Source organism: Enoplosus armatus, chromosome 11 (genome assembly GCF_043641665.1).
Source record: "Enoplosus armatus isolate fEnoArm2 chromosome 11, fEnoArm2.hap1, whole genome shotgun sequence".
NCBI lineage: Eukaryota > Metazoa > Chordata > Actinopteri > Centrarchiformes > Enoplosidae > Enoplosus > Enoplosus armatus.
This window is the reverse complement of record NC_092190.1, coordinates 12,980,530-13,043,375: the sequence shown is the minus strand read 5'-3', so window position 1 is coordinate 13,043,375 and position 62,846 is coordinate 12,980,530. Positions and strand designations below refer to the sequence as shown.

Genomic DNA, 62,846 nt, shown 5'->3' with positions numbered 1-62,846 from the left:
AGCATCATTCATATTATTAGCATAAGCATTATTGCTGATTAGATGCTCATTCCTAATTATCTCATTCTGCATGTCATTCCCTTTAAAACGCTGTGTTTAAAACACTCTATAATGTAGTTGAACAACTAACAATACATTCATGACAGTTTCAGGGTAAAACGTGAGCTTGCTGTGTCTAACAGTAACAAAAATAACTTGTCTGGGTAAATAACACAACAGTGATGTAAAAAAGAGCCCATTGGTACTGGGTAGAGTTAACCCAGTATTGTATCAGTGCTGTATTGATCCAAACTGGGTTAATCAGATATGACTGACAATATAATCTCATAGTCATTTAAGATATGTCTTCATATTATTATTTTAAAATACTTTTTTCTCTCTCCATGACAACTGATGAAGACCACGTGGATGCAGCTTAAATCCCCAGTAAGAAATCTACTAAGTAAGTAAACTACTATTTCCAAAGACAAGAATTAAGTTTCAGGCTCAATATTTCTGCATGAGTTTTAAACACATCAATCAAAGTGTTTTAAACTTGTCTGTGAATGATTTTTACATGCGTCAAAACAGTTAACAAATGCTTTTAACACATTGAGATTTGTTTGTGTGTAATCATGTATCTTTAAATATAATTACAGCTTTGTTACACTGTGTTATCAATCATTCATTAACTAGCTGTGGATGATTCATTTCAGTTATCCTTAAAATGTAGTTATATCTGCTTACAAATACATTATACTGTGTTATAAACAATTTATTAAGTGTTTACTATTAAACTACAACGTTAAAAGTTTAGAAGTTTATATTACACCTCTGGTTTAGAAAATAACTAATTATCAAATATTAACTACCATGTTTAGGAATCAAACTGATAAATTGAGGTTTAAAAATGAAATAATTCACGCAGTACCGTGAGCTTCGGGGATCCGGTTCAGGCAGCGGGGCAGATCCTCTTTCATCAGACATGATCCTACATCACTGTTTAAAATAACATGACTGACAAGAAGTGGCATGAATCAAACCCCCGATGTCAACAGCACGGCTGCACTCTATGGAGGGTAGTTATGTACTGCCTGAAATCTTGCAGCTGGAGTCACATTCAGTGTGGCGAGTGAAAAAGATTTGTCTGGACATTCATACAGATAATAACTGAATCTGTGAGCTGAAGCTGGACGGTCTGAAAAGCATCTTTGTACTCTCTTCAAAACAACTATCATCAGATTTGTATTCAAATATTGTTAAACTCTGTGAGATGAGCACAAACAAAACAATAAAATATATCTTTTTATGCTTGAAATGTTTTGTTCATGTAGGAGCCTGTAGCTCACAGGAAGCTGATTGAGAAAATAGGTTTTCAGGGCTTTAAGATCAGTCTTCCCGTTATGTGACCTGAAACATTTACAAATCACAAGGCAAATATTTTGACTTTCCACGTGTCACAGAGAGCTCGTCTGCTAAATCAGCAGACAGACCAAAGGCAGGCAATGTGTAAAAACACGGGCAGTGATAAAATGTCAACTTAAATGTGACATAAAGGTGAGCTCATTCATCAATCAGTCGATCACTCTAAGGGGAGTTGGTTTGTGCAGCAGTGAGACAGGATAAAAACATATAAATACAAAATGGAAAGTACACAAGTTAAAACAATTTAGAAATAAGTAAAATCATCAAATACTTTGAACATGTTTGTGTGCTCATGTCACCTTTTCCTCAGAGTTTAGTTGAGAGATAGATGAGTTTTCATAATGAGAGTCTAAAATTGGAACCAAAAGGCAGGATCACAAGTAGAACCAAATACTCATTTTAAGTCACATAGTCAGTAATAAAACCTCTGTGCAGATATTTACACATTCATATATGATGGACAGGTTTAGTAAAGAATGAAATTTAATTTCAGTTATATTTGTTGAATTCACTCATGGAGTTATAATATGTATGGAGTTATTACAATATTAAGCTAACTATGCCAGTAGTACATCGTAGCTCAGTTTCTGGCACATTCCTTGTGGATTTGAAGTTTGCTTTGTTTTATAACTCTGTGCTGTGACTCATATCAAATAGTTCATACCAGGTCTGTTGTTGGAGTCCTGGTGGTTTTGTAAGAAACCTGAAGCAGTTTTTTAAACCTTCCTGCTTGGTAGAAATATTTTGTCTTGCTGACCCAAAAAGGGACATTTTAATGTGGAAACTGGCTCTCAACCAGTCAAGAGATGATTAGCACATGAATGAACAAACCTTTAACACAGAATCTTCAATCTGACCTGAGCACACTGAATCAGCACTGCCTGAATCAGTAGCTTTTAGCAGTGGAGCTCCACTCACTGGTGACTGAGAGCACAGTTGTCAGCTCAGCTGTGATAAACAGGACCTTACTTCCTCGTTAAAAGAGTTGTGAAATTGATTGATTCAGAATTGGTTGTTCCTGAACCTTAACCACGTCAGCGAATAGTCCCCTAACCTCACAGGAGTCGTCATTTTAACCAGATCACATTGTTTTTCTATCATAAACAAAGTACTTTTTTGAACCCAAACCATGAGCTTTCCCTTAACCTAACCAAGATGTTTTCCTGCCTAAACTTAACCTAAACTTAACGATAGCGTTGTCACGTCATGAAACAGATTTAATTTTCAACAGTGATTTGTAACAGTTTTGGAAGGAACAGACAAATGTTGTCCTGCCGATATGGACGTCAGGTTAGAAAACGCATCAATGTGTAGCTCTAGAGGGACAAACAACTTTTTATTGTATCTTGTCGTTTCATTTGGAGGAGTTGTTGCTACTGAACTTTAACTTTCTGTTATACGTACTGACGTGTGTTTGAATGATGATGCAATCACTTCTTGCCTTAGATAAAAGTGAACAAACTACATGGTCGAATCTTTGAATCAGCAAAGTGATCTGTAATTTCCACCTCTACCCTGGATTTACCTGCGCAGGTCCAAACAGGTAGCTGCTTTCTGGCACTTGTAACAGCTAACAGATACTCTTTAAAGTGGACGATGTGTGAGAGATTCAGGCTCAGCTCTTCTGTGTGTTCACACAGGAGCTTTAAATGTCTCTAGCTGTGAGAAGATAGGGGGGTTTTCATGTCTCACAGGAGACCCGTTTAAGCTACACCCAGTGGTTAGGATAACACAACAGACTCATTCAGTCAAAGACAATAAACCTGGTTTTGTAGCGTAATCAAGATGACCTCACGTTGTATCTCATCCCATCTGCAAAGCTCAACAGCAGGAGAGAAAGAGTAAACATCCCTGTTGTTCCGCAGTTTATTTAATGTACGTGTGTTACTTTAACTTAAACAGAGACGTCATTGCTTTCTAATTTCATGGAGACGTGAAGATTTATTTTCCATTGTTAAATAATTCCTCTGATTGTAACCAGCCATTTTGAGTCATTTACATTTTTATGAGAAAATTAAAGGATTGTACTTTTGAATATTTTAATTGGCTTTTCAGGAAAAAAGGGGGTATTGGTTATTTAAACCATGAAAAATTGTTCAATTAGATTCTAACTTATACTTGTTATATCTAGACGTATAAAAGTGTTGTGATAAAGAGGAAATTTCATGCCACTTCAGATTAAAATGATGACTCTTGAATGGAAATTTATGTGTAAGAGGTCAGTCTCACGATGGGATCCATGTTTCATACATCAGTGCACCGTGATTAAAATGTAATTAAAACAAGTTATTTTTCTTCAGAACTGATTTGCATCCCTTTATTGAATACATAAATATGTTTAGATGCAGATAAGTATTTACATAGCGTCACAGTGTACGCCCACTAATACAACGCAGTGCAAGTACTTGAACCATGTTTTTATCCTCTGAGCCTTCAGGATACAACCTTGATTACACTCTGTCCTTCACCCTGTTTGAGCTTAAATCTCATTCAAAACTTCTGCTTTTGTAAACCTCAAATGGAGATGTAACATCCCTGTCTGTTTCACATATAATAATAGCCTCCTGCATATCCACGTCCTTCTCTGAACAATAACATGAAAACTTAGATGAGATGAAATATCGATACTGCTCTCATGTTCATACGTTAAATTTAAAGCTACATCCAGCAGCCGGTTAGCTTAGCTTAGCACAAAGACTGGAAACGGGGAAACAGCTAGCCTGGCTCTGTCCACAGGTAACAAAACCCCACCTCACTGATAAACAAGTTTAACTTGTTTCTTTAATCAGTACAAACACCATTGTGCTGGTTAGTTTAAACTAAGCTAACCGGCTGCTTCAGGTACATATTTACCATGCAGATATTTCCAAAACATTATTCCTTTAAGAACTTGTATGTGATGGGTATTTTTTGTGCTGATTCCACTATTTATAATCAGAATATATAAATTAGTTCTGAGGCTGAGAACGGCCGTGGCAGCAATATTTCTTTTTATTTTGTGAACTTGAGATTGAAAGTTCATTATCTCAGAATAACAAAGCTGTTTTCTCATCATAACAGGAAAATGTATTGTTCTCTTTAGAAAACAAAAAGTTGTTTTCCTGAGATAACAAGACCTGTGATCTCAAGATAACAGGATAAAAACAATTATTTCAGCTGTGGATGTTCTCAGATTCATTATATTCTTTATAATCAGTAATAATCATTTTCATTATATCTTCACCAAAAACAGCATTTAGATCTTCATGTTGGGAAATGTACATAAATTAAAATTAAACGGTTACACTTTACAATAAGCTACATGAAATAGTGAGTAGTTGCCATTGAACAAGTAACAAAACAAATCAGGAATGACCTGATAATTGATGCATCTTCAATAAGTAACTCCTGAATGACTTTATATAATGATGACTTACATGAGAGACAAGTAAAATAAACCATCATCCTACAAAACTAACAAGCTACTGAGTTTTTACTGGTTGGATTCACACACACAAGTTCCTTCCTCTAATGACAGCACCCCATGGTCCTGTCCTGTTTGTTATTGCTTGTTTTCTGTACCTCCTAGTGGTGAAATGTTATATTTTCTCTCACAGTCATCATGTGACCCTGTCATGTGATGTGTACCGGAAATGGGTGTTCAGAATCACCAGCTTCCTCACCTGGACGTTTGTCTACAATCCATCTGCTCTTGCTGTCATCCTCTGTCCTGTGGTAGTTTCGTCTGTATATATTGGTTTATTTCCATCACACCATATTCTCTATGTGAGTATTTTAGTAAAAAAAAAAATTGGCTGTTTAATGTTACCTTACTTCTGATGTTATTATAAATTCATTGGGATGCATTTGTTTGTGTTTTCAGTTTCTTCCTTCCCTAAGTTAAAGACCATCTGTCTGTGAAGTTAGTGAAAGAAAAGTGTTTATCTGACTGTCAAAGCACATGGATTATGTGGAGGACAGTACAATGACTGAGTTGAAGTAGTGAGGGATTATTAGTGACACCACTTTACCTGATGGGGCACAAATATATTAACTTCCGGTAATTAGAAACTAATGAGTTGTTGTGTTTTGTGCTTGTTTGTGCAGGTGATTCAGAGGTAATCTGGAATGACTGACAGAAAGTGGTCAGTATGACAATTTACAGATATCTATGAGTAACAGTGGTGGAAGAAGTTTTCAGATACTTTACCTAAGTAAAAGTACCAATACAAGCACTTAAAGCATTAAGTGTAAAGTACTTTTTTGCAGAAAATCAGCCCCTGTGACTGATATAATAAATAACATTATTCATACAAATGCATCAGTGTGTAAGTAGCATTTTATAGTTGTAGCTGGTTGAGGTGGAGCTAGTCTGCTTTATGTACAGTTAGAAAGTTTAGTCCTGTGGTTCCCAACCTAGGGGTTGGGCCCCTCCAAAGGATCACAAGATACATCTGAGGGGTTGTGAGATAATTAATGGGAGAGGAAAGAAGAAAAAGGTTCTGATACATAACTTCTGATTCATTGTTCAGACCTTTGCCTCTTTGTGAAATTCAGGAGAGTTTTACCTCAAAACAGATGATTAATTGAAGCCATGTGAGAAGTTTAGAGGGGAAATGGGTCTTTGGTGGAACTGCCGCCAACAACTCATCTGAAACATGACAAGGAGCCTCAACTAGACAATGTTGTAAAGAGGTCAAAAGCCACAAACGTTTAATCTGAACAGTAACTAGTCGCAATAGCTGACAGATAAAGGTAGTGGAGTAAAAAGGACAATATTTTCCTCTGAAATCTAGTGGAGTAGAAGGATAAAGTAGAATAAAACGGAAATACAGCTGATTAACTGCCATCAGTATTTATTCAAGTACAGTACTTGATTAAATGTATTTAGTTACATTTCACCACTGTTGAATAAATCAATATAGTATCTCTAAGACGGTTTTCAGTGAACTCACCATTAGTCCTCTGAGTTATTCAGTAACTACTTGTTAGCTGTTAATCAATTATTAGGTCCTGATTTGTTCCTCCCTCATCCCGTAACTACTTATATTTTGTCCCCCTTACTGTTGCTGATTGTAAAGGATTACCAATTAAACAGTTAATTGAACAAATAAAATATGAGCAAGAAATATAAGAAAGAAAGAAGGTTGGGGAAGGGGCAGAAAGGGGGCACTTATGGCCCCAAGCTCTCTAAAATTCTGGCTCCGGCCCTGAAACAGTCCCAGATGATGGCTGCTGATGTTATCGCAGCTTCACCTGCTTTAACAAGATCAAACAGTGCTTTTCACACAGCGCAGCGTTAGCCCCATTTTATCCTTAATCCTCAGAGCTGAGCTCTGGGTTAAGAGTCGAACGTCTTCTCTCAGCAGGTGTCTGTTTGCTCGCGGCTGAGTTTTAGAATAGTTCAGACTGATTTTTGGAATATAACTTTATCAGACTCGCAATTAATCTGAGCCACCTGAATTTAGTTTCTCCATTTGTTTTTGTAAATTGCTACATGAAGTAATTTATTCACCTCTTTATTTTTAAACATATCAAGGTGCATTGTTGTAGGACTATTTATTCAAGGCAGACTCATAAAGCCAGATTAGTGCGTGGGTGCTTCTTGAGATGAGAGAGGGGTGAAAAGATGAAAAGTTTACAAGATGAGGGAGACACCGGTGAGACGCCATGTGACAGTCGAGGGAGATTCACTGACAGCTGCAGGCTCAAAGAGAAACAAGAACAGGACCAGGCACTGTTTCCTCTTCCCGGCTTATTTTTACTCTCTGGCAAATCAGACGACTAGACTTGTTTAAGTCAGATTTAGCCCACAGATTGCAGTGAAAATAATCACTGTCACAAATACAGGAATAGTCTGTCTCTCTGACCCCCCCATCTCTTTCTCATTCTCTACATTTGGATTATGCCCCATCTTGTGGACAGTTTCATACAGCTACCGGTGAAAAACAACCCCACCCCTTTTTCCCTTTGTTTTTTACATCTTTTGTTGTATTTTCTTTTTTTTTACACCACCTCTTTACAGCTGAGAAACAAAAGACAGAAAAAAGCTTCTTGTGTGTCATTGCCGCCGCTGCAGGGTGGCCTCATGACAGGTAGTGGCAGAGGACAGGTATCCAATAGATGTGTGACAAGGAGAAATGCATTTTTTGTGAGGAGTATTGATTGTACACATAGCTGGACTATCAAACAAAACGGGCAACTTTGACCCTCAGAGGCCCCAAGACCCCAGGTTCATTGTGAGACAATTAGTTTGTTATAATTTGAATAATTGCAGATTTGCTTAAGCACAATATAAACTGAAATGATAACGGACTTAAAGGAGAGGTTAGCTTTTTTTTCCAGACCATACTGGCTGTGAAAAGATCCCTTCCTGGAATCAAGCCCGAACTGGAGCCTGAAATTAAAATGCATTAAAAATGCATTTCTAAGTTCAGTAGAGCAGTCTGAGTTACCAAAATCAAGTGGGTCTTTTTAGTATGAAATTCCCTCTTTGTGTTTCCACCGATGTTCCTGTGCTGAGCTGCAGTATAGGGATAGTAACAAAAAGGGAATTTCATGCTAAAAATATACCATAACTTCATGTTAGGAAGGGATCTCTTCAAGGCCAGTATGGACAGGAAGAATAATTGCAGCAGCTGATGACTCTTTCAAAGTACATGTGAGTATAGCTTCAACTAGTTCCATCTCATGGAGATGACTTATTTTATCGTTTAACATTGTGCTTACATGGTGCATATTCCTGAATAGATATATGTTTAGTCAAATTACTGAATCCTATATGACACCCAGTAATTCTGGGGGCCCCTAGAGGGAGGAACCAGGAGGTCAAGGGGGGCCCAAAGCTGAATATTGCCCCCAAACCAGCCCTGAGAATCTGTAGTCAGGACTGGACAGCAGCCTTTAAAAAGCCCCAGCCGGCTGTGGAGCTGTTCGGTGCTGAAAACACTTCACATGCTGTCCTTATATGTAATGTACGGTTTTGTGTTTTATGTCAACATGAGAAAATGACCTTTAATCAGATTTATGATATAAGAGATAACAAATCTTCTGGAGTCTTCTGGGTGATTGCTTGTGATTGTCTTGTGTGTGTGTATGTCCACTCATGTCCCTGGGCATGTATGATGGTGGCGTGTTCCAGATTAATGGGTCGGTGTATAATTAGCTTCATGAGGTATTTCTGGAGTGGCCCGCTTGTGTGCTGTGCCTCCTGCAGGAGCCATTCTTGGTTTCTCACTGCCACCTTGTGGATTTGGGGTTTTTCGTCCTTTTCCAGTGTGTCATGATGTCGTAGGTTACATCTTCACCATTCAAGCCCCATCCTGTCTGCACAAAAAGTGGGAAAATAAGATGTTTTGTGACAGGTGCATGTTGTGGATTTAATGACAAGTAGCGTTTAGCTCATCTGCAAACGTTGTTATTGACCCCAATTCTATAATGCAGAGATGGCAAAGTCATTCATGTGATTGGGGGGGTGTACATAAATAAAAGCAATTAAAGGAGTGTTTAGGCTCGTGATTGTGGCGCCTTCTTTACTGTTGTCCTCTTGTTTTTTTCCACAAGAACAAAAAACCAGCGACCCCCCCCCCCCCCCTCCTCCCCTCTTCGATCCTGAGCCCTCCTCACGTAATGTGTTGCTCTGAGCATCAAACTTCAAGTCCATGTTCGTGACCGGGATCCAAACCAGAGCTATCTAGATCCGAAGACAAGCACCACTTCCCAAAAAGTGACACTTCAGGGCCGAAAGCGGCGCCATTCAGTGTCAAACCTGCAGACTGCCTGCAGACGGGTCCTGCTCCACTAATATGCAGCACCGGCGGAGGTAATATAGCTACTCGCCGTGACTCATTCGTGCGCAATGACAATAAACAGACAAGGCTTGCTTTAAATGTCAGCAAATCAAAGCTACTTGAACGACAGCAAGGTCACCTTGTGTGGGATCTAGCGGAGGACTGAAGCTCAGGTCTGTTTCTTCTGCTTGGAGTGTACCAAAGAGCGCAGCAGTCTCTCCTTCAGGACTTAATTTGGTGGTAAATTCACTTTTTCTTTGTTGGACTGCACCTGTTCACCTGGACCCACATAATCACGGTAGGTGGCTTTCTTCATGTGTTGTGGGGGCCAACAAGTCTAAACTGAACGAACTCTTCTTTATTGTCGTTGGAGATGCTCTAACAGGTGTCTTTAAAAGGTTTACTTGCTGCAGAATAACAGGTTAAAATGACTAAATGTGGCCTGTAGTTTGTATGTGAACCCCATGTGGGTAGAAACTGTTTATGTTGTTCTCATTTAGTCTTTTAATACCGGGCTGGTGGTTTGGAAAGAAGGATGCGCGTCGTCCTCCGTGACTTTAACCTGCCTCACGGTGCAATAATCACCTTGTTTCTCGTGCGAGTTTGTGAAGTCAAAGCTACTGATACAGGCCGTATTATGAATGTGATAAAGCAATTAATCTGCTCTTTATAGGCTTGTATTTGCATTTGTTTTTGCACATGGCCTCACCTCCAGATATTCAATATGTGTGATCTGATGACCAGCGGTGTTTCAAAGCCTCATAGAACAATTAGGGATGTGCTGTTTATGATGAGGAACATGAAGCTGTGTGCTGAGCAGGATGCTGAGATAATGTGCTGATGGTTAAAGTAGGTGCACTGAGGATTTGTCTTATAACTGAACTTTTCATCCACGACTTATTATTTTTCTTTGTGTGAAAAGACTTGTGAGACAGACTGTGTCCTTGTCGTCTACAGGTCTGTGTCGCCAACTTGAGCATCTCTGTCAGTGTGAAACAGCAAGCATATTTAAAATACTGTACACGCTGTGGGTGTCTCTCTCTTCCTGCCAGTGAGCCTTACTTCTCATCTTTCATAGTATAAAGAGAGATTTTGGGGGGCTTTAAAGAAAAAAAAGTGACCAGGCTTTTTGAGGTGAGGACTTTGGCACCAGGTCTCGGGAGTGATGGCGGCGTCTGCACCCTCCTCCTCTGGCAGCGAACCGGATCCCAACTCGACAAATTTACGACCACCGGGCTCAAGTAGGTCCATCACAGATAAAATGCTATTTCACGTGTGCTATTTACTTTGTGGGCAATGCCATTAATCATTTTCATCGAGGTAGAGAGGGGGCGGGGGGGGGGGCGGGGGGCAGAAAAAAAATGCGCTGCCATTTGAAAAGGCTTCCTTCGCCACAAATCACCGCTGCATTTCATTCTCCGTGCGGACCTCCCGCATCTGCGTGACAGACGAATGCTGCTGTCAGGAGCTGATGTCCTCTGCTAACATTACTGAAGGCAATTAGGCTGGAAAACAAGCCCGAGGCTGCAGCACCGGAACATCTTATCAGCAGAAAAAAATGATTCATAGGCAAAAATTACAAACAAATAATTACTGATATTGTCATTATTATTAGAGGTGGTGTGTTAATGCATTCTTCTTTTTTTTTCATTGGTTTGTCTGAATGTGCTCCGGCTGAATAAAGTGCCTGCATGGGGGGAAAAAATTAAAATTGCCCCTGAAGTGGCTGTTAATTCAGCCATATTAAATTGCCCCTAATGGCACACTTAAGCATTGTAGCCTTCGAGAAGGGGGCACAGTAGAAACCACACAGCCGCCACAGTCCTTTCATTGTCAGCTGTTAGCGAAAATACGCCTGATTCTGCCAAAGAATAGAGGTCTGAAATCATGTTACAGGTGTGGATGGGCTCCTGACACAAGGAATAGATAGGCATTGGTTAATTTTTACCTTTTTTAAATAAAATAAAAAATCTGCACATTGCAAACATTTCTTCAGACTATACAGACTATTTCTTCTCACTAATATATTTTCTCACTTTTAAGATCGGAATGGCTTTGCACTGTCAACTGATGTGTGTCTGATGAGAAGCAGTGAGTGTATGCTGTGAGGCCCATGCTGAAATTGCCTACAGCTACAGTAGCCTTCAAGCTGCACCTCTGCAAATGTAGCCTGTAGTCTGGTCTGAATGCTGTGTGTCAGCACATCTGCTTTTGTTCCTTTCCCATGTTTTGAGTTGTCTCTTTGTTGCCCTCCTCATTTCCCCCCTGGCTTGGAGAAAATCACTGTGAGGACTGAGTTAAAGTGTGTCCAATGAGCTGCGCAGGGCAATAATTTATCTAATGATCCAAAGCAAGGGGTTAAATTGGGATGTGGGAATGGGATTGCCCCCCCCCCCCTCCTCCTCCTCCTCCCACCCCTCCTCCCCCAAATTGCTGCTTTTGAGGATTTCGTCTATGCTTCCCATCCAAGGTGCCCCATCCCCTCTCTGGCTGGAAGCCCTTGATAACGCAGTAATTCTCTATCTGTCACTCGCCAGCCGGCTCGTGTCTACTGATGCTCGCATTTCAACCAGCATCTTTTTTTTTCACTCAATTAGATCTTTAGGCTGGCATGGATCCAAACGCCTAATTAATTTTAAGTCCTTGCCTATAGGTCATGAACGGTGACATGCAGTGGAAGTAGGCTAATCCAGATCCAGGGGGCCCGGGGAGTGCGGTTTCATGTTAAAACAATCCCAAGACACCCATGCTGGCTATTTTTGTTTCAGCATGAGACATCACTCGACCTCATACGTCTCTCCATTTATTTTTCAACATTAAATTGTTCAAGATAAAAATGTACACTGAAATTAGATTTTTTTTAATTTTCTTTATAGGCTTCTGTGAGGCCCTCTAATTGTTTTTTAAAATAATTTCAGGCTATGATGCTTGGTGTGGAGTTGCTCATGGATGTACTAGAAAATTGGGAATGAAGATATGTGGTAAGTTCGAATTTTTGCTGTATTTTTTTTTAATAAAATAAAAATTGTCATGGAGAGCTCAAACATCTATGGCTTCCACACAGGCGTGACTGCAGGCTACACATGGCCTGCTCCATTTTACTCTCGGCTCAATGGAAACGGAATTTCTGGACGAACCGGATATTTTTGAAATATCACCTAAACGGGGATTAAACGTTTAGAGTAACCAATATTATTTAGCTTTATTAAATTACCATCACATCTGAAAAAAAAAAGCCAGGAGCATCAACTGCCAAAAGCATCAATTTATTTGGAGCTGATGAAATTAAAGAGGAAATTATGCGGGATGGATTTTACCGATCTCCACTTTGAGGGTCTATTTCAGTCTCACAACCAAAGGCGGGCTGACATCCACCATAATGGTGAATGTCATGCACCAGTGCTCAGTACAATTTTCTGGTATTTTTGACCGACACGTTCTGCTGGTTTCATTAAGGCCATTTAATTACTCAGGGCCATAAAGCTACAAAACACAAAGGGGAAAAACAAACCGGTGCTCTGGTTGGATTCGTTTCAGAGGGGAAACAGTAGGTTTAATGTTGCACAATTTTCAGATGAGACTTCTGTAAAAATACTCGTGGACTACATCCTCCCCGGCAGGCTTTACTAATGAATCCACATCTGTTATCAAACGCGCCTTTGTGCCGTGTTTCTTATCGGCTACTTGTACCGTTTGCTCCCCACTGGAGTGCGCAACGTCACAGGCGCTTTAAGGAGAATTTACAGCCGCTACATGACGTTTTTGCTTGGCTGGAGTTTGATGCTGATGTCACCGGGCTCAACCTCCCACAGGGCCCTCCGCCCATAAGCAGGACTCCCCGAGCTGGATGGGACCCTTTGCTCATAAAAAAACAGAAGAGAGAGAGAGAGAGAGGAAGTGTAGATCCCGGAGAAAGACAGAGAGGAGATTAAAGTCAGAATTGATAGAGAATTATTAGCGGGCCTGGTAGAGTTTTCTTTTTTTTTTAAAAGATAGCTGTCAACATGTATGGGAAGTGTAACCACCCTGCGGACTCCTCTTCTTCTTGTAAACGTTTAGGGTTTTTGCAGAAGAACAACAGTCTGGAGGAGAGGAGCAGGATTGTGAGTTCCTTCAAGGAGCGCACAGCCAAGAACCTGCTGTCCTGCGACAACACCGGAGGAGATGCCCGTTTCAGACGCACCGAGACCGACTTCTCCAATCTGTTCGCCAGAGGTAGGCTGAGAAGACAAGCAGATGTATTGTATTTATCCTCTGCAATTAAACATGGTGCCATTGACATAGACTGACATAAACTGTAAAACACTGTGTGGAAATTCTAATCTGAGTTATAATGACCAAGCATGCAAGTAATGCTAGGAAAATGAATAAAAGTAAATGATGTGCTGATGCTAATGTAAAAATGATTCTCTAGCGATGGTAAAGAAACAAATTCTGTTCAAACTACCTTTATTGCATTTGTTGGTGGGTGAATTTATTTTTAACCCAACTGTTGGAGAATTTGCACAAAATAAATGAGTAAAAGTAATTATCAACTTGCAGGGAAACGCAGAGGTCACAGAACAGTCAACAGTAAAATGACCTGTAAAAGAGAAACACACAGAAACACACACTGAGTTAATGGATTTTATTTTGTAGATCTGTTGCCTGCCAAAAATGGAGAGGAGCAGACCATGCAGTTCTTGCTGGAGGTCGTGGAAATCCTCACCAATTACGTACGGAAGACCTTTGACAGATCCACCAAGGTCCTGGACTTCCACCACCCCCACCAGCTGCTGGAGGGCATGGAGGGCTTCAACCTGGAGCTCTCTGACCAGCCCGAGTCCCTGGAGCAGATCCTGGTGGACTGCAGGGACACCCTGAAATATGGAGTGAGAACAGGTGAGAACAAAGAGGCCTGATGACGCAGCGCTGCCTGCTGCAATCAATAACTCTCATTAGCTTACACGCCGCTGTAATGATTACAGATAAGCCATTTTCTCCCTCAGATTCTTCACATGATGAATTGTTTTCTGGGGATTATGTTGCTTTGTTGTCTCTTCATCAATCGCAGGTCACCCCAGGTTCTTTAATCAGCTGTCCACTGGATTAGACATTGTTGGGCTGGCAGGAGAGTGGCTCACCTCTACAGCCAACACTAACATGTGAGTACTGTGATACAGAGTCACTGATCAGTTCATGTTTAAACGTCATAATCGAGATATAAACAATAAGAATTAGATCCAATTAGGTTCATTTTATTCTACTTCTTTCAAGCTTTTTTGTACTTATTGTTTTTAAATGGCCCATGTAAGAAGAGAGGCATTCAGTTAGAGGAATACTTGAAGTGACATATAGTAATTACTGTCCCTGCAATACCCTGCATGCTCTAATAGACTGTCAATCAAGCAAGAAAGTAAAAAGCACAAAAGACGACATTTGTACAGCTACTCCCCCCACAGTATTGCCAATGTTGGCCCGCGCCGTAGCTGTGGTCACATAATTCAGCCCTGTAGGCAAACTAAATTGCATATTGATTCGCATTCACAGTTTACATGGTGTCTTTGTTTCATCTAATGCTAGTTCCTGTGACATAACAATGCCAGGAGGGGAAAAGGCCCCCCCCCTCCGACCATCTGTACACAAAGTGAACAGCCATCACTGGGACTCAGCAATGACTTCTGTCTTTTTTTTTTCACAACTTTGTGTCAGAGAGGTGCATTTGATTGTAGTAGTGTACCTTAAAAACTGGTAGCTCAGTGTATGATGATTCATTTAGAAGGTAAAACTCAGCCCGACCTCTGGGACATCCTGGTGGCCAAGTGGTCCAACATTCACACCATAACATAGGTTCGATTGAGAGTGTCTGTTGCAAGTCATACCTCTTCCTCTCCCATAATGTTTCCCAGTATTGTAAATAAAGGCTTCACATGCAGCTTCAGAGAACTTGAATATTACAACTTTTGGCTGTAAATACAAAATGCAGCATCACAATGAAATCACTTGGTGTAGATGACAATACAGATATTTCCATAATGCTTATCAGTCTAAGAAGACAACAACAAACAACTTCAGTGCCACTGTCTAAAAATGCAGTCTTTATAAAGGGCTTATAAATGGTTAATAAATCAGTTATTAATATTAATTCATAATAATAACAATAATAATCCCTTTGACTCATTGGACTGTTTGGTCATCTGGACATGCATTTTGCTGGACATGCAAAAGATCTGGACCAAAACGGATTTATTAACAATTTATTAAGCATTTATGAATGGATTACTAGTGTTTATAACTGCATTATTACCAAACAGAAAGTATAAACATCAGAAAAAGGGATTTGTCCATTTTTATTTCCCATTAATGGCTTATAATAGATCTATAAAGCATTGGTAATTTCTTTACTAACCATTAATAAAATGATTAGATACAATTTATAAACCCTTTATAAAGGTAAAGTGGTACCATCAGTTCTATTGTGATGTGTGTGGTCTTAAATTTTATCAGATTAAATTAGGATTTTGGGAGTGTAACAGAGGTGGATCTTAAACCTTTCTTACGAGGCTCTGTTTATATTAACACGTGTTCATAGCCTTGTTCCTGCTTGCTGGCTCAGTCACCCATCTGTCTTCCACAGCCTATCCCAAAGTCACATTGTAGTTAGCTTGTGTGTTGTTGATGGCGACATCACCGAGGATGACTTGAACCAGAGGGTGGAGGTTGCTTACATACTTGTAATTTACCTTTATTAATTACCCCATCAACCCTAATTACCCCTGGCAGATATTGACTGACACTAATAGACTGACAATCACATCCAGGTCCTGCATAATCAGAATGAGTGAGCGTCATCTGCATGAATGAATGCGGTGAAATTAATGTGCGACATCTGCGAAGTGGCATCTGACTTGTTTGTTTTTTTCCCCTCCATATAACTGTGAAGATGCTGTGGGGCACAATGTGACATTCTATAATGTTACACTGATTCATTTACTTTCTTTGCATGAACAGACAGATACTTATGTAATTAGAAGAATATTGGTCAGGAGAAGACGAATGAGCCTGCCGGTGCTGTAATTTCAAATCGACTGTGCTATTTCTCTGAGGCCGCAGGTTTTTAATGTACTTTGATGATATGGAAAAAATGTATATACTTGAAGCATGAAAAACTGTCCTGCAATGAGAAAATGGCACACTGAAACCATTTTGATTTGTGAGTGTAACAGCAGAGCATTCTCATTATTTCTCCAATGTTTTTAACACTGTTAATCCCATTAAAGGTACATTGTTCATATGTTGAATATTCTCACTGGGCTAACGTCACATTTCTCGCTAATTTTCACCCCCGATGCTGTATGAATGAGCCTCAGACTGTGAGGCATTTGCTGTGTCATTTCACTGCAGCAAAAGGCCATTTCTAAAACAACAAGATGGTGTTGTCGTTGAAGTGTGACTGTGTACGTAATGCTGTATCTGTTCCATTTGTGTTGAGAGAGCAGCTTGCTCAGTAACCATGCTGCACAATTAGAGTATACAAATGCATGTTGTTAAATATCAGTGTATTTCCTATTGATGCCATCAGTCTCTCCTGCAATCTGTAGGTTAAATGGAATTTAACTTGAATGAAACTGTATTATTTATATACTATTGTTCAAATAACACACAACAAAACACAAATATAGAGTTAAGAGTATGCTGTGTGTTCAATCAGGGATTAAAGAGGGCTTTACTTTGCTTTAAATCACTTTTTTTCTCGGTTCGTTCCAGGTTTACCTACGAGATCGCTCCTGTCTTTGTGCTCATGGAGCAGCTGACTCTGAAAAAGATGAAAGAGATCATTGGCTGGCCTGTTGGAGAGGGCGATGGAATATTTTCTCCAGGTGAGAGCCAAACCAGTGAACAGAGCTCATTAACTCTTATGCAGACATGTCAGACTCTCACTATTATGTCATACTTTATCAGATACCACTAGATGTTGTGTTTTGTTTTAGTTATGGTTCTGAATCTGTAGTTTTCACCTCTAAAAGATCTCATCTGGTTTCCAGTAGTGGAAGAAACTTGTTAACTTTTATGTAAAAGTATCAATACAACCGTCTAGAAATAATCTTTTACAAGTAAAAGTCATGCATTCAAAATGTGACTTGAGTAAAAGTACATAAAATAATAGTAGTCATTATAAAATATGAAGTACTCATTGTTCAGAACAGCACATTTCAGAATAACATATATAATATTTTTAGATTATAATTACTGATGCATGTACAAGCATCACTTTGATATTGTTGAAAAGGTGGGGCTAATTTTAACAAGCGTATATACTGCTGGGTAGCTTCATCTATAATAATGCATCATAATTTAGTTGTTGATTACATTTTGTATAAATAATCTGAATCTGCAAAGTAACTAGTAACTAAGGCCATCAAATAAATGTAGTGGAATATGTGTAGTATGAGTACCATAAAATAGACTTACTCAAAGTACAAGTACCTCAAATATGTATTTGATTATAGTACTTACTCTCTTCTACAGGAGGAGCCATCTCCAACATGTACAGTGTGATGATCGCCAGGTACAAGTTCTTCCCTGAAGTCAAGACCAAAGGCATGGCAGCTGCACCCAGACTGGTCCTCTTCACCTCAGAGCATGTTAGTCTTTGTATTACTGATCATTGTCAACATTTATCCCAAAGTTTGACACTTATAATATCAGTATTTCAAGTGTAAATCCAACCTGCATTGTGATGGATCAACATCTGTTCTTGCAGAGCCACTATTCCATCAAGAAAGCCAGTGCAGCTCTGGGCTTCGGGACAGAGAACCTGATCCTTTTGAACACAGATGAGAGGTTTGCTTTGTACTTGACCTACATGCAGACAGTCTGGTAAAAGGTCAAATATCTGGATGACTTGCTACTGTATGTCTTCTTCTTCTTTTCCAGAGGGAGAGTCATTCCTGCCGATTTGGAAGCCAAAGTAATAGAGGCCAAGCAAAAGGTGAATGTCAGCAACAATGACTCAGATGTCATCCTCTCTAACTTATTTATTTCCTTCTATCAGTGACTCCATACAATGAGAAACACTCCTCCGTGGAGCCGTGGAGTTTACTTGGAGCGAAGGAAACACTTCTGTGTGCCAGAGCAGCGAGGTTATTTCAGTAAGGTTAATGCTTCCGTCTGCTCACATGTGATGCTGCCCCAGGCTTAAGTACCTCTTCTGGAGGTAATTCTTCAAAGGTAAAGTGGTGTGCAGACTAGAAGAAATGGGAAAGCAGTAGGTACAGACGGGAAGAGTGCATTATTCTAGAAATGTTGCTGATGCTTTTGGTTTGCAGGGCTATGTTCCGATGTTTGTGAATGCCACCGCTGGTACCACCGTCTACGGAGCCTTTGATCCCATCAATGAAATTGCAGACATCTGTGAAAAGTACAACATGTGGCTTCATGTGGACGTAAGAAAATATTGATGATCTTCAGTACAAAAGAATGACGTCAGCTGTACACATCAGCTCCATGTTAAGCCTCTGTAATAGACCTTAGCATGCTTACTGTTATAAATGTGTTGTGTCCTGTGCAGGGTGCATGGGGAGGAGGTTTGCTAATGTCCAGGAAACACAGGCACAAGCTGAATGGAGTAGAGAGGTAAAAGAACACAATTCATAAACATATAAATGACAATTAATGTAGTACAGGAAAACATGTTTTTTAAAGGGGGAATCAAGTCACAGAGAGCACTGCTCAGCCAGTGAACACAGTTGTATGATGACTTCTGTGGCTCTGGAGGAGCTTTCTTAAGTCTGACAAAGTAAGCCATTATTTTGGCTTAGGCTTGGAGTGGAGACTACACATTTTTTGGAAAAAAAACCTGTGTTAAACTTGGAGTATTGAGTTTGAAAGACATGGGCATTTACTAGGCAGGGAACATAGATGCTAATAAACTGCATTATGGAAAATGCAGTGCCAAAATGGTGTACGATCTCAGATCTGCACCCAGATGACCACAGAACTAAATCAAACTAAATCTTTCAAAAGACTTGTTATTTTGATGAAATTGAAAGGATCAATGTCTTCTTAGGTTACCACTTCTGTTCCTAGACTTGATGCACACACACACACACACGCACACGCACACACACACACACACACACACACACTCACACTCACAGAGCTGTGCTTACTGTTTCAATATCTGTGCAGGGCCAACTCAGTCACCTGGAACCCTCATAAAATGATGGGAGTGCCGCTGCAGTGCTCAGCCATTCTGGTCAGAGAGAGGGTGAGAGTGTTTTTCACTTGCCTGCTGCAGAAATGCATGCACATACACAACACTGTTTTCTGCTGGTGCTTGGTAACCTTACTGTTTCTTTGACCACCACTGTGTCCATTGCAGGGATTATTACAAGGCTGCAACTCCATGTGCGCCGGTTACCTCTTCCAGCCAGATAAACAGTACGATGTTTCGTACGACACAGGTGACAAGGCCATTCAGTGTGGACGGCATGTCGATATCTTCAAGTTCTGGCTTATGTGGAAGGCAAAGGTGTGTATTTTATCAGTTGTTTTCTTCTAAAACCTCCATCAACCCTGCAGCCATATCTAGACTGTGACAGTAACAACTCCTTCTCCTTTTTTTTTTCAATCTACCTAAAAGGGAACAATAGGATTTGAACAGCATATTGACAAGTGCCTGGATCTGTCAGCGTACCTCTACAATAAAATAAAACACAGAGAGGGCTACGAGATGGTGTTCGACGGAGAGGTGAGGTCATTATTTCCACACACAGCAAATATTTTTCAAATGAACACCCAAATATTCACTGTAGCGAGTGAGCTACCAGATGAATATAAATCAGAATTCAATGGATACTCAAGACAATCAGCTACAGCAACAAAGGAAAACTGTCTATACTGTTCTTATCTGGGCTTTTCTGCTTTACAGAACACCTGTTTGTCTTTTGTGATAAATGACAAACAATATATTTAACATCTTAACTTGCTTTTAGGATTGATTGGACCATTTTGCATTGCTGACAAGTTGACAAGAAGAGCTGAAATTACAGAAGGTTTTTATCGGCGCTCGTTACAAATGTTGTTCCCATTTTGTCTTATCAGCCGCAGCACACTAATGTGTGTTTCTGGTATATCCCACCGAGCCTGCGCGGCTTGCCTGATGGTGACGAGAGGCGGGAGAGGTTGCACAAGGTAATGACTCACTCATCAATCTGTTTTTTAAGCAGTTGCCTGCCCTCTTGGATTGATTCGTGTATTTTTATTCTTAGATTTTGCAGAGTTTGGATGGTAACAGTGCATGTTTTCCACAACAGGTGGCCCCAAAGATCAAGGCAATGATGATGGAGTCTGGGACTACGATGGTGGGTTACCAGCCACAAGGAGACAAAGTCAACTTCTTCCGCATGGTCATTTCCAACCCCGCTGCTACCAGGTCAGACATCGACTTCCTGATCGAGGAGCTCGAGCGACTGGGGAATGACTTGTAAGAGCCACACCTCAACCCCATTTTCCCCCAAAACATTGGTCTTTTCCAACTCTGGAGAGCCTCGAGCTTGGCTTCATGTCCCTCTTCGTCTCATAAAGACGTTGAAATGTTTGCTTACAGGTCTTCTCTGGCAATGCACAACAAATAATAAGCCCTGTGTGTCTCTTCTTCGTCTCTTCTGTCTTTAGCAGCGATGACATATATTCAAAACGTATGCACACAAGGTTATCTGAGTAAAAATGACACAAGTCAAAACTTGAGAGAATCACAAAAGTACACTGGTATTCTTGCTAAACCGTGTGTTAAGTGGAAATAAACACATATAATGTCAGTTAAATGAGATTAACACTGGTTACCTTTCATGTAATTATGAAATAGCAAGAATATCTGATCACTTGAATGATTCTTTCTATAGCAGCTATTAAATTTTTTTTATTTTACTGTTGTACCATATGAAGATCAGTATTAAAAACAGAATGAGATCAGAATATTTTTTCACAAGTAACAGAGCACAATGTTGGGAATCTTATTGCATTGACATAAACAGTATTAATGTAATATATATATATATTAAAAATAAAAAATAATATATATATATATATATATATATATATAAATATATGATGTACTGACTGTTGGTGCTCCATGTCGTCTATGTAATTATCAAGCCAGATGCACCGCCATATTGTACCCTAGCTGTTATTTCCCTTTGATATTACATAGGTGGAAATATATAACACAGTCATTGTAACAGGTTCTGTACTTGATCGCTGTGTTTTTAGAGATTTTTTGTGTAGATTGTGTATAGTATTGTTACATTGCCTTTGTGCCAAATGTGTCCTAGTTTTACAGTGAGAAAATCCTATATGTAAATCGGCCATACAGTATAGTATGTAATAGATGAATCACTTTATTTATATCCAGAGGTTATACTTGTGAATAGGTTATCTGCTGTTCTGTTCCATTTGTAATGTATCCTCCTTCCTATTTGGAAACCTCTGCTGTATAATATCACAATGTTTTGAATAACATTGAAGTCTTTTAGTGTATTTGTGAACCAAAGAAGGGTTTGAGTTACGTTTCTGATCATGTACACGGCCCTTATACTCCCTTATGGATGCATTCAGATGTTTATATAAGAATACTTAACTTACCGCCCTTAACTTTAGTGCAATCTATGTTGTGTAACTGTGCAATGTCATTGTGATTCACTGACTGGATGTTGTCGAGAGACTTGGCTATATGTGGGAGGCATGACCGGCAGTGCGGCTGCTACTGCCGGTGCTTTATTAATGATAAAAAGCACAATGCTGAACCGTGATCATGGGGCAGCTTTTATTCTGTGGACACATGATTGTCTGTCTTATAACGTGTTAAGTGGAGTAAAACTGTAATATGCAAATGTTAGTTTGTCTTAACATGCTCACTATAGGCAAAACAATGTGAGAAACTGGGATTATTTATCATTAAGAATTTAGCTTGAACAATGAAATGCACAGTGTTTGCTATTGAAGAATTGTACATTCCTGAATTAGTGGGTGGAAATATCCCTTGTTAAATTCAATGTAGGCACTTTAACTTCACGCCATCATTTGCAGAGTATTACTGTTGTATCCACAGCACCAATAAAGACATGAGCTGTAGAACACCTGTGGGCACAATTTTTTGCAGTTTGTAAAAGGACATTTGAACTTTACAAATAAATCCAGACTTACCTTAACTCGTGTTTAGTTGAGTTTAGTATTTAGTATTTTTTGTTTTCTTCTGACCTTTTTAAAACCCTATATATAGAAAAGTATTGAAGTGGTAAGCCTTTTCTTTTCTACCAACTGGGCTTGCACATTTGATGAAGATGACAAAATGACCATGAAGGATTGTTATTACACCAAAAAGGGAAATATTTAATGTCTTACATATTATGAGAGATATGCACAAGCAAATATATATTCCTTCTGTTTGCCAGAAAGTCATTCACAGACAAAAAAATGTATGACATCCTACACAGTGTTTTTACTTTAGAGGTCAATTAGATGACAGAGAGGTTTGACTTCTTATGAACAAACTGAAATCCAGATAGACTTCACTCACATTATCTGGGATGTTAGAGGGGTAGTGCAGCCTAGAAAGTCCTGCCAACACCAATCACAGACAGAGCCTATGAAAATCCACTGAATTTAAACATGTTTTTATAACTAAGTCATGAAGTATCAAGGTGATGAAACAATGTTTTGTTTTTTGAGCTGGTAAAGAGGCACCCGGTCTCTCCGGGTCCCCAAACAGAACATAAGGGTTTAAAGACACTCTCTGGCTGTTCATCAGTCACTGCCAAAGACAGGCTGAGTGCATCAAGGTGTTGAGGAGTTGGCAGTTAACAGATGAGAAAACTGTCTCTGTAGTGGTTTCCAACCTTTAGGCAAATATATGCAAAACGAATACAATATATGGAGATAAAATTCATAATGTGGTAGAATGATTAATCAATCTTGGCCTGATATTGTAGCGTAAATGTGCTTGTTTCCCATTTTAAATATTTTTTCCGTACACCTTTTCAATGCACCTGGCTGTCACCAGCCATTGGTCAGATTAATCACCCTGGAGGGACTCTTTATTGGCTGATCATCTCACAGCTGAGATTTCACGAGCACCCCCTGCCAATTCCTTCACTCCTCTCATTATTCACGCTTTTGAGATATTTATCATAAAACGCATTAGACTGTGCTCTCTTAACATTTTTTTTCCGAGGCGCCTATTTCACGGCTCTGCCTGACTGCGTTTTATTTCGACACCGCCGTGGAGGGGGACTGGCTGTTTCAGTGGCTCTCCTCCCATCCTCCACCAGGCAGATGCTGCTTCTTTGTTTCACGCTTCAGTGCAGCGATCATTACAGCCCCGGTGTCACTGGCTGCTTTGCAAAGTTACAGGGAACAGAGGATTAAAGGAATAACTACTCATATAATGGGCTGATAGAAATACTAACCTTTGACTTCTTGCCACATCTAAAGGGAGAGTGATTTTTCTGTTTTTGTTTACTTTGTTGCTTTAAAGGACGACACTGTCATTGAAGGTTAAACTTGCCAAAGCGTAATGACATGGCTAATTTGGGAGCAGAATCTTGTAATGATTGAATGCAAATGAACCCAGGTCCTATAGTTCGTCACAGTTTAGTGTCTTCCCAGACATGAATCACTGAACCAATCAGTTTATACAAATATCAGTCTATTCAATAGAATGTAAAATGTTTCAGAAAATGATTTATATTTGCTATATAATGGCAAATAAAGTAGGTGGCTGATTTCGACTATAAAATTAATATTTAGTAGTACTTCAAGGGGTTCATCGCTTTAATCAACAATCAGTATCTCCATCAGTTCTAATTACAAGCATAATTAAACTTTGACCAAGAGGAGATCAGGCCAGTGAAACAATAAGGAGCCGTTCTGTTTTTGCAGAAGCCTCTGTCTCTGGCTCTGAACACCAGACTGTGAAACACTTAATGTCTGTCTCTACACTAGTCTGTTCACCCTCCATTTCACACCTGGCTCACACACACACACACACACACACACACATACACACACACATTCAGTACCCATTGGAATACTGCAAATGAAACAAAGACCATCATGTTTATTGGCAGCATTTTCCTTTTCTTCCTGTGTGTTAATTGTATTTCCATTAGGGACACTTTTTTTTTTTGAGGTCAAAGCAAAGTTTCCTCTCACACACAATAGGTCGCTCGCCTATCTCTCCTCTCTCAGCTGTGTCGCTCCTCTCTCTTATATATCCAAGAATCTTCTCGGTGGTTTCCTGATGCGCCAAATATATCTCCCACCCCTGGGAATCACTGCCACATTAGCTTCCTGATAGATACTGACGTTCCCATTGTGTAAGGCAAGTCTAATGAAATGATGATGATGATATTGACTGCGGGGCTGCTTGCCAGCCCTCCCCCCTCTTCTCCACACACCGCTAACACACACATGCAGCTACAGTATGGCCACAATTAAAGCCTGAAAACAATTTCATTTTTTTACTTTTCAACCTTATTTACTTAAAAACATGGACAGCAGTTTTGCTCTTATAGTTGTTCAATTTAAAGGTCAAAAATTATGTGGTCTTGCGCTGTAAAAGGTGTTTATGTGCCACCACAGTCTGTTCATTTTGTTCTTAAATTCAAGCCAAATAGGAAGCGTGCTTGACATTAAAAAAAGTGATAACAGAATCAATTGCAACACCTTAAGGCCTCTCACTTCTAAAGTAATTATAATGGGTTACACTTATCTAAATAGCCTCCTGTTATTGACTGCGTGTCCATGGCTTGATTAATCTTGGCAGAAAGTAAATTTTAATCGGGAGATTAATAGTCCTGAGACTCTACCTTGCCTGTCTCTATGGCTGGGGAGTGTAAACCTAATGTGGCGCTTGTTAAAGTTGAAAGGCTGGCTAGTAAATGTCTCTGTTGGACATTTTCTAAAGGAATAAGCATGAGCCCAGGAGCAATTACACTGCAACTAACCAAGTCTGTGTGTGGTGATGGCTATCACGCATGCTAAATGAACAAAACAACCTCCAGCACATGACTGTAATCTAGTAGCTCTGAAGCTTTCGAGTACGGCCTGCTGCCATTTTTTCTGTCCTGAACAGGAACGGTGGGGCAGGACAGGACAGGAAACATGTGTCTGATGTTGCTGAAATTAAAATGATAAACTGCAACAATAATGACGTGATAACTACCTGTACTGGTGTTTGGCTGTGCAGCTGCTCTGTCATCTTAACGCAGGCTTTTCCAATTCACGTAGCATTTTATCTCTGCCCTCCAGCAATACAGAGTACATTATGTCAACACAGAGCATGCATTTACTAAACAACCCTTTCATCCTGCAAAGAATGACCCCTCACAGACTCATGACAACCCTGACAATAACAGTTTGTGATGTTCATAGCTGTGACTTTGCTTACTGTGTAGAAATACAGTGTGTGTGTGTGTGGGGGGGGGCTATAGATATTTATATATATTATATATATAAATATATATTACGGACATTTTAATTTCTGGCCGCTTCTTTGTTAAAGTCCCCCTTGCCTCCTCAGACTTGTGGTGTCTGTGGTATAAATGCCTGAACAAAAGCACAGTGCTTTGCAGCTTTAGTTGTAAATTCCTCGGAGGACCGAAGAAGTATAAATCTGAGAGAGCTATCCAGAACAGTGATCGCAGAGTTTTAAGGCGTCAGCAAGCTTCTGCTGAAATACAGGGTTTATTTATCTGCTTCTTGAAGGAGCAAGTGTCACTGTGTAAAGTATCTTTCTCACTGGTAGTAAATAGTAAATATGAAGATCTGTTACACAAAGAACAATGAATGATTCAAGTTTTACATTTCTATGGTATTGATATTAGAGCTTAAACTAATGATTGATTAGCGATTCATATACTGATTATTTTCTCGTTTATTTGATTAGTCATTTGGTCTCTAAAACATAAGAAAATTGTGGAAAATGTACAACGAATGACAGGGGAAAGCAACAAACCCTCGCACTGGAGAAGCTGGACCCATCAAATGTGCAGTATTTTTGCTTGAAAACTGACATAAATGATCAATGAATTATTAAATGAGTTGACAATTAATGTTCTGTCTATATACTTACATAGAACAATAGAAGAGATCCAAATAATCTCAAATGATAAAAAAAGAATGTAAACTATTGTTTTTCTTTGCTACATCCTTAAGATGACGAACCCTTTAGAGAATTTGCAGTAAAAACATACCGGTGTGATCACAAAGCACTAAGCAATATGTGAGTGTTAAATATTTCAATGTGTGGCTTCAGAAAAGCTTCACGACTTATCACAGTCATCATAAACATCCCTGACTCTGCAGCGGTATACTGGGCTTTTCTTCAAGAGGTAAAGTCTTCACATCTTTCAAGGATGAAGCACAGAAACTGACTTTAATTCTGCACTTCAGCTCTTCCCACAAACGTTAAATGATGATGATCTAGTGGCATGCAAAGTTTGACTTCCTCTCATTGCTTGTGAGACCACACTTGAATTTGCTCATCTTAGAATTTATTAGTAGTCAAATGTGTCACTGTGTCATCTATGCTTCTCTAGAACTGAAAGGATTGAGAACAGGATTTTTGTTAAACCTGTGTCCATGTGGGGAAAGGGTGAAATATTCTCATCAAACAGCATTCTTGATACTGATAACCTCCTTGCAAAAGGTTACACATCTTGTGTTGCATCAGTGTCTCCAGAGATGTTGGTGCAATTTTGTGATGAATTTTGAGGTAGTGTTGATGCAACCACAATGTTAACTGACATGTTAAACTAGATGCTTATGTCATGTTTGTATACTGATCCCTTTGTTGTATCGCTGCAGTTAAAGTACTCACTTTTTGTATTTGTCTTTGGCAATATGTCATTTTGAAAGTTATATCAATCTGGTGATTTTCAGACATGTTTTAAGAACACATTTGATCTAATTGACGGTTGACAGTCAAATTAATTAAGACTTGTCTTTCATTTTCTCAGTTTCCATATTTTCCATATTCTGAGCAGGAGACAAAGTGTGAAATAATAATTGTGGAGAATCATTATTCTACAGTGATTATATGAATCAGTGTTGGTTCAGACCACATTGTCAAGAATAAAATCTTCTTGTCAGAATATATCACACCGATGCTTGATCTCCTCTCTTGAATGAGAGTGTGTTTTATCATCCAGCCTGCAGCCTGCAGAGAGACGAAATCAAGGTGAGCCCCGACGGACACATAGCCTGACAGGATAACTGATGATTGATGAGGAGAATCACGATGCGGAGCAAGTTTATTTCAAATTATTTGATAAGAGCTGCTGCACTACAGAGATATTCAACTACATATACATTAATCTACTCCTTGAGCCCATGTTCTTCATAGCACTGATGATGTCGCTTATTATCACAGTTTGATCACAGGGACAATTTTATTCTCTCACATCTTCCCCGGCTCTCATTTCTGCTCTGACATGATTATACGATCAAATCAAAAAGCAGCTGGGACCTGAATAAAAAAAACAGCTTTTTAAATAAAGCCGAGGTTATCACTGATATTGCTCAGCTATGTTAATGGTTATAGATTGTGACAGGAAGTTACCAGCTAAGAGGCCCATCACTCATCTTCCCGAACACCAGGGGTTCCCACACACAATTTCTGACATTTGTCCAGAGTTTCGGAGTCCAGAGTCTTGTTTGAGGAAACGTATCATATACTAACACTCAGTCGCATTTTGAACGTTGTTTGTTGTTATTGATGCATTTTAAGATTTTAATGTTTAACTGGTCAAACTGTTGACTATGTTTATCGATGTACATCAATCATATGGAGTAGAGTGAAGTGGAGATACTCAAGTAAAGTACCAGTACCAGTAAATGTACTTTTCCTTCCAGCAGAACTTTGGACTTAAACCAAATAAGACCTAAACTTGAGTCAGGCGTGCCAAAAATGAAGACTTGACTAGACTCCCTAAAGACCTGATGAAGCAAAAACATTCAGATCTCAACTTTTGATCCTGGAACAAAAACGAACAAAAACAAGTTCGTTCACAAACCATGATTATTCAATTATGAATCCTGTGGACTGATTTAGTCTTAGCAATGTAAAAACACAGCTTTGAACGAACAATATCTAAATGCCTTGTCATTACGTCAGTATGCAGAGACCTGATAGACTTTCATGTGACTTACAAACCACCCTCGGTGCACTGTGTATGTCACATCCAGCCAGTTCTTATGTGCTGGTTTAACACTATCAGGTCTTCTGTGAGTCACTTTGTGGTAAATTGATTAAACACCATGTGAGCATAATATAATCTCAAATAATTCAGGTCCAACATTAGATTTTGACAGAAGTCCACAAGCAGGACTATTCCCTTGCAGACATGCAGTGAACCTGGGGCAGCTGGGGCCCCTGAGGCACTTGATAATGAAGCCTTGCAAAAGAGTTAAAATCAACTCTGCCCTCTACCTTTACGCTAATAAACACAGGGGAGCCTTGCAGTACACAGCGCTGTCATCAAACATCTCCCACGGGAGGTTGTACCACAGCGGAAGTGCTGGGAACCAGGAACCGCAGGAAACACGGCACTTTCACGGACATGATCTGGCAGAGAGCCGCCCGCTAATTAACACAGCTAGCCCACCCTGATACACACACGTTCAGGGAAACATGGGAGCGTCTGAAAGCGTCGAGATACCAGGTGGAGGAACTGAAGGCTACCACGTCCTCAGAGTAAGAGCAGTCGTCATGTCCCGGTGAAACGCAGAATACGTTACCGACCGTGAGAGAGACCTCCTGTTAGCTGCAGAGACACAGCAGCAGGCTCTGCTAGCTAGCGTTTCAGTTATACAGCTAAATATTCATCTTAATGTGCTCACTCAATGGCAGCTATTTGACAGGACATCGCAGAGGTTTTGCTAATTTGTCATCGCATCGACCAGCTAACTAATTGTCAAGATGTGTGAATGGGCGCTCGTGCTTGCAGTGTTGTAGCTAGCTTAGTTGGTGTTACGCATCTTTCAGGTAGGTTATCATTAACCTGTGAGGCTGTTATGCGTGAGCTGTCTTTGGTTATCATTTATATAGAATAGGTAGTTTGTCAAGTGTATGAATTCATATGACTTGACATGGTTAATTAGTATTCAAGCACGCGCTGTCGTTAACTGCGTCAGCTGGTTTCCTGTGCTGTCAGCGCTGTCGGTGAACGCCTCTTCGGGAGCTTTCAGGATCAAACTGTGTTGACGCTGCCTGAAAAACCGGTGTGGCCACTTTAAATACACTGTGAACATGGAGGCGTACTTTCATTTAGAAAAAAGGCGATGAATGTACCCCTTGTTTCCTTTTCCCACCCTTTCCCGTTTTTATATAACTTTAGATTTCGATTTTGATTGATTTAGGCTGTAAAGTTTACCTCTACATTAATATGCAGATGTTTTCCCTCAATTAATCGCTTATTGATGAAGTTGAAATATAACTTGTTTTGGCTGACCAACAGTCTGTTAGCACAGTTAGTATAGAGATCAACTTAATTGTGAGAACAACCATGATGAAGGCGAAACATGGTAGTCTTGAAATAAAGTTGTTGTTTATATTATATAAGTGTTGCTGGAGTTTTGACCTGTCAACAATCCAAAACCTTAATATATATTCAATTTACTGTCATATAAGAGTAAGGAAAAACAGCAAATATTCACATTTGAGAACCTGGATGAAATAAATGAATCAATTATTGAAATTTAGGGAACCACAGACTGATATCAGAATCAGAATCAGAAACTGTTTATTGCCAAGTAACATATATTACAAGGAATTTGCCGTGGTCTGATGGTGCTACATTTTTTTTAACATATAACATATAATCTGACAGTAATATCACTATTAATACTGACTTTATTAAGGGTATGAAGGGATCAGGTGTTGACTTTGTGAATGTCATTATAAAATAGAAGTGGAATAGAAAATAGAATAAAAGAACTTCTGGATTAAGTGTGGCTCATGAGCTGTCAGGTCACAAAGACAGTCTCGCGTCCCCTTGAGGGGTCCTGACCCCAAGTTTGGGAATCACTGCTTTCAACCAATTGAGAATGAGAATAGAGTCAGTGTCCTGAAATTTTCCATCCTGAATTGTTGAAATCAGACATATATTAGTCTAAATGGAGCATATTTCTCTAGTGTTTTGTCATTGTTAAGATTTTAAAAGCCTCATCTTTCTGTGGATGTATAAATCTTCAGCATACTAATCCAAGGTCTTGGTTCCCTCACAGGAGACTAACAATGGCATTACACTGCCATAATTTATTTTTCCGGGTGTCTGGCAAATATTATATTTGATCTAAATTGGATTTTGATTTTAAAGAATATATATTTGAATCCTTTGTGCAACCATTCCAAAAGTGCCCCAATGAATGGTTAAGTCAATTTTATTTATGTAGCATAATATCATTAATCACAATTTGCCTCAAGGGGCTTTTTTTTACAATCTGTACAGCATACAACACCATCTGTCCTTAGACCCTCCTCCTCCTTAGACTATGATAATACATTCAGTGGCCACTTTATTAGGTACACCTTTCTCATGCTGGGTAGCGCCCCCCTTTGCCCATTTGGTCACGTCTATCACCTTCTATTTCATGTCTGGTCTGAAGTATGCATGAGGGGCACACATTCTTACGGCATATTCTTCTTCTATAAAATACCAGTTTATGTGGGGGGAAATGGCGTATGCATGGTGGAGAGTGAAATTGTAAATACAGAGCATAAAGTATGGTATGGTTATTTGAAACCATTTCTTAATTGACTTTACAGAACATTTACATTATCATGATATGTATTGTTACCATGATATAAAATTAAATATACCGTGATAGAAGATTTTGGCCATATCGCCCACCCCTAGCCCCAGGTGACTGTGGAGGCCATGCTGTATTTTACAGGTGCAGGAGAACTCCCCTGGTCACCGTGCAGGACTGGAGCCTTTCTTTGACTTCATCCTTTCCATTTCTGACACTAGACTGGTAAGTTTACTATAATGGCAATAATAAAACTTGCTGCAGCTATTGGAACTGCTTTAGTAAGTCTTATATAGCCACAAGTGTTATGACATATGATCTGACCTGAATGTTTTGATTTCTCATAGAACAAGGACAATGACACCCTGAAAGAGTTGCTGAAGATGAACGTGGAGAGGCCCGTCAAGGTGCAGTTATACAGCAGCAAGACGCTGGCAGTGAGGGAGACTACCGTCACACCCAGCAACATGTGGGGCGGCCAGGGGCTTCTGGGAGTCAGCATTCGCTTCTGTAGCTTCGAAGGAGCCAATGAAAATGTTTGGCATGTCTTGGTGAGTGTGCTGGTCTGCATGCTGTTTAGATATCATATAAGATTTTTGGGTGTTCAAACATTGTGTAAAATAACGTTACAAGATGAATACGCTTTTTTAGAAGTTTTTGCTATCACCTAATATGTTTTATTTATGTTGTTGGAGTCCAGGAAGTGGAGCCAAACTCACCTGCAGCCATGGCTGGTTTGAGGGCCCACGCTGACTATATTATAGGAGCAGACACCGTCATGAATGAGGTACTTGCTTTACAGATTAGTCGTAGATTAGTTGACTTACAGTTGGCAACAGGTTGACCTGCCGTGTATCTCTGCTCCTTCACCAGAGTGAAGATTTCTTTTCCGTTGTTGAAACCCATGAAGGGAAAGAGCTGAAGCTGTATGTTTACAACACAGATACAGACAACTGCCGCGAGGTGGTCATCACTCCAAACTGTGACTGGGGAGGAGAGGGCAGGTATGACGAGTCATCAAGGAAATCATCTACCTGAATTTTACCTCTGTTGCTAGTTGATATCGGTATGATATTGTTTTACATCAGTTAGGAAAATGATGGCACTCATGAAACCATTTGGTACCTACAGTATGATGAAACCGTAATGTTCCAGGTGCAAATCCGGCCCTCAACCTTTGCTGCGTGACTAAAGTCAAACTTTAAATGACAAACTATAATCCCAAATAGCATAAGTGTAACAATAATGATAACAATTCTCATCTACTCTGATGAGAATTGTCAGGTGTTGGTCAGGACACTTTTCACAACTACGGTTTCTATGTTTATACACTTAATGCACAGATTTGTTTCTGTTTTAGTCCAGATGATGTCTTCAGTTTGGGTTTAGTAGTTTTGTTTATTTTCAGTTCTTGATTCAGTATTTTTAATATCAGTGTTCAGAAGAGGATTGTTTATATTTGCAACGTAATTATGATTCTAATAACACCTTTAAATAAAATGAACATTTATTTACATACATTTTTCAATTAGCATTTGGTAAAAAAAAAGGGTTTTATTTGACCGACTGAAAATAAAAATAATTTTTTTTTGTCATATTTTTGCAGTTCATGGCTATGCTCCATGTTTTAGTTTTTGATCCCTTTGGGGGGAGTGTAACATCATATCACATCATCTGTAAGGCTGTGAAACGTTTGGATGTTTTCTCATCACAGTATTGCTGCATTTCTGTCTCTTTAGTCTAGGCTGTGGGATTGGCTACGGCTACCTGCACAGGATTCCTACACTGCCTTTTGCTGAGGGCAAGAAGGTCAGTTTCCCTCCACAGACTCCCAGTGAACCAGCTCCTCCACCTAAAGATGGCTTCACAGAGGTAGCTCAGACCCTTAAACAGAGAAATAATTACATCCAGACGAAAATATTATTTTGATGTCATCTGGGTTCCAGATCTTGTGAACGTTTATTGAGATGGGGTACTTTTGGTTACCAGGTCCATCTCTCTGCTGTCATTCCAACCGTCCCAGTAGCTGTGTCTTCTTCTGCATCAACTGGATTAGAGCAGTCTCTCGCCGGCTTGTCGGTCAGCTCTAACTCGACTGCTGTCGCTAGCAGTCTACAGACAGGTACACAATCTTTCTCTGACTGTTGAAAATATCCTGTTTGAATTGATGTGAGGTTGATATAGAAGCTATAAAATTGGCAGATAAAGTAAAATATTTGTGCAAAATTCTAAGTTTTCATTAAGACACCATGATGCTGCTTGAAGAAACAAAACAGTGCAAGCCAAGAGACACTTAAATCCCTCTATTTGGCGTTTTTCTGTTAACATGTAAAATTACGATAACTGTTTTGTTAAATGTTGTTTCAGGAGCTCCTACTGTCCCTCTGCACAGCCAAGTCCCCTCCTCACAAAGCGTCCCCCTGTCTGTCAATCCTGCGGCCACACTGCCAGGTTAGTAGAAGTCATTTTGGGAGGTTATAGCTCCTCAGGTGTGATGTAAAGGCCAAACTTGCATGACATTAGTCCGTTAACCTAGCATTGTCTAATTTATATAATATTTTGTTGCACAGGTTTCATGCCTTTTCCCGGAGGTCTTCCACCCTTTCCTAACTTACCAAATCTAAATATCACCTTGCCGCCTGGAGTTGGTAGACTACCACATGCAGGTATTGTATTGTCTAGAGTGTGCATGGGTTAGTTGTAAATAATCTTAAAGGTCTGGTCTTATTCTACATTTTTCTTATTTTTCTTATTGTCCACAAAATTCCATGAGAAGACCAAATCAAGGATGATTTGATTGTACTAACAATTAGCCAATGTGTAGCCTAAGCATGATATAACTCATTCCACTGTGCCATAGACCTCCATTGTTGTCAATAAGCCACACTGCTGCGCTAAATGACATTTCCCTCATAGAGATGTGCTGTAGTTTATTTTTATTTAATCCCATATACACCAATCTGCTGCTGTAAATATTCAGTAATCTAAAATCTGCAGTTTGAAATAGTCCAACAAATGTACCCTTTATTCCTATTTGAGTAATGTTTGCTAAAAATAAACAATCACTAGCTGTTATTGGCAACTGCTTAGTTGCTTAGTTGTATTGCAAGACATACGTTTTTTTTCATGGGATGACAGTAATAGAAATACAGAATATCTCCATCTAAGCCCCAAAAAGGATTTTAGAAAAAAATGTATGAGATTGCTATTCTCAGATGTGATTCATCAATGAGTACATTAAACAATTTACATTGGCAGCACGTCTTCTCTTCAGCACATGTACAGAAATTGAAAAAAATCTATACATTCTCCAAAAATGCAATGGAAAGAAAGCTATCACTTAAGTGTTGCCAATTTGAAATGGGTTATTCTACTGTGGGTAATGTCTTACGAGACACCTATGCAGTAGTTGGTAACAGTTTTTGTTTGTGCTCCACAGGTCTTCCACCTTTCACCCTGCCAGGTGTGGTCCCCAGTGTGACTCTGCCTCCGTCTGACTTCATTCTTCCCCCGATTACTGCTAATACAGCTCCCTCCTCCCATATCCAAATGAACAGTTCACTGACCAAAACCCCCACCCCATCATCAGTGACCACCTGTGAATCAATAAATATCACAATGACTGCAGATTCATCTTAGCAGAGAGCGCTATTTAAGGTTGTCAGCCTGCTCTAAAGTCTTAACACAATATAGCCAGTCTATTATCTGCACAACTCAGTTGAGAAATTGCTCCTACACACCTTTAGGATTGTTTTACGAGCTTGAGTACCTCGAGGACACTGGAACTACATTGCTGGTTTTCTCACATGCAGCAAAACTCAAGTTTTCCTGTGAATGTGTGTCCAGCAGCAGCAGTGCTGTATCTTAAGAGCAGTTTGTTGATGGCAGTGAAAGAAGAAGAATCATTCAGACCGTTCAGCAGAGTTCAAATATAAACTCTGTCGGAGAACAATGTTTTTAAATAGTTACAACTCAATCATAGTAATAGGTGTGTTAACAAATTGTGGGCTTTTTGAACTTGGCTCAAAAACAAAGTGTAAAATTTGTGGGAAACAGGTTACTTTCAAATGTGCACGTCAGTATCTTTGCATCTTTTTTTAATGGCCAAACTACTATGGAGCCCCCAAAGGATCAGAGTGGGAACTTTTGTATTCCCCCTGATCCATAGGAACAGTTGGTGTTATAATTCACCGTCAGTTTAGGGAAACATTCTGCAGATACTACAGAGAGGAGAGATGATGCGACAGCTGCAATGAAACAGACTTGTGCCTGAGCCAGCGACAGCTGAGGGTGCGCCCACGCTGTGGTCGCAACCAACGGCAGTCTACTACATAATACCAGATACTGTATCATAATACAGCTCAGCCGTTCTCTATGGATCTGAGGGAATGCAAAACATAATGCAAGGGAGCGCAGCATTTATTGTGAGGTGAAAAAAAATTGAAGGGGGGGGGGGGTCCCACCATGACCTTTCAGGGCTGCGTAAACCACTTAAGGTCTTCAGGGGAAGATGGGGCATTACTACTTTTCCTTTACAAAAGCAGGTTTTCTTGCTGCAGTGCTGTAGGCATTAAATATAGAAAACTGTTTTGGTTTTGTACAAAAAATAATTCATAAAGTGAGACATCGTCACATTGATTAAACTGATGTATTTTCTCTATCTGAGCCTCTGCTTTGTATTTTATTCTCTAAAGTGGTTCATGCTGTGAGCATCCTTGATTGCCCTGTAACAATGCAGTACCAAACACAGCCACAGAGTGTCAGTATAATCTCAGAAAATGGAGACAAATGCTGGCAGACTGCACCCTAACATTTACAGCGTGTATTACCAGGTGATGAGTACAGATGTTAACTTGGAATGAGCAGGCTGATATACTCTACAGAACCATTCAGTGGCCGAGAAAAGAGTTTCCTGGCATTTATTATTCACTCTTAGCAGAACTGTACAATTTGTACCCGAAGTGGAACATACAGCCCTTGAAAAAGTAAGAGCAACAAAGCAGCAAAATGAAACACTCCAGGAAACCAGTTGTACGTGGGGAAATTTTAACTCTTTGTACACATTACTGCTGCACTTCAAATTTTGAAAATTCACCTGTACAGCATATACAGTTTCCAATTTATCTGTTTATTAATATTCCTGCATAGGATTTTCTACATTGTCATTTTTCTACATTTGGTTACTTTGTGCATTAAGTATGCTGCCCCAACCTACGTGTCACTAGATGCCACTTGTATGCTACACATTACATTCTCATGGCTAAGTAACTCAAATTAAAGCCTAACATTTGTGGAAAAAAACAAAACATTTAGCCAAATCAATAGTGAAATATTTGTAGTTCTACATAACGATGACGGTTATCTCCTCACAGTAAATTAACTTCTAGCAGCTGAATCATTTGCACCCTGGCAGGACCATGTTATTAAATCTAAACGGCGGGCTGCCAAGTCTCCCTTCGGCCCTTTAAGGCTTTATCCATCTGCAACATCTGAACAGAGTCCAGTCACAACTTCTTCAAGGTACGTCGTCAGTTTCAGTGCTTTTGTCGGACCCTCAAAAGATCCTTTTACCCATGTCCTTTTAAAAACATCCCTTCAGTGTCCCTCCATTGATCAAGCCCTGGTAAACAAGTAGAAGCCTGGCAGAGGTCAGAGGAGGCCAGGTGAGATCTCCCCACCAGTGTCCTGCTGCTCCTGTTGCTGGCTGTTCCTTCTCCCACCAGCCTAAGCTTCTGAGAAACTCTGCAGGTGGGCAGCAACTTGGTCAGTTTGCGTTTTTGTCACAGTACAAGGCTGTCAGTACGAGATGATACTGGAGGAGGCAGGTCCTGAGCCAGCAGCACTCATCTGCAGATTTCCAGAGGAGCTTGACCTCCGCATGTGAGGGAGCAGGTAGGGGTCGCTTCCCATTTGGTGAACATCAACCCGGTCCTCCTTCCTGTATGCCAGGCACCGCCTTATGAAGGCCTGGATGGAGGGAGGGATAGTATCAAACATTGGCAGGCCAATCAGCTGTGTTAAAATGTTCCTTTAATACAAGACTTCTTTAAAAATGGCTGTATTCCTTTTGTATGCAAGTTCACCTACCTTTGCTTCATTACTGGCAACAGGCTTGACAGGGAACTGAATATCGGTAGCTTTCAGTATGGTGTTCTCCTGCAGGATGTCCTGTTGTGACTGATTGTGGCCAAAAGGCTAAAAAAGGAGGACCAGTGCTTAATCATCACACAATAAATTACAGAAACATTCAAGGGTAGAATTTGCATTGCCCTCCTTACCTTCCTTCCATAGAGACACTGAAAAAAGATAACACCCACAGACCACACGTCCACCTTATTGGAGATCTTTGGAGGTTCTTTACCAACAACAAAACATTCAGGAGGCAAGTACCTGACCAGAACAAAAGAAAAAATTTTAGTGTCTGTACTAGCAGCCTGTTAAACATCCCCATGTCGAGTGGTGGAAAATATCTTAATAACACATTTACTCAAGCACTGTAATTAAGTACAATGTTGAGGTACTTTACTTGAGCATTTCTATGTTATGCTCCTTTGTGCTTGTATTATACTTTTTACTATACTACATTTATTAAAATCAATGTTAAACTACAACATTAAAATACTGTTTACATGTTAATAGTATAGTAATAAAACACTGACAGGGACCATTTTGCGTAAACAGTACTTTTACTACTGATACTTGTTAATAATACTTAAACACTTATTAGGTAAAGAATCGAATCCAGGACTTTTATTTATAATGGAGTATTTTTATAGCATGGTATTGCCACTATTACTGAGTAAATTTATATCAATACTTCTTCCACCACTGTCCTTATTCTGTATGTGATGTGTGTATATGTGGGACATTTCTTCTCACCAATAGGTCCCTGCACCCTGTGATGTCAGGTCCATCCCATCTACACCATAGTTGTCATCATCCATGATTTTGGACAAACCAAAGTCTGTGATTTTGATTTCTCCACAGGCTGTGCCGTCCACCAACAAAATGTTGCCTTGAAATCAAAGAAAAATAAGAAAGAAATAAAATGGCATACCATCATTTGGATGACTGCTTCGGCCCACTTGATAACTGACACTCAGATTTAATGTAGAGTAACTGATATTTTTTTAAATTGATGCGACGAGAGTCATCAGCTGTCCAGAAGGGCGTGCTTACCTGGCTTAAGGTCATAATGGATGATGGGGGGTTTGATTTCATTCAGGTATTTTAGTGCATTTACAATCTGCATGACTATGGACCGTGCCTCCTTCTCAGACATTAGCTTATGCTGTTTCAAGTAGAAATCCAAGTCGTTGCCTTCGCAGTACTCCATGACAGTGCAAAACCTATTGAATGGAAAAAGGACTTAAAGGATTATGGCCCACATCCAACAGAAACCAACTGAAAAGTGCTGCAGATGCATGAGCAAGAATTCATCAGGTGCACTAACGTGTCTGTGTCCAGTGAGAAGTAGTCGTAAAGTTTGACGATTCGGGGGTGGTCCAGCTCCTTGTGTATTCTGTACTCTCGACATGCATGCCTGTGGAGAGGAAGGTGATTATTTTCTATTAGCAACCAAAGCATGAAGGTGCAGATGCAGTATTCTGCATTGACAGCCCAACATTGGAGCTTACAGAGAGGAATAACAATACACTGAAAGCAAAAGGACATCAGAACAGCTTGTACTCCACATGAGCAAACATACTTGTGATAATTCTCCTTTTTCTCTTCTCTCCAGTTCTTGTTAAGTTGGTGGATTTTCACAGCAGCATATCGTTGCTCAATCAAATCAAAAGCCTGCACAGCATACACACAAAAGGTTGACTGATATTTGAAAAGCCACACCTGGTAAAAGTATTATTTTGTTTTGTAACATGAGAACATCTAATGACTTACCTTGTAAACTTCACTGAAGCCCCCTCTTCCAAGAAGGTGTAGGAGTAGGTATCGCTCATTCAACGTGGGGTGATCTTTGAATCTTTGGATGGAAAAAAAAATTACAGACAGACCTACATGCCAATGACTTCTTTCTCAATTCTTCTGCATTAACATTGCAGTGCCAATAAATAACCAAAGTAGAAAAAGACAAGAAAGCTTCATCCAGTGGGCAGTTACTTAATATCACCACTATGGACGAAGATACCACCTCTTGTGTACATCATGTTCCAATGTCAATGCACTAACTGTCAGTAAATTGATTCAGACTCACTGTGAGCTGTCTTCGTTATTTATTCTCTTCAGCTCCCGAATGTGAAGGTTGCGCACTCTCTCCAGACGCTCCAGCTCCGCCTGGATCTCGGCTTCTTCCTATAAATGATTCAAGCACACAAACACACAATCGCACAAAAGGATCTTCAGAGTTCTGACTACAAGGAGAGGAGCTCATCAAAAACCACTTGTACACAGCTGACTAGTTCTGTATTAAATATTAACGGTTGACTTGCTACAGAGTCTGTCAGGGGCTGCCTGTGATGCTTATTCATCGGGAAAACAATGAATACATCGACAAACTACAGGCTCACTCCATCCTTCGGGTGATTTACACAAAAGAAACAGTGGTTCAGCTCAGGAAACATGAGAATAAGGCTGAATATGTTCAATTATCTTATATATAGAAGCTACATTTAATAATTCACTGACTCCAATTAGGTTTTAACTTTTAAACTATGTAAAACCTGAATGAATACATGAAAAGGTGCTGTGCCTGTACTGCACAGGAAGACAAATTCCCCACCAGACAAATGAAAACAATTGTTGGGCTAACCTTCTTGAGATGTCCAAGTCGCAGTTTGAAGATCTCTTCCTGTTCATGGTACTCTGCTAGTGTCAGCCTTTCCAGGATGACAGAGATATGGAAAAAAGCATTTGCTTTCGTCAACAGCATCTCTATGTTTACTTAGATTACTATATCAGTTGATTCAGTCAGTCACTTAAACAGTCCTGTTAAACTTGTATTTCAACATTTGACTATGCCAAAGAATAAAGTCAAAACTACAGTCAATCTTATACTCTGCCTTTGCCTGGGGAATGGCTGCTCTGATATCTGTAATTTACACAAGGCCTGAACTTACAGTTGAGGTAGGCTGGGTTTTAGAAAGGGATCACTTTCTGCTCCATTCACTGCCTTGGTTTTGCGTTGCTTTGGCTCCGAGTTTGTTGTTGGTGTTTGGGAGTTGCTGGAGGATGGAGGTTTCCTCTTGGCTAGAAGTTTTCTCTGCCTCTCAATGTCCTCTCTCTGTTGGTTTATCGACTCTTGCTGTCTGCAGATGGAAAGAAGTGCTTTTTGTTATACGTGTTCCACTACAACATCTTGTCAAAACACTACATTTGACACCATGATGGAGATGATCCGCAAATATGAAAGCTTTAACGTTACTCTAAGCTGAATCTGATTCACCAGTTTTGGCCGATGCTTACAGTGTTCAGGGTTAGTGGGGAGCTACACCTAGTTACACTACAGGTGAACTATTATAGGCTATATATAAAGTCTCATATTTTACCTGTAAGAGGCAAGCTTTAGTACCTTTACTAGTATCTTACTTGATCAACTGTAACTGAGTCTGGTCTGGTTCAGGAGTAGTTTAGTCAAACTCATACAGCAGTGGAGTTGCGATAATCAGAACGAGTAGGAATTACGGGCCGTTCACACATACCGACCCAAAAGCTGAGAGAGCGATAGGCTGCTATTCACTGTGAATGGGACCTGGCGTTGCATCCCAGCGCTGCTTGCTGTGCTACAGAGATTTAAAAAAGGCGCCCAGAAGCACTACAGCGGAAAGTTGAGAAAAGTTCAACTTTATGCAACGGTCCTCAGACGCAATGCCAGCAACAACCAGGCGAGAGCCAATCGCACTTGTTGTTCGCGTCTCTGCTCCACAAGAGGAGCTGGGATCGCTTCCAGCACAGATCCAGGACCGCAATACCAATCAGTCTTGCCCACTCGGGCATCACTGTTGCATTAAAAACTCAGCAAAGTGTACCGCAAGATGAAAACCCCCCTGCAAACCAAAAGGTATTCTGGGCTCGAGAAACACAATGAAAATGAACAACTTGCTCGTGTGTAGTATGGCGACTACGTCAGAAAACAACTGTCTAGTCAGAGGAGAGTATGCAAATTACTTTATTGTCATCTGTAGCATCTGTATGTGTGAATGCAGCAAAGAAACAAGGCGTGTATCACATCGCTCTGCATTATCTAGTCTGCCCCTCAAAATTACCTAACTGCTCCTTTTACATAAATAATTTACACAAGACCAGCTTTGTAAAACTGAAAGAGAAAAGGCTGCTTCAGTGCGACAGGAATGTTTCTGAAAGAGAGAGAGAGTTCCTAAGGATAAAATATGAAAATGATTTATGAACACCAAAAAACATGATCAATAAGACAAAGACAATCTCTCTAAAAGCCACTTACTTGACAAGGTTTTGGAAGGCATAGCCGTCAGTCCACTGTTCTGTGAATGAAGCTCCATGTCTCACTGTAGTGAAATGGCCTAAACGAAGTCTATCCTGCATGCTTTTCTCCCGACAGGCCTGCTTCTCCTGGGTGCTCTGAAGAGCAACACAAAATATAGGTTTGCATAAGCAGGTAAATGTTGAGTGTTCATAAAGGGTAACAATACAATACATAATACCTTTACCTTTTCTATGAGCAACTTCTTGCTCATGGTGATGCATTTATTCAAGCGTTCCTTGTACTTTTCAAGTAATTTTTGTTGTTCATCTATCTGTCTCCTGAGATCACAGTTTGCCTATGAAGCAGAAAAACAAATCAGCAGCTGCACAAATTATATTATTCTCCCAATCCACCAATTAATTAAAATCTTTAAAATGCCATTTATAATGTTGACAGACAATACAAATTCAGGTATTTTCTATTACCAAACACTGGTATGGTTGTCCAATTTGTTTTGCACAGCCCAGTCAAGGTATTAAACAGAGTAAGACCTTATCCTTACCCTTAGCAGATCATCTATTCTCCCCTCCTTCTTCTCAAGGTCTAGATTCTTGGTGCTTTCAAGGGCAGCCAATTTCAACACTGTGAGGTCAGTCTAGAGTGGAAAACAACGAATGAAAACTTAGCCAGCAATCTCAAACACATTTAAGAGCCACTACAAAGAGCCGATGATGATTGGACTATCCAGCCCCCCCCCCCTCACCTGAACAAATTTGACTGCTAGTTGCTTTGGATGTGTCATGTGGTCCCCAAAAGACAGACTAGTAGGAGATGAGCTGTTTTGTCTAACCTGCAACAGAAGAGAGAGCCCTTCTTTTAAGACAGGGCAACACCAAAATGGAGCAGAAAAGGAGATGTTAATGAGTACAAGTTTAACTTACAGCTGTGCCCTGAGCGGAGTGGGAATGTGAGTTCTGAGGAGAACGAATCACTGGTGGGAGACCTCTCACAGGACTGGACCCATTTCCTCCCTGGAACTGAAAGGTTAAGAAAGGAAAAGTGACATCACTGCATAACATTTGATAACAACAGACCTACCAGCGGCTCCCTTCTTTTCACAATGCTGTTATTTTAGGAACAGGAAATGGATTATGCCGATGTTGAAAGACTAATACAACACACATTATTTGCTCAACACTTCCTTTCAATGTATGAACCATCTGACACCAAACTGAAAACTTACATCAAAATAATCACTTATTTTGGGTCCTCGCACAATTGATTTCCCTGTGAAGAGAAAAGAGGGGAAAGAGTGTTGTGATTTATCAACACATTTCAAAGAAGTACTGCAAGTAAGAGCCAAAATATAACCAGTCCAACACAAAGGAACTCACCTTGGCTGCTCTCTGATTGGATCTCGGGTTTCCTTTTTCTGCCTCTGGTTGTTTCTGACTGTTTCTTCTCTGGGGTCTGAAAGAGAAATTTTATTTAATAATGTTTTACAAAACAATTACTTCCCAAATAAAAGCTGCTTTGACTTTTACCAAGAGTTGCTGCTGTTGCAACTGCACTGTGGTTGTGTGAAGCTACCAGTGGGGATAGTCTAAACAAACCCAAATGTTTATCTTTTTAACAGGTTGACAATAAACTGAAGCTACATTAAGCAATATTTTTTATCAACCATTTAATCAATCAAATGACTCACTATAATGTCAAAGTACAGCGTGCAGATTTTAACCATAACAATAACAGATTTTTCTTTGACTTGTGTAGTTGCTCTCATTGCAGTTTCATGAGTTGTTTTTCTAGCACTTATCATATTTTAGTTGTCCATTAATGTTATTTCTAACTAGTCTAAGCCTGTACCACCAACACTAGATCTACAATAAGTTTCGCTGAAAGTATATTCTGAATCTTCTTGTTTTAAATATGGCACTTCAGTTTAAGTAATGATGTCAAACAAATACAGGGATCACTACAAATTGCAGTCTAGATATATGTTAACCACAGCAGTGGAAAATACAAACAGCAAAAGCCCTTACCAAAATAACTATCTATTTTAAAATTTCATCATATACCTACCGAATAAGCAGGAGAACTGCCTCTTTTCACATCTGACCCCTATTAAGTGAGAAAGACAAGAGTCATTAAAAAGAGCAGAAACATCTGGGTGTAACCCACAGATTCTGTTTACAAAATGGATGAAGACCTTTTACTAGTCAGTACTTCATTATGAAAAAATAGATCTATGATCATTCTTAAAAGGATGACCATGAAAAACAAAAACAGTAACAAGATTGGTCACAATCCTCGGTTCTCCTCATAACCATAATTTATCACAAGAACTCCCATTTCACACACTTTATGACCACCAATTCCAACCAGTTTTGTGCAGTAAAGGCATTTGTCGAGGTGTTGATCTGAGTTGTCCCTTGTGCATCATTAGGAACAATGTCATAAGGGAGTGCAGAGCAACAGCAGTTCACAGTTTTTGTATGAATAGCAGTGTGTACATGTTAATTCAACTTAAGTCAAAATACTGGATTAAAAAATGCTACAAAATGCATTAAACGGCATTCAGACAAACAATAGCACTACTGCAACACAAGACAAGGGGCTGCAGTGGTGTGGGTGAGTGCTGCTACAGCATACAGGAAGAACAAAAATTATGAACATAAGAGATCCAGTTAGAAGGCTTTTTAAATACCAGCACACAGCATGGTGGTTGGCATCCCACGCTGCACTGATGCAGTGGTTACTGAAATGAATGAGGAAGCCTTTGTTGGTCTGAATGCAGTCTGACAAACTACCCAATGGGGAGATTTAGGTCTGTTCAATTCCCAGATGGAGGGTCCAGTTATGTAGCCAAATGGCCAAGCTGCTGAATTAGGAGAGCTATCAAAAGATTTGTCATAGTGTCTGGATGACGGTTGTCATGATGTGCATTAGGTGCATTAACGCAAATGCCCAACAAACAAAGCAAGAGCAGTTCTGTAAAATGGTGGCTGTCATAACTCAATTTTATCATCATAACCCTTTAAAACAAACAGCACAAATTACATTTAGACCATTTACTCAGAATACCATTTTCAAATATGAACCCGTTTAAGATTAATAGACAAAAAAAGCCTCATAAACAGCTTTCTCTGATTATCACAATGCAAATAAGGTTATAATAAGACTAAGAATATTTGGTACCGTTATTGAGACAGCAGACATACCATATATACACCTCAGTCACACTATGACTTTACATGTGGGTCTACATTCCAGCTGAGGAAAACTCTTAATTGGGCTGGACATGACAGCAATCAGCAAGAAGATGAATGGAATAGTAATGTTAACAATAATTAACAGATTTATAATAATTTTATTCTATTCCATGTGATGTCGTTAGTGTACCTCTGACTCCTTGTCGCTTAAGGATCCCAGGCTCCCAAAACTGTGATTTGAACATTCATTATTGGTCAAACCCTGAAAAAGAAAATTAGAAGATTTTAGGATAAGGTGTGGACACTAAAAACTGTATTCACCAATTATTATATACAAACACCGACATTAAATGTGCTAAATTTCCACTCACTTTGGTTCCTCCACTTGTGCTGCCAGTGCTGCCCCCTGTGCTGCCGCTGACACCGCCCATAAAGCGGGCCTCCAGCAGCTCCTGTCTCCGGGGGTCCAGGCTGTGCAGCTCCTCCATGGTGCCTGGGAGGATTATGAACAATTCACAGTATGTCTCAGTTATTCAAGGTTCATTTGAATGCCCACTCAAGAGCAGATGACACAGTAGCAATGAGCTTGAGAGCAGAGTTATGATAAATAAAACAAATTTCAGGGCCTTAAACAAGGATAAGGAGTAGCCAGCGGGACAAAGTAGCCAGCTCAGGGGGATCCGGGGGTTAATATTTGTCAATTACTGAAGACGACTCTCCGCTCTCTACTCGGCAGGACATAACCTCTCAGCTGAGTGCACACAAACACACACATTCATATAGAGCAAGTGGGGGTGGGACTGATAGAGACAGATAGGAACGTTTCTCTATCATCATGCTCGTAGTGTTTTGAAGCACAGGCTCGTGGTCGCAAAATGTGCATGCATACCGAATCGCAACTTGTTGATCAAAACTATTTTATTAGAATAAAAATGAATGTAATTAAGTAGCCGAGTGGACTTGAGTAGGCAACTGTTTGGCCGGAGCTTATGGAGCTCTGTTATTTATTTGTTACATATACAATCTCAAACCCTGACAGGTGATAATATTTTAGTCTAGACCACAATATAGGCCAAGACCAAACTCATGCCCATTTCCTAGAGACAAATCAAACACAGGTTTCACTCTGCACTGAGGAGATAAGAAAGACTTTTATTACAGTATGGTTACTCCTGTTACCACCATAAGATCTACTAGTAGCAGCTTAATACTGCTACTACACGAAATAAAGTCACCACAATAATTTATTACAACTCAAAGCGTAGAGTATAAGTCCAGAAGTAACAGGCATTTCTGTGCCACAAACACTATTATCCTGAGAGTCCAAGAGCAATGTTTCGACTGCTAGGCACTGATGAATGCTGTGCTGCTGTGGGACTGTTACGTGAGCTCCCTGGGCTTCAGTGTTGCTGCAGACTCAGAGGTGTCTGCCCACTAAACCTGTGCTTTAATGAGACAACCATTTTGAATCTACAAAGGAATCAATTCAAGTGGAGGAAAACACAACGCACAGTGAGAAATTCTTCTTATTAAGCACACAATCACAGCAGCTAGGAATAGAGCCTACTTGTGGTCAAACAAAGATTAGTCAAATGATGAATGTGCACCAAATATAGACAAACATACTAACTCTTATCGATTTAACGCCACACACCAATTAACCATGAGCAGCATATGGAGTTAGTCTTCACCTCCAAAAACAAATTGCAACATACCAGCAGGTGAATGTGAAATGCAGACAGTGAAATACGGACTGAAGAAGGCATGCTATGATACCATCTAATACTAAATAAAATAGATGTGACTTCAGCTAATCGTGAGGCAGGGGACATCAGCACATTTAAGCAGTGCTCCAGGGAACCAAAACAGAAATGACTGATAATAAAACAAAGACAAAAATCTCTTGCAGATGGAGGGAAACAATACAAACAATACTAATCAGAATGTAGTTGTCTGAACAGCTCATTTATTTACAACATGTTTATTATTTAAAAACCACGGACTTCACAAATGTACTCAATTAGAAGTTGTGGAAAGTCAAATACTACTTGTGTGTACTGCCAACTTCCTTCTTGACAAATAATAAGACCACACACATACGTACATACCAAGTTTCACATCTCAAATCTTCAATCATCTTGGCAACAATAGCTGAACAAAAAGCCATTTATTCTAAAACAAAAATAGTCTGCTAGTAAGTTATGCATTACAATGCAGCCAGCACACAGGCCCACTTCAGTGAGCAACATGAAGTCACTTGAGAAATGTGCCATAACAGTTGTGATAATTATGTTATATACTGTGTTATAATAATACCAACTTGTGCGCAAGAAAAAATATTACGTAGCTGCCCAAAACAAAAAGCACAAAATGGCTCATGTTATTATACCAAAACACTTCAGGTCAATCAATGTCATCCACAAAACAAGTAATTGTATTATTGTATTATTGCAAAATGTATTATTATACTTCACAGTTTAAAAAAATATTCTAATAAATTCTTAAACCATTTCGCTGTGTGTGTAGATGTGTGGATAACAAATATATTTTTGAAAAGTGTGCTATTAACAACTAAACTAAACAATCACAGGCTTGCACCTGGCTACAGCAAACTGTAGCCATATTGACCAGAAAACTACGTACAATGAGAATTTGAACAGCAGCAGAGATGAAGAAAAGCAGCAGCCACATTTTTAAATAGCCACCATGGTGATAGTTTTAGATCAACTTTACTAACTTGTTAGTCACCCGTTTATATTCAGTGATAACCTTAACAGAGCTACGTGGGATGAAAATTGCTGGCAAATGGAAAACAGGCTTGCGATTAATGTAGTTTTCTAAAACTTCATTTATTGATGTTTGGATGATTGGTTGATGATTACCAATGATACTTTGCACACCATATGAAGTTCTGCACTGAAATGCAATGAAGTGGCAAGTCTAGCAATGCGAAATGTTGTCTGACTGAAATTCAATTATCACATGCAAATATAATTGTCTAAAGATAAGAACTATGGATCATAATTTTGATCTGCACTTAAGTTATAACTGAATTTAAAATAACAATGATGTGGTTTTCATTTCCCTGGATTAAGTAGTAGTCACATAAACAATCAACACCCTCCTGTCCTTAGAGACGCTTGCGTTGGTTAAAAATAAATGTTAAATCGGACAAATGTTAGGAATCAGGCAGCAGGTCCATTTCCTCTTCCTAAAGCATCCAAGAGACAACAAAGTACGCTTGCCACATTTCCCATGATGGGTCTGTGGCTTCTAATCATGTTTGCAGTCCATTTTGCTGAAGAAGTAATCTACCGCGGTCATCAGTCTTATACAACTATAGGAGCACTGCCTGTGATTGCTGCATGCGTTATCTGCATCAATTTGAGAGCAAATCAAAAAGCTGAATGCACAATGAGTGATTTTGCACCTTGTCATCAACTAGCAAGACTATTTTGCAGTGAGTATATAAAGCCTTACTAACTATTTAGCCCTGTAATTACCAAGACATGCATAGACACGTTTTCTCGCTTCATTTCCCAACTATTTAAATGACACACATTTCACCTTTCACCTCAACACAGTTTGACTGGCCAGTATAACTTGCGCAGTGAATAAATGACTGGCATGTTCAGTGTTTGCCATTTTAGCATTACTACAACATAAGCACTGCAATATCCACTAGAAGTGGCTGTTGTAGGCGCTCAACTGACCTCGTTACAATTCTATGATTTTACCTTTAAAAACCATAATCTTTATGAGAAGCTGTAGCTTTAAAACTCTTCCTTCTGCTGCTAATCAGAACAATCTTGGTCTTGCTGAGATGGATCCATAATCATATCTTACTTTTCACCCAGAATGTTTGTGCCAGTTTCACATCATAAATACAAATCAGCTGTGTGGTGTTTCTTAGAGATTTCCTTTTGTTTCAAACATGAAGGCCTCAGAGCATAACTATTATCTATATTCAAGCCCCTGCAGGAACAAATGGTTGAACCCTTACAACTCTTGCTGTGGATGTCATTTTAACTCAGTGCTGCTCAGCAGTGTGACCACCTGTTTATGGCAGACACTTGGGAAGTCTTAATAATCTCTGACATAAACTGGGGTTGGACTACTTCCACCTAAATTCACTCACTGGCAATTTAAACTTAAAAAACCCAATACAGACAACAATCGTCTCCTAATTTTCAATGTTTACACATGATGTAGGCAGCCATCCCTGATTAATGCCAATAAATGCATTTAACACTGATAATAGAAAGAAATTGAGAAGCTCCCTCAATGTCCAAAGCCAAGAAAAAGTCCTCCATAATTACAATAACCAGTGAAAACTACTGAGGATGCAAGGAGTCGGGATTAACATAAGTGACAACTTCATTGAGTCACCAAAAATGACCAAAAACATTAGTTAATTTGATTATGTGTGGGTTAGCGTGCTGTTCAACCAAAAGCAGCCGGTATCTCATGGGTGTCCATTCATTTTAGTTGGGGCAACGTTACATGAACACTTTCTACTCTAAGTTAGTCATACTAAAAGGTCAAACAAGGCTAGCTGCCATCCAATGCAGTAGCATCTATAGCAAGGGGCTATGTTACAGACCATAGTTACACTTAATGTTAGATAACGTTACATACTGTCTTGTTTAAAGCCGACCTAAGACACTTGTGTGCCGTTAAGATGGTGATTAACGTCAGTTACATATGCACAGACATTGTGAACATTGTTAGTAGGGAAACACCAGTCTACACACAAAGGATTGCTAACAGTGCGATGCACAACCTAAGTTATGCATTGCTTGCAACCAACCCCGTGATATAACGTTAAACATCACCACAATATGCTTGATTATTTCCTTGCATTTACTGATCCATTATTACATCTATGTGTAACTTGATTAGTGTTTGCTTTTACAACGGCAGCATGCTTAAACAAGGATGCACCGACTACAGCGGTAACCTTTCTGCCCTCGTAAAGGTTTATCGCCATTATGGACGTATTTCTTTAGGTTACTGCACTGGCCTGACCACAGAAAGACGGTCCTGTCTCTTCAGTGCTACCAGCTAGCCAAACAGGCTCAATTGACTTTGGAGCTGACGCGTTACAGTAACGTTAGTTAGCAAGCAGGTTTCACCACGAAGATTTGCTCCGTCATTTTGACACAATTTCCTTTCGCTCTGCACAAAATTACCTAAACGAGGCAGTAGAAAAGACATATGCGTCTTAAAACGTTTAACAATACCTTCCTGGGCCTTCACCACTGCCGTGGTATGTTGCTGAAAACACAGTCCGTGTTGGGGACGTGGAGAGCTGGGACCAAAGATGGCGTCCCCTCCAAACTTCCACTACTTTGGACACTCATCAAGCTACTTTTCGTGTGTTGGCACTGCAGCGCACACGGTTAATCTTTCACACAGGTTGTATAATTAACCGAATGGCATACCACTGTTGTTGTTACATCTGCGCAGTGACTGCCAATGGGTGAAAATGTATAATTATTTTCTGTTTTAAGGGCACAAACCTCTTCACACCCCAGCAGTGCGTCCTGGCTCCAGGGCCACCTCTCCGTCTTCAAGTGGTTGCCTATGAAACGTCATGCATCGTGTGCAAAATTCTTATCGCGAGGGTGATAACATTTTTTCTCCACGTCAATGACATGAAGAAAAAAAATCCATACATAAACAACTTTTAAATGATACACACTGCACACTTAAACTATGCATAAACACATTTTGAGTACAAGTTGTAGACTGAAAAAATACTGGAAATTATGATGACTTAAAAGAAATATTTGACGTAAGATCAGAAGTAATTAAATAACTGTTGGACATCATCAACATCATACAGCAAACAAGAAGATCGAGAAGTTAATTTTGACTTCTTGCTAAATCAAAATTATACCAATTATACCACCGAGATACCAAGTCAAAAATATATAGTCATTACTTAGTACCTTAGGCCTCATTTCATGGATATTAATACAGTGATCTACAGTATATGAAACCAGATAACACCACAGTATGACAAAATGTTTATTGCATACAGTTTAGTTGTTGTAATACATTCCTTTGGTAAAAAACAACAACAACAACAAAAAAGTAAGTAAGTATAAAAAAAGACATATAGTTGCAAATTAGGCTGTGCATGGTGGGGTGTTAAGATAGTGAAGGTTGATATAATTTCCTGTACTTGCTCTGCATCCAAACCCGGTGCATTGCAACTTTCTTTCCTCTGTTCACTTGGAGTCGTCTGTCCTCTAGATTCTGAATTTCTTCCAGTCCAGCATTGGAAAATAAACCATGAACCTCCTCTGTAAAAAAAAAAATAATAAATTAAAAAAAAAATTACATTTTATATTCGTATTATTATTTATGTACTATATTATTCATTTTATATATTTTGTTAACTGTTCCGATATATTGTTTGTAAAAAAAATTCCCTAACATGAAAGTCTAAATCTATTTTAAAGCCTTTTCCTCACTGCCAGGAGTAAAATTCTAGTGGGAAAAATTATTAATTCTATATTTATTTATTGGCCTAAAAATAGTCAAGCTTAAACATAAACATACCCACCCATGTAGAATCTAAACTCCCCTCAGGGTCCTAAAACCAAAAATTCTCAGAAAAAATACAGAGGACATGACACCCAGTGTCCTCAGTGGTAGCTACAGTCCTGTCAGCAACGATTTACTCCATGTGGAAGAAATCTTACAATCTTACAATTCAGAAATACCTTTAGTGAAAAAGTACACGCAGGTTCCATCTCCACGTGTGTAGAAATTCTCTGATAAGCACCGTCCTGATTGTAAGAGATTAAAAGATTAAACGACTAAAAATTAAATGTACTAAATTGCCAAAAAAACACACACACAGAGGGGTATACAGAATATACAACAAATGAGGTAAAGTAGATAAAATGGCTGTATTTAGGTTGTGTGTTGCTATTTGGAGGCTCACCCTTTTTAAACCTGAGTTGTGAGAAGTCATATCTCCCATAATCACGGAAGAGGAATACCCCTCCATGTTTCAGGTATGTAGATAGTCGGTTCACAACTCCTTGAATTCTGTCAATGAGATGTCAATTAATGGAACAATTAGATAATGAAGATTCAAGTAACCATAGACAAAATATAGACAATATGGGAATATATTCATTGCGGCAACAAAACAGCTAAGGTACCAATTTAAGTGCATTTGATAATACTGCGTCCTAAAAATTAAAATATGTAAGCTGCCATCGCTTAAATTCTTGTTCAAGCAAACCACTTTACAGTCAATATGTTGTACTCTGTGACATAATACGGTTAAATTTATATTTGGGTTTCATAATGACATTCAGACAAAGCCTGGGGAAGTGAAGGTGGGTTGGGGGTACAGTGTTATAGGGCTTGTGGAGGGGAGGTGGTCTGGCAGATGAGAAATGATAACAGGCTCTCCTTTGTCTTTTAACCTTCACCTACCGGTCTGGATGAATGGAGGAGAGCACAAAGATTGCCAGAATAACATCCAGACTCTGAGGAGGGAAGGGGAAGGAGGCCATCTCCTCACAAATGTCATGGACAAAGGCATGACACACAGAGTCATCGTAGTCTGGATGGTCCTATATGAGGAAAATAAAGTAGGCTACATCCCAAACTGTTTTATAGTTACACAAAGAACATTTACAAATGGTCGCTCAGATATGGATTTGGGTAAGTGTTCAGTGTTTGTTTTGCAACTATCTGTAATATTTCATACTATTTCCAAATTTCACAAATATTGAAACAACCGATTTCCCTTTTCTGCCTTGCCATCACTTCTCTATCATGTTCAGTATAATTTTGCATTCATTTTACGTCAGGTTAAAATGTAAATGCATAGTATTACTATGAATGCTGCTATAAATAATCCAATGGATATATTAATGTATAATAGACTAAATAAAATTAAAATGTTCATCCAATATTACAAGAAATAATCAAGTGTGAGACTTTATCTTTTTTTATTGTCCTAAGATACAGTATATACTCCTCCTGAGGTCTTTATATATCTCCACATTTCGAGAACACATTTCGCACAGGCCTACAGATGAATTTGAACTGTTTTGACTGGAATCCGTTATTTTGAATAAGACACATCTATTGTGATCACTCTTTTGACATTTTGGCTTTATGCTCTTACTCTACTGACAAAACATATTCAAGCAGATAAAGTTTAAATAAGATGAGTTATTTGCAGAGCCCAAAATCAAAAGATAATTTATATTCAAATCATATTAAAACCTTTCTCAGCCTCTCTGCATATTAATTGATTGATTCAGCTGTAGCTAATAGGCAGAGCTTTGAGTCATTCTGCAGTACCTTAAAGTATGCACATTGTGTGAGGGAACAATAGTCTGAACTATAAAATCTCATTTCAATCATTCTGGAAAGCTTAAAGAGTGACATTTACAACAGCTTTTCAATGAATGAATTAAATGTATTACTTCATCAAATGTTAATGTAATCTGTCTAAATATTTTAGCAGTGTATGACATGGGGGGCTAATAATCTGATATGACTGTAAATACCCTCCACATATTGTCCAGATGACCACAGTAACTACTATAAACACATCACTGCTAGTTTGACTGAGGTTTTACATATCTTTGGTTGTTTTTAGATGTAAGTGATAATAGTCACTATTGCTTTGAAGAAATATATACAGTATGTACTGTGCATGTTCATACCAAGCAATATTAGAAATGCTTACCGTGACCAGCTGAATGGCACATGGGGAGAAGTCACAACAGTATACAAATGCGTTGGTTTCTCTGCAAAACAGAACAGCGAATTTAACAACACTTAAATCAGTACAAATACAGTACAACTGTGATGAAGCACCTTTTCTTTCATGGAGCTCTTATAAGGATTATGCACTGAAGCCAAGATTTATTATTTTCTTTTCTTGAACTTGCAAAGTGATGTAGACATCCTACAAAGCTACAATAACTGTACAAATGCAATCTTTGCCTCCCTATCAATTACACATTAAATGGAATATGTAGAAATATCTCAAAATATTTACTCACTTTATGGAATTAACAATGGGGAACACACTGTTACCCACCCCACATCCAACCTGTGACGAAAAAAATATATATTGGTGATATTTATATATTTATGTAAAACATGGCAAAAATTTGTAAGAGCTGTCACTTTTACTATGACAACTCACAGCCTACTACTTTTTATATCACAATTATGTCATGGTCCACATGCAACAGCTTATATTAAAATAATGTAAATTAAAACTAATACATGTGAACAGTTTTGAAAACCTCCAAGATCCTGAATGATGCATGCTGGCCAGGGAAAGTAGCAGTCTGTATGGCGGCTTCATTTCTTTCTAGTGCCTCTTTCTGACAGGACCCCTGACGATCGGAGATGTCCGTATTTCTGTGATGGTGTGTGGGGCCGTTGTGTTGCTGGTGTCTGGTCTCTGTGTCTATGCTGGATCCAGTAGGTTGTGGGTATGCTGCCTGCTGATGACCCAGGCATGTGTTTGTGGCTTGGCTTTTTACACCCGAAGGAAGCAGTTCTGGGAATTCTAAAAACAGCCACTTGCGATCTTTAAAGAACTTGTCCTGGTGCATCTCATAAAACGTGTCCCAGTATTGGAAAGCCTCTGTGTCAAATTTACCTGTGTGGAGGAGATTTAAGAATATTTTCACAAAAGGTTTATTTGCGGTGTAACCCCAATCAAATCTAACTTGGAAAAATATTTTGTGGGAACACATTCTTGCCTTGTTCCTTTAAAGGAATTTGTACGCAGGAATTTTCTTCTGCCCTCTGCCGTGCGTTTTCTTTATCCTCTTCTGTCCATTGAACATGATCCCTGAAATATAAGCATTACAAAAGCAACTGTTGATACATCTGTTCAACTACAGCTCCTCACAAACTGTATTGAATAAAAGAAAATACAAAACAATACCATATAATTCCACTGAAAGCTCTTAACTGTAAACCTAAATTTCAGCTTGCGTTATTAAAAGTAGGCACACCTACGCTGTAATCCTACTATCTCCATGAAAGGCATATACAGATGGGCAACATATTAAAGTCGTACTACAGTACATCACTAACCACATGTTGTGCTTAAAGATGTCATCAGTATTGGTCAGAATCCGTGAACCCAGTGGAGCTGAAGGTCTTCCTCCTGTGCTCTTCAGTCTTGAGGACAATCTGCTGAAAGCTTTAGCCAGTTTGGCTACAGAGAAGCTCCGCAGTTTATGCATTTACACTGTAAAAATGCAGGAAGAGTTGAAAACATTTCACAATGCTTTGACAGTGCACCTATGGCTAGTAAGACTCAAGGGAGCTGGAGCTGTTTAATTATCTAAATAATTGTTTTACTCTTTTAGTAATATTTTGCTGCTGGATATCAACATGTCATTAACATCTTTATTTTTTTTTTCAGGAACAATATGCAGTCTAATATAAATACATTCAAGCATTATTATTAAATTATACAGAACAAACCATTAAGAATCCTGATTTGTTTTGGTTGTCCAAAGATAATATATTGAAGAGGCTTTTTAATACGGAGGTTTTTGTCAATATTAACAGAAGTATTACATGGGCCAGACGTCCGAAGAAATCAAAACTAACGACAACAATTCAGTGGTTCAAATAGAATGAGGTAAAAACAAAACAGTAACTGAGTCTTGTAAGCCCACAGGCTCTGTGCCGTGGGCAGGACACATAAATCAATCAATAAACAAGATATCATGAAAGGCATGTAAAAACAAAAATGACAAAAGGTAATGAATGGTGAAGCATCCAACAGGCAAATGTGGTCATTGTTAACGAGATAGCATCATTTTCAGTGTGATTAGTATGCAGAAGGAAAATCAAATCTCTTTAAAAGTGCAAAGTGTGACACTGCATTATGTTATTTGAGGGGAGATAGTCAAGAACATTGAGAGGAATCTCATCCAGACCAACTCTGCTCACCTCATGACCCCACTGACCCTCTGGTGTGTCAGTTATTACAAACTCATGCTGTGCAGCCAAATTGTGTTAACACCCACAGAACTTTATTCCAAATTCTAGTGGGGATCACAACGTTTCCAAAGATACCAAATCTCAGAGGCTGAATTATGAGAAAATGTGAATAAAACGATGCACGATACATCTGGCATATTTCCATTTGATGGAACAGTTGAGCCAAAAAAATATGGTTGGTTTGAATATTTCAGTCAATGTAATCATCATATAGCTTCAATGGGGAGTTCGAACGAGCCAATACAGAATATATAAATATAATACAGTCATACAAATAAGATTATTTTTCCAACCTTAACGCTACTTCGCTACATCCATTCCCCGTTGTTAACCTACCAACGGTCGAGAGGAGGGCGCTAACGTTCCAGGTTGGATGTCGTGTACCTTGATCCCCGAAGTAGAAGAAGACGTTTAACGTGAAGACTACAAAAACGGAGCGGGAGAAGGCAGCTAGCATTGGCAGCTAAGTAATGCCACATCGGTCATAATGTAATGCGTCATTATTCTACACCGACTTCAATGTTTCTCATCCCTGGGCAACTACCCAGTTCAACTAACGTCATATAGAACGAACTAGCTTGGTAGCGTTACGACTTTTGGACGAATTAAACGAGATATCGAGGTGCTCCCGTTCAGCAGCGCTAACTTAAGTTAACCTAACGTTAGCTGTTAACTTTTTCTTGTTAGCTAACGGGGATGAAGTTCAGTGGTCTCGAAGAGTTGAAGCTCAGTGAGGGGTTCTAACGTTATCGGTACCTCGAACTGGGAGACCGTATCGTCCTTACCTGGCTCTGGCTGTGGTCTTAGGGAATCAGTTCAGGTTGTTGTTGGCTGTCATGCTACCAGACAGCCCTCTTGTAGAAACAAGTGCCACCTGCTGATGGCGCTGCACCGGAGAAAAAGAAACGTAAACGCCACTGAGCTGTTGAACCGGAGGAGTAGAGGCATCAGGGATGCTGGGACTCTGGTCAGACACGACATGAAGGTCCTTAGAGGTATCCTCCTCCAGGTAATAGAAAAGACGATACGTTTAGAAATGCACTGTAACATTACCTAACTTGTTTCAATGAATGTTTTACTAATGTGCTATCTTCCATATTATTGTTATATTGTAGGACAACAGGGATTTCATTAAAGTATGGAGCAAGACCTCAAAGTCCACAATAACGTATGAGAATGGTAAAATCTACTTTGAAAATTACCAGAACTGCTACAGCTGGTGAGTGTGAATAATTAAGTGAGTTATTTTCAGTCTTTAGTACACATACAAATAACAAAACAATACATTTAGAGCCACAGATGAATTGCAACATCTTTAAAAGTGGCATACAAAAGTCACTTAATACACAAGTCAAGTAAGCACACTCTTTTGATGCAAAATCTGAGAATCACAGCTGTGAGACGCAGATCATTTACTTACTAAAAGACTAATTGCACACCATGATTTCATCTGAACCTTGCAACTCAGTCATGAAAGATTGCCTTCTTTTTATGAATTTGGTGGCAGGCCTTGTCACTCTGAATACATAGGGACACTGACAACAGAATAAAAGGTTTATACTCTGACACACAATGAGTGATTACATCTTTCAGTGTTCACTCAGAGCCTCAAGTTCTATACAAACTGCCGAAGAGGTCTAAATTGGAGAAATTTGAAGATGCCTTGCTGTGTCAGAGCCCAGTTGTAAGTGAAATTGAACATTAAACATCTTTTTTGGATTAACGCTGAACTTGCAATGACCAGGTTTTAACGATTGTCGTTTCGCGTGTCTCGTTGACAGGACAAAATGTTAGCCTCCCCCTCTGATCATAAACCCAGCATCTTGGTTTTGACAGCCAATAACTGGCTGTATCGCCTTTCAGCCGAAACGGGTGAAGAGCTGCAGAAAGTTTACCTCTCTTCAAACCATAAGTTCAGGTATCATCAAGGCTCCAAGGTGTCTCATCTTTGAGTGGAGATTAATACATTTATTTTAAGTTTGAGTTCATTAAAAAAACCTTTAACCTGTTTTTTTTGTTAGGTATCTTAGATGGGATGTTTCTCAAGAGACATTTTATGTTAAATCTGTCCAAAACAAAGGAACATCTTTAGCACGACAGGTGAGGTCAATCTATTTGTTTAGACGAATCGATTACTTGTTTAGTCTACCAGGTGTCATCAAATAGTGCAAAATCCCCATTACAATTTCTCAGAGCTCAAGGTGACATCTCCTAACCGCTCCTAAAGTTTTGTCCAACCAACAGTCCTAAACCCAAAGATATTCAATTTATAATAATCAGAACATGATAAATAGAAGTGGATCTTCACATTTGAGAAGCTGGAACCAATGAAAATTTGGCATTTGAACTTAATAAATGACTCAATTGTTTCCCATGAATTTTCTGTGGATTGACTAATCAGCTTTTTCTCTCTTTTTCACTTTACAGGCAGGTATCACTCAGAATACAGTGATGCACCTGGCCATCTTTTATGTTTTCCCTGTGCAAATTGTGGGCATTTTGGAGATCAACAAAAAGGCATGCAGATTTGTTTGTAGTTTATTACATTTGTTTTTAAATCTGCCTGCAGGAGTGATATGCTATTATTAAAATGTAAATCTTATTCTTTCAGGTGTTTGGAAATGGTGTTACCGATGTTGTTCTGTCTCAAGGTGTCCTTGCCGTGTCTTACAGCAACAAGTCAGTGAAGCTGTTCAGCTTTGAGCACATTCTCCAAAGGGTATGTATTTTTTTCTTTATCCTGAAAGAGTTTCCTCTTGTGGAGCAAGCTGAATATTTTATTTAATCCGATTTTTAAATATTTAATCAGAAATGAATTTGTTGAAAATTATGTACCTGTGAATATTTACATATTCAGTACTTCATTATCCTCCTGGCTCATCTTGCTGCTTACGTCTCTGTGTGTCTGATGAATATTTTCTTTGTTTTCAGTACTTGACAGAGAAGTTAACTCTTGGAAAGCCGAGTTCACTTCCTGGAGGCAAAACAGTGGGAGATGTTCCCTTTGGTATCCCAGTAAATATCCAGATCACGAGTGAGTCCGGTTTTAAGTCTAGACCGATGGTATCTTTTGTGTTAAAGAGCCACTGTGAGCAGGAATGTTTTTCATTACAAAGTAAACATGGCAGTTTTTTTTATTTTTTACTTATTGCACAGATTGCCCTCCAGTGCTTTTCGAGGTGCCATGCTCTAATAACGGTGTCCAGATTGGAGGCTACCCATGGCACTACATCTACACACCACTGCATAAAATTCACAAGGGGACTCACCACATCTGTTCACTCAAGGACAGCACTATGGTAAGTTTAAAGAATCCTCTTTAACCATTTACTATAACATGACGTTTCAATAATATTTTGGTAATTTGAGTAGAAAATGTAGCATGTGCTTGGAAATAATAGATGAATATCCCCACTCTTGTTGTGTGATAGACTTAACTGCCACCAAATGGCCAGAGCCTATTTCAAGTGTCAGCGTAAGAAGGCCACAGATGTTGGTGACAGTCTAGCAGGACAGAAACAAACCTGTAATCACAAAAAACCACAAAATGGTCCAGTTGCTTGTGTGCAGATCTGTGCTGTATGTGTAACACAAGCTTCTCACAAGTTTACTAGATCATTCCAGATTTTGTTTGATAAATGTGACACCTCTCACATTTATGTCTTACCAGAGACATGTCTTCCACAACGGCTGCATTGTGTGGAAAAACCATTAAATCAAATTTAAGTCACCACAGTTTCCTAAACACAAGAAACCGCAGTTTTGTTTGCTCTTATCATTGTGGTGTGCCTGAGATACTGGTAAAAAAGCACCTAATTATTAAACTGATACTCCACCTGAAAAAAAGTGTCAGCGCTATCGCACAGCTTGAAGCTTTAAAAGTGCACTTATACAACCACCTTTTTTTAAGCCTTGAACAATAGAGTTTGGGTGGAGTATTGCCTTTTCCTCAAAGTTGTTGATGCTTTGCAGACTCTGAAGCGCACAAATCCAGTTGAACTTCACTCACTTGTCATTAGATTTAACGTAACAAACTTTCATATTTATCTTGCCTTTTAATTTTTTTAGTAGTTATATGCTCATGGTACTATGTGCAGTTGGCTATACAATTGATGCATGGCCTAGCTAATGAGTTAATGTGGTACTTAATACTTTTATGACATTAGGCAACAAATGGAATACAAAACATGGACTGCTGCTCTCTAGAGAGTGATTGGATCTTCTTCCACCCCGACGACTCAGGAAGAATCATTCATATTGGACCTACCACCATAAAGTGAGTACTACAGTCAACGTTTACATAACAAAATGAAGGAAAAGTTGGTAAAATGTCTGTGGTGTGGAGGCAAACATACCAAACCAAAGGAATCAGGAGACATTCCTGTTGAATAAAGTGGTTTTCCTTTGCCCCTGTCACTAAAAGCAACAATATCATGTTATCTAGGGCATATACATACAGCATGATACATGTTTTTCATTTACCCCTAATCCTGACCATTATCTTATTATACTGGACATGTTCCACAAGAAATGTGTCTTTTTTTTTTCTCTCCAAGTGTCAGAAAAATCCTTGGTGAACTGAACAATGATTTGCCATCAAAGGTAGTTGAGAATTTCTCCATGACAACCCATCGGAACAACAACGTAAGTGTCGTGCTTATATTCCTGATAGGCCTACTATGTGCTGTACTCGCTACAGTTTACCTTGATCATAAATCAGCCTCATGTATGTATCGCATATTTACTATGACATTGGTGGGAAATCACATGCGACCGTCTACTCAGTCTTGGTGCAATTAAAATTTGATGTTTCTGTTTTCCATCTACTGCAGCCGACCTCACAAGTCACTGTCACCTCATCGGGCCGCACAGTGAAGAGAAGATTTCATCAGCTGGATGATGACCCAGGTCAAGAGGTACCAACATGATAACGCTTTAAACATTGATCCAGTATCTTTGCAAACAAAAGACTTACTGTCTACACACAGTAGATAAGCAAATGATATAGTTAAACATAATGTATATGGAATATAAGTATACTCTCTATTTTGAATAATAAAAAAAATAGTGGTACCGGGAAACAGACCCCATACAACAGTGGAGTTTGTTTGACAATCAATCTTTCCAACAGTCTAATTATACCCAAGAAAACATGTATGGTCATGTATGTAGGCCATATGTGTATAGCTCTTCTTAGATATCATGTCTTCTTCCCTAAACAACAAAATCCAGTCAGCACCAGTTTCCAACATAGCATATTTCAAGAAACTGAGACTCCCCAAGGTCTTATAATCTCTCTGTCTAGGCAGTGTGGGTAAAAGCCCAGGGTCAGTTAACCACAACAATACAGACACACATACATTTTATACCTAAAAGTGTTGCACTGGCAGACATGTTTCACTGTTTTATTTTGAGTTTTGTTGGGTTTCAAACATCAGCCCTTTCTTCATCGGACCACTGAAGGAGTGCTTACAAATATGCATTTTATTCAAAGTACACAAAGTTCAGGATGACGGCTCGATTTTTAAATCTTATTGTGCTAACTCGCTGTCTCCTCCTTCTGGCCATTTCATTGTTGGTTGCACCTGTACCCATCTCCAACACTGATATCACTGACCACACCCCAAGTGTATATTTGTGTAGTAAGGTGAAGTTCAACCACTGGAGGTCAGTGAAGACAATATTTTCAGCTGCTGTGAAGCTCTTTTAAAGAAATGCTGATGAGTAGCAGGATGCAGGGCTCACGTACGTAATTGGTGTAGGCATCGCTACATATACATAAAACTCTGAGCAGCTTCTGTGATGAGAGTTCACAACAATGAACCTTTTACTTTTGCAGACGTTCCGTATGGTGGAATATGAGGACGAGCTGGACCTTTTGGCCGTTGTGGTAACTAATGGCGAAGAGGGAGAAGGAAGAGCCCACATCCGACTGTATGACAACCAGAGCGGGAAGTTACTGCGGACGGTCGATCTGGTTGAACCTTGGGATGAGGTGAGTGTTGACATGACTGCACCACCGTTAAGCTGAAGTATCTGTCTGTGGATTCATGTGTGCTCTTATCTTTTGTTTCAGACTTACCGACATGACTTGTTCTTTGACAAAGACACACTTGTTCTTATTGAACAGAAGAACACCAACTTCTGCTGCCATGTTTACAAACTCAAGGCCGCCAGAAAATAAGTGAGTTAAGTTCCTGGAAAGCATTTGCTTTTTAAGATTATGTAAATATTTGTTTCCAACTTGTGTTTTTGTACAGCTTTTCTATAAAACACAGTTCACATATGGATCATTGTCATTATTTCTTTTGTGTGAATTACTTTTTATAATCAAGTTGGTTATTTAAATGAGGTCTCTGTGCTGTATTCATGTTTCCCACGTTTCTCACTGTCTGAACATTTTTTACACTGTTTCTCTTAAATTAAAATATATTTTTCCAAGTTGCTCTGTATTTCTGCCTCCTTGTGTTTCCATCACGTTCATCCAAATATTAAGATAATATGTAATATCCTCCTGAGAACCAAGGGAAAAAAGTGTCTTACAATTTCTGTTTTAGTGTGATTTCCTATCTATTTGGGCCTAAAAAAACACCTTACAATTTTAATTTTTTTAAATATATTTTTTATTTTAATAATAATCTTAACATGATCATAAAATGTAATACATTAGCCTGAAACTAAATAAAACATACAAGTTAGTGGTGGCCCACAGAGCACGACGACTTTGCTGCTCCCTCTCTGCCTCTGACTCTCATCAGATTCTCCTGCATCTTCTTCCTCTCCTTCATCATCATCTTCACCTATCACAGGCTGATACTCATCCTCCTCATCCTTTTCCTCATCTGAAAGCTCCAAATCTGAATCTCCCTCTACTATCCGGTATAGAATCCTCTCTGCTTCACTTCTTTCTCCTACAACAATGTGCAGTCATTAAATACATTAAAATGGTCCTGGTGTCCACTACAGTTGACATTCATTAAATGCCTGTTATTTCAAAACAGAAATAATGAAACTGTTTTCAGATGTAAAAATATTGTTCTTAACATGTTTATGAACAAGAATATATATAATTATCATGGTAAAAATAGCAATAGATAAAGAATATTTGACTTGCCTCTCCTCTTTCCATAAAATGTGGTTGTTGGTATGGCAGCCATCTTGATAGAGGAAAAAAGTAAAGTTCCCAGCATGCAAACCCATCACATGACACATCACTGGAAAGCCCAGGATGTCCCCTACAGAATACTA

The 62,846-nt window shown here is 39.3% G+C and overlaps 5 protein-coding genes across 6 annotated transcripts; 3 read left to right on the top strand and 2 right to left on the bottom strand.

The window, feature by feature from the left end:
- The first annotated feature begins 10,338 nt into the window (after window positions 1-10,338).
- LOC139292765 (glutamate decarboxylase 1) lies at window positions 10,339-20,644 on the top strand. 2 transcript variants are annotated; one of them, XM_070915140.1, is made up of 16 exons: window positions 10,339-10,408; window positions 12,092-12,154; window positions 13,233-13,388; window positions 13,812-14,054; window positions 14,227-14,317; window positions 16,920-17,032; window positions 17,682-17,797; window positions 17,917-17,996; window positions 18,090-18,144; window positions 18,482-18,598; window positions 18,724-18,788; window positions 19,344-19,422; window positions 19,537-19,686; window positions 19,798-19,905; window positions 20,259-20,348; window positions 20,471-20,644. In XM_070915140.1, exons 1-16 carry the CDS (start codon window positions 10,339-10,341, stop codon window positions 20,642-20,644), a joined length of 1,770 nt encoding a protein of 589 aa, XP_070771241.1. The 2 variants fall into 2 exon arrangements, with proteins under 2 accessions (XP_070771241.1, XP_070771240.1); XM_070915139.1 differs by having other exon boundaries at window positions 10,339-10,414.
- An 8,133-nt stretch (window positions 20,645-28,777) lies between these two features.
- Window positions 28,778-35,559, top strand: LOC139292401 (Golgi reassembly-stacking protein 2-like). The gene is made up of 10 exons (XM_070914732.1): window positions 28,778-28,908; window positions 31,110-31,190; window positions 31,313-31,516; window positions 31,666-31,752; window positions 31,839-31,969; window positions 32,705-32,837; window positions 32,955-33,087; window positions 33,333-33,416; window positions 33,536-33,631; window positions 34,405-35,559. Exons 1-10 carry the CDS (start codon window positions 28,846-28,848, stop codon window positions 34,602-34,604), a joined length of 1,212 nt encoding a protein of 403 aa, XP_070770833.1. The 5' UTR covers window positions 28,778-28,845; the 3' UTR covers window positions 34,605-35,559.
- A 294-nt stretch (window positions 35,560-35,853) lies between these two features.
- Window positions 35,854-49,936, bottom strand: tlk1a (tousled-like kinase 1a). Its single transcript, XM_070915166.1, is given in 24 exon segments — window positions 35,854-36,932; window positions 37,053-37,160; window positions 37,244-37,355; window positions 37,845-37,980; window positions 38,145-38,314; window positions 38,419-38,508; window positions 38,674-38,765; window positions 38,865-38,946; window positions 39,178-39,275; window positions 39,733-39,799; window positions 40,040-40,228; window positions 41,380-41,516; window positions 41,606-41,716; window positions 41,924-42,016; window positions 42,125-42,211; window positions 42,303-42,398; window positions 42,605-42,648; window positions 42,756-42,831; window positions 43,444-43,482; window positions 44,764-44,835; window positions 44,945-45,066; window positions 49,817-49,866; window positions 49,868-49,893; window positions 49,895-49,936. Coding segments are annotated over 24 exon segments (2,310 nt in total). The 3' UTR covers window positions 35,854-36,761.
- A 710-nt stretch (window positions 49,937-50,646) lies between these two features.
- On the bottom strand, window positions 50,647-54,829 carry mettl8 (methyltransferase 8, methylcytidine). Its single transcript, XM_070914140.1, has 9 exons — window positions 54,678-54,829; window positions 54,338-54,429; window positions 53,873-54,234; window positions 53,624-53,673; window positions 53,305-53,365; window positions 52,035-52,174; window positions 51,532-51,638; window positions 51,308-51,373; window positions 50,647-50,884 (listed from the first exon to the last, which is right to left on the bottom strand). The coding sequence occupies exons 1-9, from the start codon at window positions 54,827-54,829 to the stop codon at window positions 50,730-50,732; spliced, it is 1,185 nt and encodes a 394-aa protein (XP_070770241.1). The 3' UTR covers window positions 50,647-50,729.
- Window positions 54,830-56,478: 1,649 nt separating this feature from the next.
- On the top strand, window positions 56,479-61,881 carry dcaf17 (ddb1 and cul4 associated factor 17). The gene is made up of 14 exons (XM_070915195.1): window positions 56,479-56,607; window positions 56,714-56,817; window positions 57,192-57,282; window positions 57,380-57,516; window positions 57,620-57,698; window positions 58,026-58,115; window positions 58,210-58,317; window positions 58,530-58,632; window positions 58,755-58,897; window positions 59,765-59,874; window positions 60,155-60,242; window positions 60,431-60,514; window positions 61,438-61,593; window positions 61,675-61,881. The coding sequence occupies exons 1-14, from the start codon at window positions 56,479-56,481 to the stop codon at window positions 61,780-61,782; spliced, it is 1,530 nt and encodes a 509-aa protein (XP_070771296.1). The 3' UTR covers window positions 61,783-61,881.
- Window positions 61,882-62,846: the final 965 nt, after the last annotated feature.

What these genes read in the sequence shown, in the direction of transcription:
- LOC139292765 (XM_070915139.1), top strand. Translation starts at nt 10,339, where the DNA reads ATGGCGGCGTCTGCACCCTCCTCCTCTGGCAGCGAACCGGATCCCAAC. An exon ending in ATTGGGAATGAAGATATGTG is followed by an intron (nt 12,155 to 13,232) that starts GTAAGTTCGAAT and finishes GTAAACGTTTAG; the next exon opens with GGTTTTTGCAGAAGAACAAC. An exon ending in GAAATATGGAGTGAGAACAG is followed by an intron (nt 14,055 to 14,226) that starts GTGAGAACAAAG and finishes CATCAATCGCAG; the next exon opens with GTCACCCCAGGTTCTTTAAT.
- LOC139292401 (XM_070914732.1), top strand. Translation starts at nt 28,846, where the DNA reads ATGGGAGCGTCTGAAAGCGTCGAGATACCAGGTGGAGGAACTGAAGGC. An exon ending in AAGGCTACCACGTCCTCAGA is followed by an intron (nt 28,909 to 31,109) that starts GTAAGAGCAGTC and finishes TGTATTTTACAG; the next exon opens with GTGCAGGAGAACTCCCCTGG. An exon ending in CTAAAGATGGCTTCACAGAG is followed by an intron (nt 32,838 to 32,954) that starts GTAGCTCAGACC and finishes TTTGGTTACCAG; the next exon opens with GTCCATCTCTCTGCTGTCAT.
- mettl8 (XM_070914140.1), bottom strand. Translation starts at nt 54,829, where the DNA reads ATGCATAAACTGCGGAGCTTCTCTGTAGCCAAACTGGCTAAAGCTTTC. An exon ending in CATCATTCAGGATCTTGGAG is followed by an intron (nt 53,674 to 53,872) that starts GTTTTCAAAACT and finishes TTTTCGTCACAG; the next exon opens with GTTGGATGTGGGGTGGGTAA. An exon ending in CGTGTACTTTTTCACTAAAG is followed by an intron (nt 50,885 to 51,307) that starts GTATTTCTGAAT and finishes TTTTTTTTACAG; the next exon opens with AGGAGGTTCATGGTTTATTT.
- dcaf17 (XM_070915195.1), top strand. Translation starts at nt 56,479, where the DNA reads ATGGCGCTGCACCGGAGAAAAAGAAACGTAAACGCCACTGAGCTGTTG. An exon ending in TCTTCAAACCATAAGTTCAG is followed by an intron (nt 57,517 to 57,619) that starts GTATCATCAAGG and finishes TTTTTTTGTTAG; the next exon opens with GTATCTTAGATGGGATGTTT. An exon ending in ATTGGACCTACCACCATAAA is followed by an intron (nt 59,875 to 60,154) that starts GTGAGTACTACA and finishes TTTCTCTCCAAG; the next exon opens with TGTCAGAAAAATCCTTGGTG.